Source organism: Natator depressus, chromosome 4 (genome assembly GCF_965152275.1).
Source record: "Natator depressus isolate rNatDep1 chromosome 4, rNatDep2.hap1, whole genome shotgun sequence".
Lineage (NCBI taxonomy): Eukaryota > Metazoa > Chordata > Testudines > Cheloniidae > Natator > Natator depressus.
Window position 1 is genome coordinate 85,267,865 of NC_134237.1, and position 53,434 is coordinate 85,321,298.

At 40.8% G+C, this 53,434-nt stretch overlaps 1 long non-coding RNA gene across 1 annotated transcript; it reads left to right on the forward strand.

Moving 5' to 3' along the window:
* The first annotated feature begins 13,014 nt into the window (after window positions 1-13,014).
* LOC141985908 (uncharacterized) lies at window positions 13,015-19,825 on the forward strand. The gene is made up of 3 exons (XR_012639060.1): window positions 13,015-13,070; window positions 17,028-17,061; window positions 19,677-19,825. It is a non-coding gene; the product is annotated as an uncharacterized LOC141985908 (long non-coding RNA).
* Window positions 19,826-53,434: the final 33,609 nt, after the last annotated feature.

A 53,434-nucleotide genomic window follows, 5' to 3' on the forward strand; every position in this document is an offset into this window, starting at 1 on the left:
TTTCAATTTCAATTTAAATTTTCAACCGATTAAATTGGCAACACTGAATGTAACTGGTTGACCACAGGGGTGGGGGGAGGGGAGCTGGAGAAATTTGGGGGTGTGGGTGTAGGGAAATCCCTGCACATTACCTGGCAGAGTAAAACTTTCTGTGGTTTTTCTGGTTGCTTTTGTAGAAGGATATTAATGATTATCTATTCTAGTGCATAGAATATAAAACAAGGAGTCTCTTTTCTAGCTATCCTTTAATCTTAGCCTTATCATGTGGCTAAGACAATATTGATCCAACCCCTTTTCTGTCTTTCATGCCTTTTTTTATAAGGGTAAAGGCCTTGATGCTGTACAGTGTTGAATATAGCTGCTTGAAAAACATGAAAAAAGAAACTGAGAGTTCATCAGATTCTCCTTTTGGGCCAAAATGTGGAAAATTTCACCCAATTACCGAACACTCTTGTGAGTTGCTGAGCCCCCACCCCCACTGCTTTCAATGGGAAAGGGATGCATGCAGCATCAAGTCGGTAATTAGTGCTGATACTTTTAAATATGCATCACTCTTCTACCTTGGATTTCAAATAGAATAATCAAAATATAACTGGATAAATCATCTTCTTTGAATTGACAGCAATTATTACATCCATTTCCTGTAAGTGAGACATCAGATTTCAATATTAATTTTGTATAGTATTAGATACTTTGTTGGCAGCATGATTGGACGATTTGGGCTTCAGAGCAAAGGGGAGTATGAATTCTAGAGTTATGGGACTTCCACTGAGAATGATTTGCATCAGGTGCTCAGAAGTAAAAACCTAACGTTTGACAGCTTTAGTGTTGAGCTGATCTCAGATGTCATGGCAAGACATAAAGGAAGAGATGTGTCAGGTACACAGGAGCCAAACCATAATAGATCTGTAGATCAAACCCACCACCTGCAGTTACACTTAGAAATTGAGTGGTATCCAGTGAATTATTTGAAGTACAGATGTAATATGTTCTCAGTAAGAAATAGGGCTGGATTAAGACCTGGGAGTCCTACTGAGGTCCATGGGTATGATGAAGTCAGAATCTTATTTTATTTTTATCTAGCGCTCATGGTTGTGAACAAAAGTTTAAAAATGTGAACCAGTGTACAGAATACAGAGATGGCAGTCTAAGTCTGGGCAGAGCCTGAAACAATGGCTCTGAGATGTGAGCTGGCCTTTCATATCAATGGATTAACTCTGAAACTGCTATTCTGGGACTAAAGCCAGCACAGCAAGGAGCTCTGCTGGATCGGGTAGTGGTAGCAAGTTACTTTCCCCCTGAATCCTCTGTATGCTGAATGGAGCTGAATGCTTTTTCCTCTGGAATGCACCCCAGCACACTTGAAACTAGAGAAGAGAGGGATTTCCCAGTCAATCCAAAGGAGTAACGGGGCCCCCCACAACTAAATCAGCAGATGACTTTTGTGATGTTGGTCCTTGCCATGCCAAGCAGAGGGGAGGCCACAGCACAGGCATAGGGCCATGGCAGAGACACATTGTCTGAATCCAGACTTGACAAATAAATGCCCCCCTCCCTCCCCACATTGTGCACAATCTAAAGCTTTGGAGTGTTCTTCAGGTTTTATCCCAAGTAGAGGGCGTTCAATGCATAGGCATGAAAAACTGTGTTGAGGTCCCTATCTGAAATAAAAGTTGTAACTGTTTCTTGAAGAGAAGATTAGACATTGGGCCACCACTGATATCTGGGCATCCAGAAGCTCTTGACTGGGATCCAACATGACCCCCAAACTGTGAACTTGAGTGAAAGGCTGGTACATCCCCTCAGTTAGATATAACTTCACTCATTTCCTCATGTTTATAGTCCCTGTCCTATCAGCATTACCATTATATTATCTGGGCTGAATTTCTACTAGTTAATTTTAATCCTAGTTCCACCACATACACAGACAGAAAACGTGATAGCCAAGCAACATCAGCATGCAGGTACAGTAGAACATGATTTAGAGCCGTGTTATAAGAACACAGCTACGACTGCAACTGAAACTAGGTCTCCCAAAGCCTTTCTGAAGCCAGCCTACAAACACAGCATGTTTTTTCATTGCTAAGAGAACCGCCATTTTGCTTTTGGAACAATTATTGCTATTGACTTATAGCGAGTGCAGAAAAAAACAAAATCAACCTTGATATTTATCAGTTGCTGCACCAAGTAAGCATATGTAAACATGCACTTACCCTTTGTGTTTGGTAGTTTGATTTTCTAAATAACTTCTATTCTTTAGTACTGTTTATCAGGGGAAGCTGAATGTTTTGGTGCGTGAATAAAGAACATTTGGGATTTTGATAACTGGAAAAGCATGGGAGGCAGTTTGGGACTGTAGGATAAACCTGTTTTCTGCTAAAATTATCAGCAGCAATATAGGTAACAAAAAGTTGGTATTAAATGTTATCTTTTGGCTTCAAAGTGAACATTGCAAAAGACAATATTGCAGTGACATACGACATGTTGACGTTAGGGAAATTTGCACTCTTGTAGTTACACTGGTGCAAACTCCTAAAGTAAATTGATGCAAAACAGCGAGAGTACTGTACAGGAGCAAGTCACATGGGGAAAGCCCTGTTTCGCACAGGTGAAGAGTGTCTACATTAGGAGTTTGTGCTACACATGTAGCTAGTGTAGACAGATCCTTACAGCTTGATCACACTTTCAGTTTTCACTTCACAATCATGAAAACTGGAACTACATTTTTGTAAATGAAAGCTCAGATTCTTCTTCAAGAGGTTGCATATGTGCATTCCACTTTTGGTGTCTGTGCACCAAGTGCGTGGCTGTTGGGAACTTTTCCCCTCTGTGCTACCCATCAGGCTGCTTGAGCGCCCTCTACTGCTGTGTGTGTCACTGTGTGAAGGTATAAAGGGCAAAGCTACCCCCAGCTCCCTTCATTCCTTCTTACCATCCACAATGCTCATTGGAACCCCAGTTTGTTGCTAGAACAGTTTTCTCTCAGCCTTTGTGTACAAATTTAGCTGTAGCTACTTAGTAAGTTTTAATAGGTCTAGTTGTGTGTTGGGAAAAGTATTGCTGTTTTCCCCATTTCAATGTTCCGTTGCCAGCAACAAAGCGTACCCTAGCCCATGGGCTTCAAACCGTGTATTTCCTGCTCAAAGCCTACGCCTGTAGGCGATCTGCATTGTAGTTGTCTCAAGTGGCAGGAGAGGGTCACATGAAGGACTGGTGCCAGATTTGCCAGGAATTCAAGCCTAGGATGAAAAAAAAATAGGGAGGCTAGACTGAAGTTCCCACTAATGGAGGCGGGCCTGAGACCACCCAAGGAGTTTTCCCGGTCTGACTTGGTGCTGAGTGCTGCCACTTCAGTCAGAAGCAAGCATGCCTCCTAGACTGTCAGAGTCCCAGCACTGATCTCCCTTACTTATTACTAGGAAAAAGTATAAGTCTCCCAGAGAGGCTCCGATCAGATGACGATCCTCAACCCCTAAGCATGTAAAGCAGGGGGAAGGGAGTCGAGTAGGGGGCAACCAGAATCTAAGCATCCCTCCTCCAAATCAGTGCCTAAACCAGCACTGGATCTGTGCACTGAAACAGACACTGTTGAGTCTGGTGCCACAGATGGCACTGTCAACCTCAGCAGCACCACATCAGTCTCATTCGATCTTGCTGCTGACTATGATGGAGGCAATTGCAGCAGCAAAGAATTTACTCTGCCTCTTGGTCTGGTATCACTGGTGGTACAGGAATCAGCTCTCTTGGTTCTATTGAACTCCTTAGCACCAACACTTGGGTGCAGTATGTGATACTGCACCAGCTGCCTACTTCCTGGATAGTCTGCCCATTGGTACTGTCTAAGGGGAAGGCAGAAAAGATGGCATCTCTCCAGCCATTGCCAGATTCTCTGGTCCCAGCACTGAGTGGGATAGTCCCTGCATGGTCGGCAGAAGAGGAATCTTCTTTGGACTCTGAGGTAGGTCCTGTTCTGAGGCTGAGAGACATAGAAGCCTGCCACTCCCCATCTAGATCCTTCCTCTCTGGGTCCCTTCGCAACCCCACAAGAGAAGCTGCAATGGGAATGTGGCCAGAAGGTTACTGGGATCCAGCCTTTTATCAGTGGCCTTTTTGGAACCTAGGGGGTTTTCCCCAAGCTTGTAGATTCTCCCCTCAGATTACCTATTCATTCCCCTCAGCCAGACAGGAAGAACTGTTGAAGAACTTCAGCCACTTCCAGTCTTGGCTTTCTGTGGAAGAACTTCAGCCACTTCCAGTCTTGGCTTCCTCCTCCACATCTCCTGACAAGGTGGTTTCCTTGGAGGCAACATCACTCTGTCCTGATAACTCCAAGATTTATCAGGAATTGTTAAAGAGGATGGCTTCAGAATTGGACATTCAGATCAAGGAGGTGGCATTTGGGCGGCACTTGGGCACTTCTCTGACCTTAGGCACTTCTCTGACCTTGGATGTGTAGATGCTGCCACCACCCAAGTGCAAAAAAACCCTTTTGGAACCCAGGAAGGTGCACTTGAGAATTCCTTCCTGTAGGATACCCTCAAGCCCTTTCACTCCCCCCCCCCCCCCGGAAAGAGCTGAGAAAGAAAACAAAGGAAATCATCTGTTGCCACCAGCTAATTAAACCACATATGCACAAACCTCTTAGGAACACAAAAATCCAATCCTGTTCTTAAAAAAAGGTAAATTTTGTTAAAAAGAAAAAGGAAGAAAATACATCTGGAACTTAGGCTTTTTGCTAGGTTTTAAAAAAAACAATTACAAGGATTAAGCATCAAGATAGCTCTCTTGAGGTCCAGCTTAAAGGTTACAAGCAAGGTTAGCACAAAGGAATCCACATGCCATAATGAGATAAACCTAATCGCATCTTCCTAGACATTTCCTGATCTACTTAAACATCTGGGGTTTCAAATGAGTAGTTTCTAGGTATGATTTGATTATTTTTCATACCTGGCGCAAGCTCTTCCAGCATAGTTCTAGCCCTGTCTCTTCTCTGGAGAACAACACAGACAGCTAAAGGGGAAGATTTTTCCCAATTTTAAAAGTTCTAGCCTTCCCATTGGCTCTTTTGGTCAGGTGCCCACTCCCTTCCATTTACCTATGGACTTTTTAACCCTTTACAGGTAAAGCAAGTAGAGAACAGCTACTAACGGGGATTTTACAGCTAACCGGCTGGCTGGGTGTTCATAAAAGGGATCTACCCCCCCACCCCACTTCATTTATCACAACTTGCAAACCATCTTTCCTACTTTCCCAGTGCTTGGTCCCATATTACTTCAGACCACTGGGGCTTGAGCACTGTGGAGGTGGAATATACCTTCCAATTAATTTCTACCCTTCCCACCCCTCCCTCTTCAGGGGCCACTCTTATGATGAGCTCCTCCTCCAGTACATGCAGTCTCTCCTGTGGGCGAGTCCCATAGAGGAGGTTCCACAGTGTCACAGTGGGAAGTGGTTATATTCCCGCCATTAATCCTGAAAGTGAAGGGCAGTCTCAGATCAATTTTAGACCCGCTTCAACTGAACAAATTCTTAAAAATGATAGTTTCACATGATTTTATTATCCCCTCCCTGGACTAGTATGCCACCCTCGACTTAAAAGATGCCTGCTTCCATGGCAATAATGACTAGATGTACCTTCATAGAACTAACAGCCAATCCTTGATGTTTCAGGTACAATAAGTAATTGTGTGTTGAATTGAAAAATGGGATGGCAATACTCCAGAACGGTGCAACCGGATGGAAAAACATCTCCACTTAAGGAGGTAAGTGGCACACATGTCAAAGAACAAGAGTTACAGAACGGGTTAGAAATAATTTTTTATGGATCACAGTTAGGTGGTCATGGGTGGGGAATGGATGGATTCTGTGGCAAATACTATGGAATTGTGGGATACACTGGGCCCTGCCTGTAGCGTGCTTGTCATTTATAAAACCAGAAAAATCTGTCTTTAGTTAAAGATGATATACAGAATGCTGCATCAGCGCTAATCCCTAATGTGGACATGTTGCATGAAAGTCCGAAGTGAATTGCACAAGTGTGGCTTACTTCAGTTTCAAACTGGGTAAGCTTCACCTGTAAATCACTTTTTGTTCTCTTGTGCACTGCATCTACCTGAGGGACTTGCACTGCTGTAGTTATATTAATGAAGTCACTACATCAATACCTTAAAAATATCAACATAGCCTAAACTGCTGATCTGGGGACGATATGAAGCATTGTTTTTCTCTATGATCCTATATCGGTTGGGGTCGATAAGACTGATGCCATTGGTGAGATGCTTTCCATGCAATCCTGTGTGACATTGTGGGGTTGCTTGTTATATGTACCCTGCACATATTGTAAACTTTTCAGGAATTCCAGTTAAAATAATAACAAAAACAAAATGGAATCACTGCTTTTCAAAAGTGGCTTTTCACATAATTTCTTGTTAATATTTCAGAAAAATATGATTTTAAATGTGTCTTTACAAAATGGGACTGGCAAAAAGTATTCTGAAATGGACTGGCAATTTTTTGTCTGAATTTGCAATCAGAAATTAGACCTGGTTTTGTCCAACAAGTGAGGAGCTCTCTTTACCAAACACACATTTGCTTTACTCACTACTTAGTTGTTTGGAAATGAGAAAAACATTGTTGAGATGTAACCTAAGCTCCTTGGGGGCGGGGCTGAACAATCTGCTCCATTCATTAGGGACAGTGTGGTAGCTGGTAAATAACCTAGCATCCTCCCTGTCTCCTTTAAAGGTGTTCTGCTCTCCTGGGGGGCAAGAATGAGCAGTCTTTGTTCTGCTTAGAGCATGCTGGGTGGAGAGACTCCTATTGTGTGTGGCCCGTCTATTGGGGAAACTTCATATTTGCCTGCACATGGCTGTACAGGGGCTGCAGGCCCATCCTTTTAGTCGGAATTGACTCTCAGAAAACAAGAAAGAACAAAGGTAAAGGCTCAACGAGAGAGCACAGTGTTTAAGCCTCTGTTAAGGGCTGAAGCAACTCTGGGAACAAAAAGGAGAGTGTTAGAGAGTTCTTACAGATGTAAAAATGCACTAGAACACAAGGCATCAAATTTCATAGGTACATACATCATAGATTCAAGAGAATAAATTTAAAAAAATTGACCTAGAAACAGCTCTGTTTCTTTCCCGCACATGAGTCTTCGGTGTGCTTCAGTGGCAGAATACAATTTCCTTTTTGCAAACACATGGAATTTTCAGGTACCTGTCATTTTAAAAAGAAATCTATCTGAAGAATACATTTAAAAATTTTAAGAATGAAAGAGCTTAAACACAGCCAGTTGCATTCTTTGCAAAGCAACTTCTCCGGTTGTGAGGAGGGATAAAGCTTATTACCAAAGAAAAGCATAATGAGAAAAATGTGTTCTTGAAAAATATAGCCTATAGATATAGTGCATGTAAATGAAATCACAAATTCAAAACCTATTTCTTCTTCTAATTCATAGTGCAGATGCTTAAATCCTAAACTGTTATAGCCCAAAGCTACTGGAAGATACTGAGTCAAATTAAGCAGAATGCTCTTTGTGCTCCCTCTGCTTTAACGTAAACCTGGTTGGAAAATAGAAGCTATGATATTTACTGATTTTTTTAATTATTATTATTTGTGACATAAGCCTGTAGACAAAATTGGACTGAATCCTGTGACCTTTAAGAATACAGGTTATATAACTTTTCCTTCTGTGATTGTAGGAACTATAATTGTTGACTTTCTTTGCCGAAACCATGTAGAGAATCCACACTGAGTATGAAATGGCCCATCATTCAGTCACAATCAATTTCATTTGAGTTAGTTATGTTGTTCTTCTCTTTCTATTCCCTCCCCCACATAATTTCCTGTAAATAAATGTCTATCAGTCACCTAGGTCCACTTGAATGTCTTAAGCAGTTGTATGATTTATTAACAGTTGGTGATTGTGAGCCAGATTTTTAAAGGTATTTAGGCCCCAACAGATGCAGATAGACTCCAATGGGAGTCTGGGGTCTAGATGCTTTTGAAAATCCCTCTGGGAGCCTATCAGTGTCTGTAGGGGCTTAAATTCCTTTATAAATCTGGCCCCATGTGCTCTAAATTGTTGGCTGTTGGTAATTTTAATGTTCATGTTACTGTAAGGGAATGTGAATTTGTATTTATATAATTTTTTTCACCTTATTATTAGGCCTGTGAAAATGGATTATCCAAATGGACAGTAATTCATTTTTTTATTATCCTCTAAATATCTGCTGAATAGTTGGATAAGAAAGAAGATATCCTACTCTTTTACTTGCCTGGACTGAAGTGGAAAGCAATAAAATGATAAGAAAATGGCACAGAGGGGCAGTAAAATTATAATAAAGATGTTTCTGATTCTGTTGTTCATCTTCTGTTGCTGGCAGGCAGCTAAAAATATGTAATTTATTACTCTATGTGCAGCATAATATTCAAACTTATATAGCAAAATTGCAACATAGCCAAAATTATCATCCCCCCTCTTTTTTCCTTTTAGTTCTCCTCTGTCTGTCCCAAGAGGGTGTGAATGTGAAAACAGATGGGAGGGGGTGTAGGGTTGACCTCGACTAGCTCCATTGAGGTAAAAACTACAGTGCCTTGTCTCAACTAGGATTTTACATTGTTAGCTACCTCCAACTGGCTATCTTGATGTAAAAATAAAACTTTTTTTATTTTTACATGAAGTGAAGACATAGCCTTCTTAAAAGTGGAGTCTTATTATGCCTGTTAGACTGATTAGAAAATAATAATAAAACTACAGATATGCTTAGAACCCTAGAGAAAAATGAGAATGAGTAAAGTCACTGGTAATTGGAGAGTGGAGCTAGCTAGCCTTAAATAGAATCACGTTATTAGATGCCTCACGTGCCTTCCAGAAGCTTCTAGATCCTAACTAATAAACACATTTCCCCCGTCCCACTCAACAGTTCACAACTCCAAGCATTCCCATTTCATTGAAATCCAATGATAGATTATTCCATCAATCACAGGACGGTGTTCAAGTATTAGCAAAAAGACAGGGTAAAGAGATGGTAAATATTAGCACTCATTTAGCACAAAATCAAGATTTTGAGAACAAAATTAGCCAAAGACCATGAAGAGAAGAAATTCTGTAATTGCCAATACACCAATGCTGGGAGCCTGAGTAACAAACAAGAGGAACCAAATTGCTCATTAATGAGCACACATTCAATCTAGTTGGTATTACTGAAACTTTGTGGCAGGTTATGTCAAAAATGGTATTTACTGTTTCTAAGTCACTGATTACTGAGAAGAAAATAATGTTGAATGCTTATGGATAAACGTAACAGACAAAGCACAAGATGAGGTATTTTAGTTGGTATCTGCTATAAACCGCCAAATCTCACCAGAGAACAGGATGACCGTCTAGTTATACACCTAGCTAAAATGTGTAGGGGAAAAAGAAGCTGTATGATCAAGGAGGACTTAAATTTGAGTGACCTATGCTGGAGGTCTCATGCTGCCAATCCTTGGAATTTCTAAATATTATAGATGACAATTTCCTAAAGCAAAAAGTGTTGCATCACTATGGAGGAATACTATATTAGATCTCTTCTTGACAAATAAAGAGACACTGATCATAGAACTACAAATTAATGGTAACTTAGATACAAACAATCATGACTTGATCCCATTTTTAATGTGCAAACAGAATATAGTCCAGACCAGAAAAAATATATAGTTCGTGCTTTAAAAGTGCCCACATTACAAACCAAAAGCACGTGAACCAAATCAGCTGTGAGGAAGAATTAAATCAGACAAAAAGGAATTGTTTAAGAACACTTAACTAGATGCCCAAAAGCCACAATCCCACATTCAAGGAAGAAAATCAGTTTGGTTACAAAACTGATCTGGGTAATTGAAGGCAGCTATAAATAATAAGACAGGAGAAATTGATAGTAATGAATATAAATCAGAAGCTATGAATTGCAGAAAATTGATAAGGAAATCCAAGGGATACAAAAAACCCTGTATGACCAGCAGAGTTGGGGACAATAATGACTAGTTGTTGTTTGTTTAAAGTGTATTAGGAACAAAAAGACTCCTAACAATGGTATTGGTCCAGTAGTAGATGGAAATACTAGTATTATCAATCATAATGCAGGAAAGGCAGAAGTGTTCAATAAATCTTTCTGTTCTCTATTTGGGAAAAGCATCATATCATATGATAACACTCTTTCCATTCCACTAGTATCATAGGAGGCTGTTAAACAGCAGCTACTAAATTTAGACAATTTTAAATCCTCAGTTCCGGATAACTTGCATTCAGTTCTTTTGAAAGAGCTGGCTGAGGAGCTTGCTGGGCCATTAATGTTGATTTCCAATAAGTCTTGGAGCACTGGAGAAGATCCAGAAGACTGGAGGGAGGCTAATGTTGTGCCAGTATTGAGAAAGGGTAAATGGGATGACCCGCCAAATCGACTGCAGATTGCTTTCCAGTCGGCCCCTCTACTCTACCCCCGATGAGAAGAGTAAGATAAGTCGACGGGAGATTTTCTCCCCTCGACGCCCCAGGGTGTAGCTCCCACGGTAACTTGACCGAAGGTACATCGACTCCAGCTATGTTGTTCATGTAGCCGGAGTTGCGTAGCGTAGGTCGACTTACCATGGCAGTGTAGACATAGCCACAGTCGATCCATACCTAAATGGGGAACAAATATTTGATAAAGGGGTCTTCAATCAACACACAATCTAATGCATAGAAGTTGAAGCTAGATGGGATGGGAAATAAGGCATACATTTTTTTAGCACAGAGAGTAATTAGCCATTAGAATTATTTACCAAGGGTTGTGGTGGATTCTCCATCACTGGCAATTTAAGATTGGATTTTTTCCCCTAAAGATATGATCTAGGAATTGTTCTGGGAAAGTTCTATGCCCTGTGTCATACAGGAGGTCAGACTTGATGATCACAATGTTCCCTCCTGGCCTTTGAATCTATTAATCTAGTTGCATTTCCATAAACTCGTAATGCACTGTCCCGCTGAACACCTAAGCAAAGTAAAATGGGAGCACGAGGCGAAAAGGAAATATATTTTTAAACATTTGAAAAGGATTCTAAACCAAACAATCTGCAGTATCAGTTTTATGGAGCTGGTTACTGGTATTTTACTGTCAAAAAGTAGGAGCACAGTATTGTTTGTCTGTCATAATGAAATTAAAGGCAGTATTACAGTTTAACTGTTGTTTTGCTCACTTCTGTTATTTGCTTTTCGGTCACAGCTAATAAATGCTTTGTTTTAATTTTAACAATTTTGATTCAACGCTTTGGGTTACTAAAACTCATTAAATTATAAAGATTGATTTATAAATAATTTAAAGAGGAGAGAGACAGGGGAGGGAAGACCAAAGGAAACTTTCCAACGGAATTAATCTAATGAACATAGCAACCTCTTCTCTGATACTCCTTTGGGGGGGGGGGCGGAGAGGGGGAGAGGAAGTGTCTTGATGTCTTTTGAAAATACTGATCACTATTCTTGTTGAGCACAATGAGCACAAAGCCATTATTTTCACAATGCTTCTTTCTTACTGCTCATGTTTCATTTTGATGGTGGCATTAATCATAATAATGATACCTACCTCTTATATAGTGATTTTGATCAGCAGATCTCAAAGTGCTTTACAAAGGAGGGTATGTATCATTATCCCCATTTTATAGATGTGGAAACTGAAGCACGCCCTTTGAATTGCCTAAAGGCTTAATATATTTTTTCCATCTGGGACATATCAGTGTTATCTTTAGCCCTAATCATCACTTCTTTGTAGAAGACACCCAAATCTGCACCTCCTTTCACTAAATAAGGGTGACAGTCCAGCAATGCATTGAAGCATGTGCTTAACTTGAAGCCTATGAGAAGTCTGTTAACCAAAATATTAAGTAAATACATCCGTTTTTTCATGTCTGAATATTAGTGACACTATAGCAGAATTTCAGGAAGTCTTCATGATCCATTACTAACTTTGAACACACATTAGCTGACCTTCCAGTGATTTGCCACACACCATTCATCTATCTTCTCACTGGTCATTCCCTACTAAGATAACTCTCCACCATTCCTTCCATAATAACTTTTTCAAGATTATTTCCATCTCTATGCCTAAAGTCACCAAAGTACATAAGTTTCCAACATCAGGGCCTGCTTTTCTCCAATAATATTTTGAACGTAGGGAATTCACCTTTTTTCCAGTCCAGAAGATACACAAGAGTCTTTGTCAGCACCACATATCAAAAGCTTCAATTCTTGTGTGCAACATTATCTTCCACCAATTCACATCTATGAATCACTATGGAAAAAATTAGGCTTTTCACTAGTTGCACCTTTATACATTTTGAGATGCCATGCTTTTTTCCACACTTTTTAAATGGAGGCTTTAGCTGAGTGAGCCATCCCTAATCTTCCTCCAATTTCTTTGGAACAGTCTCGTTGGTTGGCTATATCTGATCTCATATAATTAAATTAATCTGCAGCTTGTTTAATCTATAGCTTGTCCATTATTTGTGCTGGCCACTTGCATCCTGCGTTTGTTAGTCATGTCATGTGTTTTTTTGTTTTTGTCATATTCAGGATTAGTCCATATTCCTCACTAACTGTTTTAGGGATTCCAAAATATTAGCTACAAGGAAAAAGAAAATTGCTGTCTCAAAAAAATTATCTGCTGACTTTCGGATGACTCAAGAGGACTATGAACCCACATTGGTTGGTATATTGGGACACCCAAGGGTTGACTGTTGGTAAAAATATGTTTTTTGAATAACTTTAGAACTCACTGTTCTTTTAGTGCTCTTTGTTGTTATTTGTGCCTTTTCTCTTTGTTATCTCCATTAAAATGAAAATTATGTTATCTCCAATAAAATGAAATATATAAATGAAAAATGTTTCTCTTAAATTGTTTCTAGAGATATATTTTTGGATTTCTTCTTTCAGAATAATTGTAGACTCTAAAGGAAATGGGTTAAAATTAATATATGTTTATGTTTAGGATCATATCGTATTTTGATCCAGAAAGCACTACATTTCTGGAAGATATTTAACAAAGACTTGGAGGGCAATGGTAAGAAGGCAAATATATTTAATAATTTGTAATATATATATATATATATATATATTCAGATGAAGCAACTGCAAAAACTAATTTGTGGTACAGTATGTGACTGAATTGTATTTATATTTGGTTGGCTTTTGTTTGTTTTTAGCATTTGACTGCAGTGTGAATCACTTAATCAAGAATGCAATATAGAGAGAATGTTGTTAAAAACAACAAAAACAACCCCCTGCCCCCAAGCGTAATTTGAGGGCTGTTAACTTGGTGAGAAGTTAATCTATTGTTCCTGGTTTTGTTTCAGTATATTGCCCTTTATCTGTACCTACAGTTATCTTCACCTTTTTAGTGCAATTACTTTGTTATCTACTTGAATTATGAAAATTCATTCACAGGCAGAATCTTGCATTCCAACCTTTTATCAAGTAACATTAGTTATATTTAACGTAATGACATCAGTTTATTTTAAAGTAAATTATTTGTTGCTGAAGGGCTAAAGATGAACCGCTGCCAGGATCAAAAGCATTCAGGTATGAACAAGCGAGTTTTTTTTTCAGTTGTGAATGTAGAGTTCCGAAAGCAGTATTTGTGGGAACAACACAGCAGCAGTTGATTAACCGATTGGCTAATGCTGTGAGAACTATTTCTGGAAAACACCTCACAGCACGGCTAATAGGCCCACACAAGGGGTACACAATGGGCCTCATCCTTTGTGTAACTTAATTTAGGTGAATGGGATGAATTTGGTCTAGCATATATATCTGTACTTTATGTGACTCGTAACAGTTATGGCGTTGGCATAAGGATAGCAAGATAAAGAAAATAATGCTTCATCTAGCTAAAGTGTCAAACTGCAACCAAGGGCTTCTTCACTCTCTTGAAATGCTGGTATAGTATTTCTGAGAATGACATCATTTTATGAGGGACATATGACTGCTACAGGGCCATCGCTGGGGTTAAAATTACCTCATATAATAAATGTTTTCTCTTTTATTTGGAAAACCTTCCATCCACCAATATATTCTGGTTAGCTCATATCATTATTAGTAATCTTGTGCATCAAAGCATACACAGCTTTGTTATACAGACTACGTTCAAATAATTAAATGCTGTACCACAAATCTTTCTCCATTACACAGGAGAAAAATAAAGATTACTTTCAAGCAAGTAATATAAAGAAGAATAAACTCTAAGAAACCTTAATATTTTTCTTTTTTTACTGGAAACTACACCAGAGTCACAGACACTCTACGTACTGAGTCTGGCTCACTTTTCTGAAGCAACAGCCTAATTTTCAGATGTTTATATTTGACACAAAGCTTATAAATCAAAATTGGGACCCTGTGGTACATCACCATTTTCCATACACGTGAAATGCAATTACAATGCAATTTATTTTTATATACTGGAGCTTCCTTCAGTTGGGGCAGCAAAAAGAAAAAATACTTAGCAGGGAGAGTCAATCCTAAACTACAGAGAGAAGGTATATTTTGAAATGCTCACTTGAAAGAGTCACAGTGGCTCAGAGGGAGAGGAAAGGAGTTTTAGATCATTGGGGCTGCACAAATGAAAGAGAGACACTCCCATGAGTGCACATGGGAGGAGGAAATCAAGAATGGAGGAGCAGAAAGGAAGGGGCAAGTTGACTAGATTTTGCTTAGTGAGAGTTTTGAAACTTGGGAAGAGGATGGTTTTGAATTACATCAGGAGATGGATAGAAATGTAGTGACAATGATGGAGGGATGAGGTGAATATGTTCTTAATTCTTTGCACAAGAGATTGATTTGAGCATGATATTCTTACCCTCCTTCAGTTAACAGTGGGAGGCATTTAGGAAATACATAAGAAAAAAAGCAATAGTTGAGAAGATATTTGAAAAAAAGCCCCCACTTTCGTGTCTCCCAACATCCCTGGCAGTGGAAGTGGGATGTTCTATTTCAGGGGTTACCCAGTGATTATGCAGCACCTGTACAGAGGACAGCACATGTCGATGGGGCCTCTCTTTTGGCAGTGTACCGAATAGGCTGGGAGATGGGTGGGAGCAGAGGAGTTGCCGCTGCATGGACTGTCTGATCCTCTTTCTGAGCACTGAAGCAGGACCAGGTGAAATCACAGAAGCTACTATAGCCATTGTCTGAAATAGCCGCTATGGAGGTTTCAATGTACTCTTTAACAATAAGTAAGCTGTGTTCAGTTTCAATTCTTTTCATTGGTAAATGAGATTGAAAACAGACTGACTGTAAGGAACACTGTCTGAGGCCACAGAGGGGAAATGCTCCTTTGTGCAAAACAGTTATCACAAAGACAAACACAGTTGAGAGATACAATATGAACACATAGACAAGCTAAATCTCTTGTTGTCAGTCCAGTTTTTACATCCTCCACTCCTCTTTTTAACTTCTTGGGCATTCATCTGGGCAGCCGCTCTCACAGGAGTTGTTGACAGAACTGGAAAGTCATGTCAGCTCTTTAGTTTTGTTTACATCCATCCGTTCTTTCTACGGGACATTAAAGATTTTCAGAATGAAAGGGCATGCTACACACATGTCCTTTGTGTCCATGTCAGCTCCAGGAGCCTCAGCACCATTGCAGGCACTCTCACAGCACAGCTCAAATGGAGTAATAGTATGAGGACTTCCCCTAGCTGAGTATAACTTGGGGCCCCTCTTTTAGAAGGTTCCGTTGCCCAGAGAGAGGCCAAAGAAAATATAACACATCTCTAGGGACAATATTGTTCCATTATCCATTTTTGTATCAAGAAAGAACTTTGAAAATTAGGATCTTGGTTTCAGAAGAGTGAATAAACCTCAATCTAGCGCACACTTTGCTTTGGTGTAATTTCTCATGATAAAGGAAAATTGGGGGTGTTAGATTTAGATGTTTATGCTTCTTTATAGTACTTCCATAAAGTGATGTTTATATTTCTCTGTGTGTACTGGAGAAAGCTTTGTGGTCCAGCTTTTGAAAATAATCTCCATAAAATGCTGTGTATGTTTTGGTGTATAAGATTGCTGACATTGATTTTAATGACCCCCAAAATATTGATGGATGGAAGGTTTGAACGTAAATGGAAAAACTTTTATGAAATGAGGCAATTTTAAAGTAAAAATGACTAAATATTGTGTTAACTTTTTCTGAGGAATCTCTATAAGAGTAATGGAGGATGTTGTGCCTTCCCTAGCGCCATACTTTGAGCTCCCAACAAGCCTCACCCTTGCCCGGTCCATTCTCATACTCTCTCCGTCTTTGACCTGTCAGTGGCACAAGGCAAGGATGTGCAATGCTATGGAGATGGTTGCCTTCGTTTTGGAAAGGGAAGGGGGAAGGCTGTACACAGATCCCCCTGTGATACTCTGGGCTGCCCTCGCTGGAATACAAATTCTTGTGTCCATAATATTATCCAAGCCTCTATTAAAAATTCAATCACAGGATTTCACCCAATCTTTCCATTCATTGTAATTTCTACAAGCCAATTATGTTCACCTCAGTGTCATCAACGCCACCTCTTTCCCTTCAGTGTCTAAATGAGAGGAGACTTTTCACAATATCTCTGGCAACGTCATTAATGTTTCTCACAAATGTGCCCCACTCCAGATTCAGGCATAGATTATGTTCCAGCTACTCTGGTGCCACTGAGATCAGAATCTAGCCCTGAGTCTTTAGGCCTAGTCTTGTATATGTCGTTTTACTACGTAAAAAAAATGACGGTAAAAAGCACTTTGTTTGCATAGCTGTACAGCAGCAGTCTTTCACCCGTATCTGAACAGCATCTACTTGCTCTTTCCATTTTGCTAAATGGGAAGAGGGTGCTGGCTAATAGAAGCCAGGATCCAGGAGCTAGGCAGTGGCACTCCCGGTATGAAATAGGTTGAGAATCACTGACCTAATATATAGGAAGAGGTTCATGATTTGTTTGTTTTTACGCTGACCTATGCAGTGTTCTGATCTACTTTAAAATTTCCTCTGCAGTTATTCTGTGCTTCTGTGACTCCTTTGAAATAAGGTATGTTTTCTATGTATAGCTAGATTTATATGCCAGGAATCATGCAAATTCCACTGCTTCAGAGCTCTAACAGAGAGTTCCTCATTTTCATTCTCCCTGCCACTAAATCATTCACTCTCATTTATTTATTTGCTACTATAGACTTTCACAAAATGGTCCCTATGGTAACACTTTTTTTTACTGATCTCTCTCTTTGCCTTATTGCCCATTATCACATTAATCTTTGTAATATCTACATTTAAATTCAGTTTCCTAGTATCTCAAAATTCTCATCTCAGTACTGGATTCTGTCCCCAATCCATTAACTTTTTTCAATGAATTTACCCTCCATGAATTTCCATGGGGACTGACACCTACTTTTCCACAGAAAAAGTACATCACAGGCAGCAAAAACACAAGCTTGCTTCACTGGGCCTGCTAATACACCTTACATCTAAACTGGAGAGAATCCATCTAGCGGTTCTCACTAATCTGTCTGATCTAATTGATTTTTGTACCCCCAACAGTGCAGTAACTCATTGATCCCAAGTAATTAGCAATAGAGTGTTGCATTTAATGGCTAGCTCCAAAATCATTCTTATCTTTTGAAGGAGCGAATTCCATTGTTGAGGTCTCCTGAATTCACAAAGCTTATCAAGTTGGTTGACATTTGCATTGTTTCAGTGGAATGTAACTGCTCTGGGAAATCCTGCTTATGGAAGGAAAGACAATGCCTCAGATAGTTGGTGCTGGACCCATGAAAGGCTTTGAGTATCTGGACAGGGACCTTAATTTAACTCTGTGTTCAATATTGAGCCAGTACAGAGGGCAGAGCACCAGGATAATGTGTTCTTGGCAATCTGTGATGCTAAACAGAAACTGCTACATTTTGTAAAAGTTGGAGCTTTTTCAGGGCTTAATTGCTGTATGTGTTGCAGTAATCAAGCCTGAAGTTCATGAATGGGAGAGGATGGTGCACATCGTTTGGTCAGTCACAGATAGTTTGGTTTCTTTAATTTTTGTGTTATGTGTTTGTTGTTTTACTGCAGTGGCTATTAGTTGACCAACTGATCAATCTGTGGGGAGATGCTGTCATTAGTGATAGATGGTGCCATTTCTTCAGTGGACTTCCTTCTTTCTTCTAGCTACACCTGTGTTCGGCTTTAGCCAGCTGCTCTTTAGCCAACTGTAGATTTTTGCCTAGGTGATGAGAAAGCAGTGTGCTGTTTACATTTGATATAAAGGAGATATAGAATTGGGCATCATTTCTGCACTGCTGGCACTTGGGCTGTCTTGACAGATCTACAAGCATTTTTATATGGAAATATTATATTATGAGGAGGAGAGGATTCAGCCTTGTGGGACATTGTATGTGAGGGCTTTGGAGGTCTAGGCACAGTCGCGGTAACAAGTCTCTGGGTTTTCTCTGAGAGGAGGCATCTGAGGCATTGCAGGGCATTTTGTGCATTTCTACGACTTCTTGGAAGTGAGACAGGAGCACCTGATGCTCCATGGTCTCTAATGGGGTAAGAAAACTGTTTAGGTTCCATGGCTATTTAGTTCTAGCTGCCTCTGATAAAAATGCCAACCAAAGAACAAGTTAACTGTAGTGAGTTGTTTTGATGACTATATTGACCATTTGGAAATGGTACTAAAAACTCATTCCATGTAGGCCAGCAATTAGCTGTCAGATGTTAACAACTTTGAGTTATTAGAAAGGCAGTACTGTCTGGAAAAAATGAGCAAGGGGATTGAGAGTCAGGAGATCCTGAATGCTAATCTGGTTCTAACACTGACTCCCTGTATGGAGAATCATCACCTGTCTTCATCTGTAAAATATGGATGATAGTATTGACTTCCCCCCTTACCACAAATGAGTGTTGGGAGGGTTAACTTCTTGCCAATGTTTTGAACATATGAAGTGGTATAGAAATAGGAAGGATATTATGTCATCCCTAGTGACCTGATTTGGAGGTGAATCAATGACCTAGAGTGGAAATAATCTGCATCTGTATGTCAGGGTTCTATTCCTTTGTCTTTTTTGCATTATGTATCTTGTTTTGGTTTAGTTGAGCTCACTAAAATTATTTCATTTAATAGAACTTTGTAAATCATCACCAGACCATGTCCAATTGCTGCTATGCTTTTTTCCCTGCACTCTTCTGCATGTTTCTATGACATTATTGTTTTTGAATCTGTGTACAATTTAATGTAATCATTGTGTCTTGTCTCCTCCAAAATTAACCGCTCCAAAATTCTTTCATGAATAACAACATCTACAAGATGTTCCTTCTCACAGATTTTGGAGCATATTTGAAGGTCTGTTACAAACTGATAAAATGTTTCATCTGCTTTTTGTTGAACATATGGCGTGCAAGTGTGATATTTTTCTTAGGATGTCAATCTTCATATAGTCTGATCAAAACATTGATTTTGTTCACTTGCTCATTTTAAAATGTGAATATGTTGTAAATCTCTTGGGCCTGTTTGCCCTGCACAATGTAGTAATACTCAGCACTACAGTCCACACAAGAGATCCACTTCCTGGACACTACAGTGCTAATAAGCGATGGTCACATAAACACCACCCTATACCGGAAACCTACTGACAGCTGTACTTACCTACATGCCTCCAGCTTTCATCCAGACCACACCACACGATCCATTGTCTACAGCCAAGCTCTACGATACAACCGCATTTGCTCCAACCCCTCAGACAGAGACAAACACCTACAAGAGCTCTATCAAGCATTCTTACAACTACAATACCCACCTGCTGAAGTGAAGAAACAGATTGACAGAGCCAGAAGAGTACCCAGAAGTCACTTACTACAGGACAGGCCCAACAAAGAAAATAGCAAAATACCACTAGCTGTCACCTTCAGCCCCCAACTAAAACCTCTCCAGCGCATCATCAAGGATCTACAACCTTTCCTGAAGGACGACCCATCACTCTCACAGATCTTGGGAGACAGGCCAGTCCTTGCTTCCAGACAGCCCCCCAACCTGAAGCAAATACTCACCAGCAACCACACACAATACAACAAAAACATTAACCCAGGAACCTATACTTGCAACAAAGCCAGTTGCCAACTGTGTCCACATATCTATTCAGGGGACACCATCATAGGGCCTAATCACATCAGTCACACTATCAGAGGCTCGTTCACCTGCACATCTACCAATGTGATATATGCCATCATGTGCCAGCAATGCCCCTCTGCCATGTACATTGGCCAAACAGGACAGTCTCTACGTAAAAGAATAAATGGACACAAATCAGACGTCAAGAATTATAACATTCAAAAACCAGTCGGAGAACACTTCAATCTCTTTGGTCACTCGATTACAGACCTAAAAGTGGCAATTCTTCAAAAAAAACCCTTCAAAAACAGACTCCGAGAGACTGCTGAATTGGAATTAATTTGCAAACTGGATACAATTAACTTAGGTTGAATAAAGACTAGGAGTGGATGTGTCATTACACAAAGTAAAGCTATTTCCCCATGTTTACCCCCCACCCCACTGTTCCTCACACGTTTTTGTCAACTGCTGGAAATGGCCCACCTTGATTATCACTACAAAAGGTTTTTTTTCTCTCCTGCAGGTAATAGCTCACCTTACCTGATCACTCTCGTTACCATGTGTATGGTAATACCCATTGTTTCATGTTCTCTGTGCATATAAAATCCCCCTACTGTATTTTCCACTGCATGCATCCGATGAAGTGAGCTGTAGCTCATGAAAGCTTATGCTCAAATAAATTTGTTAGTCTCTAAGGTGCCACAAGTACTCCTTTTCTTTTTGCGGATACAGACTAACACGGCTGCTACTCTGAAACCTATCATTACAGGTTGGTTATTTTTCTGATTTGAAGCCTTTTACTGTCGTGTTTGTATGTAATTTTTATTGTTGTATTTGTCTTTTCCAATTGTCTGATCTATTCCCTTCAAGGCTTTACTGCTTACGTGTGTGAAATTCATCTGTTTTTTGGCAAAATCCTGAGTTTCGCCTCTGACACTTTATTCCGTATTTGTATTATCCTTTTGTGGAATGATTTTGCTCCAGTTACTTCTAAAAATATCTTTACTTTCCTATTTTTTTAGATTACATTGTAGTTTTTGAATCTCTTCCTTATGTTTAAATTAAAATAATTTTCAAAGATGCTTACATTAAAGTCCATGTGTTTTTTTTCCATTTACCTGAGCTGTACAAGCATTCCTTGCAGTGTCCAGCCCCTTATCCACTATACACTTAGATACCAGGCCTGCTGTTCCCAAGGGAACAGAACACACCAGCTTGAAAGACTCAATTCAGAAACATCACTTTGCTTAACACACAGCACTTACATATATTTATAGTGAAAACAATAATAAGTTTATTATCAAAGACCAGGCATTCAAATGATAGTGAGTAAGAATATTGGAAACAAGTGGTTCCATATAAAACAAAATCATAGTACACTTTCTAGAGACTAAAATTGATTACAGGTTAACCTCCTGTCTAAAAGAGCTTATCTCACCAGAAGTTCTCTCCAGTGTTTTCAACTAAGCCTGTTTGAGATCCCACTGTCCATTTTCTTCCTAAGTGAGGGATGCTAGGGTATATCCCCAGATACAGTCGAACTAACCTTGAAACAGCACCTCTTGGTAAGGTACTTTGCCCCTCCCCCCATTTTTCCTTTCTGTTTAGCTTGTTTTTGAAATTCTTACAATCCTTCATTTACATTCAGTTCAGACGGTATAGGACACCAATTATGAACAAAACAATACTCAATTTACATGTAAATAGATACATGGATAAATATTTCTTGTCTGACAGAAAACCTTTGCTGGTGACCAATACATCAATAGACTTTAAGAACATTTTAGTATATATACGTAACTCCTTACACAACGTCCATCCATACATTTTGCAATGATAACAGTGATCTTTCATTTGAGACCTTGTGACATTCTTCAGTGAACTCGAATGTAGATACTAGACTCAGGAGATTCCTGTAACCCCTCTGCACCCCCTTGCCAACTGGCATTAAGAGGGTTTTTTGGTCACAATCCCATATCCAGCATAGCATTTTAGCACATGCTTGTGAATGTGCTGCTTGTATTCAATGTACAGAGCAGGGCAATAATGGTCTTAGTGTTGTTTCCCAACAGAAAAACAATGGTTGTGGGTTCCGCTGAGCATTCTCACAGCTGACTCACTACAAGTTCCACAGCTGCAGTGGACCTCACCTAAGTGTTTTCTATACAGAAAAGTGCACATTATTTGGGCAGTACGCATCAGTTAGTCATAACTTGGGTCTCTTGATCACAAACTAAACTGCGGTTGGATTGTGGAACTGAACGTAAGCATATTTTGGTTCACTGCAGATTCCCAATTCATTCCCTGTAATTGCTGCAGCCCTGTAAGCATCATGGTTAAAGCGGGTCTTTCGGGTGTTGAATTGAGTGGTTTTACTCAATATGTCTAGCAATAGGCAAGCTGACTCTTATGAAGGAAAAGGGAAGATGAATGCTGCCTGCATGGAAAGTGATTGGAGTAGCCACACAACTCAGTCTTTCAAAAATGTTTACAATGAGATTTTTCCAGTTATGTAAAATAATTCATAGAGAGATTAAATTCATGTTGCATAACAGCAAGAGCAAGCCTATAGCAGTTGTAGACTATGTGTAGACAGATTAATGACCCCATTTCAGTACTTCCAGTGTTTGCAAGGGGTTTATTTTCTCTGAGCCCCGACATCCAGTTGTCATAAATATAAAGGGAAGGGTAAACACCTTTAAAATCCCTCCTGTAAAGGGTTAAGAAGCTAGGATAACCTCGCTGGCACCTGACCACAATGACCAATGAGGAGACAAGATACTTTCAAAGCTGGAGGGGGGGAAAAAAACAAAGGGTCTGGGTCTGTCTGTGTGATGCTTTTGCCAGGGACAGAGCAGGAATGGAGTCTTAGAACTTAGTAAGTAATCTAGCTAGATATGCGTTAGATTATGATTTCTTTAAATGGCTGAGAAATTAAGCTGTGCTGAAAGGAATGGATATTCCTGTCTTTGTGTCTTTTTGTAACTTAAGGTTTTGCCTAGAGGGATTCTCTATGTTTTGAATCTAATTACCCTGTAAGGTATTTACCATCCTGATTTTACAGAGGTGATTCTTTTTACTTCTATTAAAATTCTTCTTTCAAGAAACTGAATGCTTTTTCATTGTTCTTAAGATCCAAGGGTTTGGGTCTGTGGTCACCTATGCAAATTGGTGAGGATTTTTACCAAACCTTCCCCAGGAAGTGGGGTGCAAGGGTTGGGAGGATTTTGGGGTGAAAGACGTTTCCAAACAACTCTTTCCCAGAAACCCGGTTAGACGTTTGGTGGTGGCAGCGAAAGTCCAAGAGCAAAGGGTAAAATAGTTGTACCTTGGGGAAGTTTTAACCTAAGCTGGTAAAAGTAAGCTTGGGGGGGTTTCATGCAGGTCCCCACATCTGTACCCTAGAGTTCAGAGTGGGGAAGGAACCTAGACACCAGTGAAGAAACATGAATCAACTGGTGAACACGTTAAAGCTGCAGTAACCTGCTCATTAAATAACAGCAACAAAAAAAGTTAAGGGAAAGTTAAAATTTTCCATAGACATTGGAAAGCTGTGGTTTAACAGCAGATGACTCATGCTGAAGATATGGCCAATCCCAAAGAAATGTGTCTTATAGTATGATCAGGCCCAAAAATGTTAATTTATTGGGTGAAAATATAAAACATTATTGTATAACAGGTATACAAATTACACAATATTTATTTGTATTTGTAATTTTTGTCCCATAAAGCACAATTAATAGTATATGGCTATTTTAGGGTGGGACATAAGGCACATACAGAAGTGATGGACCAGCTTCCACTGAATTTCAAAGACTGGGTGACTAATTCCCTTAAGCATGTGTGAATCCCTGCATACTTTAATTTTTTAAATAATCTTTCGGAATATAACAACATTCTGAATATACTGCTAGATTTTTGTCCATAGCAGAGATTAAGGATAACTCTTTGATTTCTGATGAAAAATTATTTCTTTTCTGCTCATTATCACATTCATTTTCTGCCTTAATGGGGTGCATTTGGAAGACATACTTTCCCTAAAGAAAGCTGCAAGACTCCATAAGGTCTGTACAGAGACTCATTTCTTCATCCAGCTCAGTTCTAACTATTGGTTATATCAAAATGTGGCAGATTGAATTTATCTATAGGTCAATAGGGTAATCTAAAATGGCTCATTACTGAGTTTCACAAGAACTGTTGGGTTCTGCCATTATTTGAAAATGTAAAGAGAGAAACCATGTTCCATTTTTTCTAATAAATTATCTGTACAGTGTACTACATGAAAAATACCCACTATTCAAAGTGCTACTACTTTGGAAAAGCTGACATTGACCATCGATAGATCATGAAAGCATCAATGTCACTGGCCAGAAAGGTTAATAGCAATGTTTGAACACCACTTTAAACAGATATGAGAGCTTCAACTGGCCTCTATTAAATGAGAAGCCAACACATAAAGCAGATAATCTATGCAATGTATTCACTGTGGTGTTTGCTGTGTAGCAGATGGAATACTGTATTTTGTCCCTGTTGAAGTTTTTTTCAGGGAGGGCGGCCTTATTCCTAGATATCTTGGTGTGAGAGATGGTTTAAGGTATAGGCTAGCTTTAAGTATATGGATCAAGACTCTAGATATATGGAGATAGCTGCCTGGCTGTGCTGAGATACTGAATATCTTTCAGGAATGGTCTAGCAGCCAGAAGACAGAACTATGATTCCCATCTTCACCCTCCACCATTCCTCAGCATTAGTGAATTGCATAATGTTACTTAACTATCCAGAATGTAGACTTACGATGGCTGAACTCTGTCTTGGGCTACACCAGTTTCTGCTGGTGTAACCCAGAGAGCAATGCTTCTAGAGCAGAAAGTCCACTGTCGGGGGCAGAACCAGCAGCACAAAATGCTTACAATCACTAACCTGCAGCCAGTGAAATCTAAAAATGGTGACCAGGCCAATGGATGTGCAGATTCAACAACTCTGCCTTTACTTACCTGGCATTTAAAACGTACAGCTTACTAACAAAAATAAAATTTGCATTATGCACTGACAGAGGTGAATACAACCCATCTTCCTTTAATGTATTATTCTTGTCTGCTTGAAACCTTTTGCTGCAATCACCATGAAAGATATTGTGGAAACACATTCAATCACTCTTCAACAAAAGCCTATGGCTATACCTATGGGTAGATGCTAGGGGACCAGGACTAAACAAGTAATACTTAACCATTCTTGACTATTTTCCTTTCTGTGGGTGGTAACACAACATCTGCCTTTATCCATGTGGCAATGTTGTTTTTACAGAAAAATGACTGTTCAGCTTCTCATCTCTTGTTATTTATCACATGCAATTCGGCCAGAGTTATGACACTGATGAATACCCTGAATTATAAAGCAGATTTACGGAATGGGATTAGATTACGTGTAAAGAGCTCCTATGCTGTGTAGTGAAAAGGAGCAGAGAAGCCCAAACACAGTGCAAAGTGAACAGGTGGCTGTGCCCCCTTCTCTCTCAAAGTCCATGGAAGTCCCTCTGCGTGAATATCACATGGTGGGGTTCTGTACATTAGGGAGCTAGTTGGCTTGAAGTGGGGCTGGACTGAAGAGGAACCACTTATCTGGAAAGTGAGAAGAAATTCTACTAGAAAATCAATGAGAAGCAATAGTGGAGCAGCATTATCTTTGGTTCTGTGTCTTTTAGCTGCCACGGAAGGGGGAGGAAATAGATGTATCACAGGTAGCCACTGACAGTACAGATCCTCAAAGGTATTCCACTGATTTCAATGAAAGTTAGGAGCCTAAATACCTTTTGAGATCTGGACCTAACAGCCCAGCTCCTGAGTGAGGAATGCTGACAGGTAGAACATGAGCAGCAGTGAATAAAGGCAGTCTTGTCCATGAAGGTGGCCTGGGACCCATGAAATTGGAACTCAATACATCTATGTATCCTGGAGCTGTTCCCTCAGTGGTAGGGGCATTTTAACTCTTCCTATATTTTTTCAAAGGGTATGGAATAGTTTGGGCCTAGATCTAGAGAAAGTGACCCTGTTAATTATGTTATTGAGTCCATGTCAACATTATTCATAAACTCAATATAAATATTCTTCACTTACGCATGCAATCATTAAAGGGGTGTCAATTGTGTCCATATGTAACCTCTGGGGGTGCTAGAGTTTACTTCATCACCTCTCTTCTAGTGCTTCAACACAATTCATACAGAAAAGCACATGCAGACCCAGAATTCAATCACTGAGGATTTTTGACAAGAATTGCACAGGATCAAACTCCCCACACTTATGTCCAAAAAGAACAAAAAGTTTGAATTTAATTCTTAAGTACCAACTTGATAAAATCTTATCATGATAAAGAAACATAATAGCTTACTTTCTACTACAATAATAAGACTACGTCATAATCCACATACATTAGCTTCACAGATATACATAAATATAGATCAAAAAATTTAAATATAAATAGCTCAGTCCCCACAGAAATGTAGAGAAAATTAACTCCAAGTACCAAAAGCTTAGGTTGAGTTCATCTGAGTCTCAGTACTTCTTTGTTCCTCAACGCTGCACAGTCTGCTGAGTCAAAAACACTGCAGTAATATCTTTCCTCCTTTTGCTTACAGAAATCTCCAGTTGGAACCCACACAGATTTTTTCCTCTTCTGCTGGACTGTGGAACCACTCAGTTAGCTAGTCAGCTAATAAACCAACCAATCAGTATTAAGTACACAAATAAAAAATCCTGTCACAAGAAAAATAGAGAATTAAGAATAGCAAAATACAGATAACTTTTTCCCTGTCATCACTTTTAAATAAGAAGAGCGCTGGTGAACCAGACTGTTAAGACAATTTGACGAAAATCAAGTAACATTAAAGGTACACAATTAAAACAAAAGAAGGTAGCTTTTCCTCCCAATTCCTCCTTTTTGTAACTAACAGTGCCAATGATTCCCTGTTGGAAAGCTAACAGTAGTACTAACTGCTGCAAAATACTTCAGTGTTAGGGGAAATCTGTCTGCTTTCTGCTCCTGTGGCTAAGCTTCTCTCAATCCACCCACATCACATGACCTTTTGTAAAGCAGCTACCCTGTCTATTTGCCTTCAATAAAGTCTGAGTTCAGCTACAGGGGGCCTATTGAGCATACCCAAAACTACTGCACCGAATTCCAGAAACTTCTGGACATGTGTATCTGCCTATCAAAATGATCCAGACACAACTCATTACTCTGCCCCTTCTTCTCTCTAGATCTCTTAAAGAGATATCTCCCGTTAAGCATGTGGGTTACACATATATTGCTATATTTGATACTCCTAAAGATGAACTCAGATTTGGTTATACATTACAAGTGATTGTTTCACAGGTCACTGTGTGTGTAATTTCAGAATAAACAGTGCAATTGCATTTTTGTTCCCAGACAGAAAACTACCCTTTTCATGGTGCTTCCATAGCACGTATCTGCCAGTGATATAGGTTGTTTGTACAGTCATGCTACAACATGCAAGAGGGCAGGGAAAAGCCATCTGTCTCACCGCATTATGTATATAAAGTGAAGATTGGTTATGCATTAACATTAGCCAGATAAAAAAAATACCTTTGCATAATTTTTTCTGCTTCTAAACGTCTATCATTTTTATAGCTTTATGTTTGGAAGATAGATAAATGGATTCTATTGCCTGTGATTTTCATAGATATATGTTAGAGGAATAATTCAAACAAGCTAATAGAACCATGTACAACATGCCCTCTGAAGGACAGATTTGTCTAATTTGTAATCACACCGCAAAAATCTTTATAGATTTTCTTGTCATAGGTGGGTAGTCCCATATGTGACCTTGACCTGAGTATTTTTGTCTGTGCTTTCCAAAGTTTCTCCTTTTAATTGCTCTAAAAAATAATCAATGATTTTTTTGGGGGGTGTGCTACAGGATAATATGCAGCATTTAATTCTTATTTACAGGAATTTATTTCTTGTCATCTGAACACATTTATTATTTTATTTGTAGTACAGTAGAACCTAAGGGTCTCAGTTAGGATCAATGAGGCCCCATATGTGCTAGGTATTGTACAAACATATAGAAAGACCCGGTCCATGCCCTGAACAGCTTGCGAACCCAATTTGCAAATTACACAAGTGAGTTTAACAATTGGGAGAAAGAGATACAACAAAGACAATGCAGTAACATTTGTCATTCCCCCATGAGTCTTGTGATATTAATGTTGGATTTTTTTCCAACTCCTGGAATCAAGTGATCATATGGCCACTAAAAAGACCTACAATGTTATTATTTTTAATATCATGATTTGAAGCCTATTTCGAGCCTATTCATGACTTTGTGCATTTTACTTAGGATTTTGGAGTGTTTGTGATTGCCAATACTCATTTCAGTAAAAAATCATAGTTGAGATTTCCAAAGCCAGCCAAGGGAATTAGCTGTGCAACCACTATTGAAATGAATGGGATTTGTGTGTCTAAAAATAAACTTCAAAAATCTGAGTCTATGTGGTTAGTCAGGTCAATTATGTGCACGCACACGTCCAAGGAATGGTGACCACACTGCCTTTCTTTATGAGTAAATAAGAAGAGGTTCCCAAACTTTGTAACATGGGGTCACAGAATGGAAAAAGGCAGGAACAACTGGTATAGAGGGGTTTACATTGACATACCTTAGATTTTAGAGATGTTATTTCATATTCTTTACACAGCTTTTGCTTTCAAACTCTAATGTAAGTAAATACAGTTCATAGATTCATAGATTAGTCCAACCCCCTGCTCAAAGCAGGACCAATCCCCAACTAAATCATCCCAGCCAGGGCTTTGTCAAGCCTGACCTTAAAAATCTCTAAGGAAGGAGATTCCACCACCTCCCTAGGTAACCCATTCCAGTGCTTCACCACCCTACCAGTGAAAAAGTTTTTCCTAATATCCAACCTAAACCTCCCCCACTGCAACTTGAGACCATTACTCCTTATTCTGACATCTGGTACCACTGAGAACAGTCTAACCACTGAGAACAGTCTAGATCCATCCTCTTTGGAACCCCCTTTCAGGTAGTTGAAAACAGCTATCATTCTTCTCTTCTGCAGACTAAATAATCCCAGTTCCCTCAGCCTCTCCTCATAAGTCATGTGTTCCAGTCCCCTAATCATTTTTGTTGCCCTCCACTGGACATTTTCCAAATCCTTCTTGTAGTGTGGGGCCCAAAACTGGACACAGTACTCCAAATGAGGCCTCACCAATGTCAAATAGAGGGGAACGATCACATCCCTCGATCTGCTGGCAATGCCTCTACTTATACATCCCAAAATGCCATTGGACTTCTTGGCAACAAGGGCACACTGTTGGCTCATATCCAGCTTCTCGTCCACTGTAACCCCTCGGTCCTTTTCTGCAGAACTGCTGCCTAGCCATTTGGTCCCTAGTCTGTAGCGGTGCATGGGATTCTTCCGTCCTAAGTGCAGGACTCTGCACTTGTCCTTGTTGAACCTCATCAGATTTCTTTTGGCCCAATCCTCCAATTTGTCTAGGTCTCTCTGTATCCTATACCTACCCTCCAGCATATCTAACACTCCTCCCAGTTTACTGTCATCTGCAAACTTGCTGAAGGTGCAATCCATGCCATCCTCCAGATCATTAATGAAGATATTGAACAAAAACAGGCCCAGGACCGACCGTTTGATACCAGCTGCCAACTAGCCATGGAGCCATTGATCACTACCCGTTGAGCCTGACGATCTAGCCTGCTTTCTATCCACCTTTTAGTCCATTCATCCATCCCATACTTCTTTAACTTGCTGGCAAGAATACTGGGAGACCGTATCAAAAACTTTGCTAAAGTCAAGGAATAACACTTCCACTGCTTTCTCCTTATCCACAGAGCCAGTTATCTCGTCATAGAAGGCAATTACGTTATTTTGATCTCCTAGTACCCCAGGTTTTAATTTTCCTGCCCAAATGACTATTTATCTTCCTTTCCCCCTCCCCTAGTAATGTTCTAACTCTCCTTTATCAAGTGACTCAAATACATTCCATATTGGAATAGGTTTTCTAGACAATCGAAAAGTTGTGTAAGAAAAAAATTAACACCAATTTTCCTTCCTTTTCCTGTTTAGCAGTCTAGCATTTTCTTACCACTGGATGGACGCCTGTTTTCAGTTTCTGTATCCTATTCCTCTGTATTTAAAATATTATAGAACTAGGGAGCTGAGGGCAAAGAGCCTGGGGTTAGGCTTGTCAAAACACCTTACAGTACCAATACAAATCTCTTGGGCCAAGAAAGCCGCACTTGGGAGGCAACAGATTTTGTGACAGACACATTTTGGAACATACCATTCACAGTTATGGTATCTATCAGTTACAGGATATAATGCTTCCCAGAGAAAATGAGCAGAAAATCCACAGTCAGCTATACAGTAAGCATTCTACTTAAACCAGCATATTATTATACTGTTGGTAATTAGCTGATGAGTCTCATGTTATATTTTTGATGAAAGCCATGCAGTTTTCATGTGCTATCATGATTTTTTCTTTTATTTTCTGCTAATAATTTTTTATTTTTTGCACCATGATCTATCTTACAACATTTTGTGAGCTCATCTATTATTTTTAGAACGCAACACACTCTCTAACCATTTCCCATAAAGTCATCTTAGAGAAGACTGGCACCAACCTAGTTAACATAAAATTCTGCTATTGATGTAAAGTGTCATTTATTGCACAATCTATTTTGACCTCACATAGACCCTTATTCCATTAAAAAACATACAGTACGTTAGGGAACTACATCAGCATTTAACATTTTTAAGTAACCCTTTTTTCTTCCTTCTTAGTATATTAATGAAAGGTCACTAAGAATGTGTGTGTGTGAGAGAGAGAGAGTGCTGAAATGCTAAATATTTTATTTAATGTGAAGAAGATAATTTTGCATTGAACTGACAGTGAAATCTGGCATGGGTGGGCATATCTGGCGCCAGGAGAATAACTCCAGTGCAAGGAATATCCTCCATTGACAAAGAACCAGAGTAAAGATTCCTGTGCAACCCACTACCTCTGTTGCAGGGGGAAGGAGTATGTCCTCTGTACTGCTGCAGTTTCACAATTTAAACTATTTATGGCCATTATCTGAGTATTAGAGCATTTATTTAGGCTACTGTAATTTATGTGTAGGGACTGGCCCCATGCAAAGCACTGCAAACTTTGGGGAAGTGCAGAGAAACTTTATGCCAGTTTTTCACATGCCTAGGGTGACCATCTATTCAAAATGCAAAAATGGGACACATAAGGAGCCCCACTTTTTCTCTGTGGCCCCACCCCTGCTCCTCCTCCTCCCCCCTGAGGCCCCACCCCCTGACCAGGGTGATAGCTGGAACCGGGCAGTGGTAAGAGCCACCCAGGGAGCCCAAGCCACTGTGGGCAGCCGCGGACCCTCACCTGCCCTGGACAGGAGGCTGGAGTGCCCAAAAGCAGCCCTTTGCCCATGTTCCTGCCCCCACATGGCACATCGCCCAAAGGAGGTGGAGAGTCTGGGACTCCGGGGCTCCCCACAGTGTCCTGGGCTACCTGGGTGGCTCTTACTACTGCCTGGCTCTAGCTTCTGGCCTGGCCAAGAGTGGGGCCTTTGGGGAATAGGAAGGGCAGGGGGCGGGGTCTTATGGTGAGGGGGGCTAAGGCCCCCTTCCACCCTCCCTCCCAACAGGAAGAGGCTGGTGCCACCCGTAAGCTTCAGGCTGGCATGGAACGGTGCCGCAGGGACTCTGTGACAAATGTTGTCCTACAGTCATTCAGCCTGGGACCAGCACTTGAAATGTACATTTTGGGACTGTCCCAACCAAGTAGGGATGGGTAGTCACCCTACGCTGAAGCTCTGGCCCTATGAATATTTCAGAGAGATTAACCAAATTGACTCATCGATATCCCCTAAATATCTTACTTAATATTATACATTTCATATATATGGCAATATATATAGAGAGAGATAGTTCTCTACACTTTTTCTTATAGAATTATGTTGAACAGTCAAAAACTCAGCTTGGTTCTGTCACTGTAATTTCAACGAGAAGCAGAATCTTTCCGCATTAAAAAAACCCTGATCTTTTTCCTCTCCCAATTTGTGACCTGCTTTTTGGTAAAGTCATTTCAAAAGTATGAGATTTTAAATAAAAATTATCTCAGGGGAGGAGATAACAACTTGGTGCCATCCAAAATGCACATTAGATGCAAGATTTTGAAATGCTATATTGTACAGAAATACCAAAACTACCTCCTATATTGTTTCCTTTATTGGATGTTCCTGATTACACAATTAACAGCATGAAAAGTCAAAAGGAAGTAGACAATGGAAAGTATCTTACTAGATTGGTATTTTAAATATAGGAAAGTATAATGGTATCTTGAATGCCATTATTTGGTTACTATTGGTTATGGTGACTTTTAACTGTGACCATTACTGCTAGCTGTTTCCCACTGCAGTTATACAAACTTTGTCTCCTTCTCTGTGTATGGTCTCAATTCTGGCAAGAAAAGTATCACATTCTGAGTAGTGTAGTCTAGGGTAAATTTGGCTGAACTGAGTTTACCCACTTTTTTCTTGGGGAATATGGTATTTAATTTAGGTTAGATTACCCACATTTGTTTTTTACTACTACACAACTGTGCATTTCCTAAATTTGTGGGCTCACAAACAGTTTTGTCCATTTGCATGGAGGAAAATAATACAATAAAATAAATAACAAAACCTCCTGAAACACAAATAATGGCTGCTTTAATGTATGGAAAAAGGCAACACTCAGATTTTCAAATGTATTGATGATAGAATACTTGCTAAATCAGGGGTGGGAAAACTTTTTGGCCTGAGGGCCACATCTGGGAATAGAAATTGTATGGTGGGCCATGAATGCTCACAAAATTGGGGTTGGGGTGCGAGAGTGGGTGAGGGCTCTGGCTGGGGCTGCGGACTCTGGGGTGGGGCTGGGGATAAGGGGTTTGGGGTGCAGGAGGGTGCTCCGGGCTGGGATCGAGGGGTTTGGAGAGCAGGAGGGGGATCAGGGCTGGGGCAGGGGGTTGGGGCGTGGGGAGAGTCTCTGGGTGCAGGCTCCGAGTGGTGCTTACCTCAAGCGGCTCCCGGAAGCAGTGGCATGTCCCTTCTCCAGCTCCTGTGGTGCAGAGGTGCAGCCAGGAGTCTCAGCACACTGCCTCATTGACAGGCAAAACCCCTGCAGCTCCCAGTGAAGTGTGTAGAAGCTGGAGCGGGGCCATGCGACTGCTTCCAGAAGCTGCCTGGTACAGTCCTGACCCTGCACCCTGGCTGGAGTGCCGGAGTGGGGCAAGCCCCAGACCCTCGCTCCCCAGCAGGAGCTCATGGGCAGGCTTAAAATGGTCCATGGGGCATAGTTTGCCCACCCCTGTGCTAAATGATCATAGTGATCACTTCTGAACTTAAAGTCTGAGCCTATAAAGTCATAATTAACACACTAATTATGGCCTGATTGTGTGGGTGTTTTTCTTTTTGTTTTTTATTAATTGGGTGACTTATTTTCAGTGGATTTCATTCAGAGTGATGCCAATTAAATACTGAAGAAGAACCATGCAGGATTCCACAATCTGTCTTGCTGCTAGTCAATTACTGTGACACTGTCTAGAACAGTGGTCTCCAAACTTTTTACATGCACAATCACTTTTTCAATTTAAGGGCAACCCAGGATCTACCCTGCCCCTTCCCCAAAGCCCCGCCGCACTCACTCCATTCCCCGCCCCGTCTCTCCGTCACTCGCTCTCCCCCACCCTCACTCACTTTCACCAGGCTGGGGGTTTGGTAGGGGTTTGGCGGGGGGTGTGGGCTCTGGGCTGGAGCCAAGGGGCTCACAGTGTGGGAGGGGGCTCTGGGCTAAGCCTGGGGCAGGGGGTTGGGGTGAAGGAGGGAGTTTGGGTGCAGGAGGGGGCTCTGAGGCAGTGTTAGGGTGTAGGAGGGGGTGCAGGGTATGGGTTCTGGGAGGGAGTTCTGGGCTAGGGCAGAGTTTTGGAGTGCAGGAGGGGATACAGGATGCTGGCTCTGGGGGTGCTGGCTCTGGGAGGGGGGTCAGGGCTGAGGCTTGGGGTGCAGGAGGGGGGCTCGGGGTGCTGGCTCCAGGAGGGGGCTCATGGCTGGAACTTGGGGTGCAGGAGGTTGGTGACCACTGATCTAGCACATGGCCATGACACCATGACTAATAATAACCATACACTAAACTTATGAGCACAGACTTGGGCACTATTGCTCTGATACTGCAAAGATTTAGGCACATGCATATTTCTGAAATGTAAATACTACCACTGAAAACAAATTCTATTCAAGTTAAGCACATGCCTAAGTCTGTGCAGGATCAAAGCCACTATCTCCACAATAATTGGAGGTAAATAATATATGAGAGAACTATAATTAAATAGTTGTACAAATAACTTATTGCAAATTACTTAATAAAAATTGTATTCTCAGAGTTGAAGATCCCAAGGCATATTCTCATGTTGATACACAGGGAGATATCCACATAAGGATAAACTTATTAATATTATCTTCAAGCATCTACATAAGTATTGATGCTGCATCAGCTTTTAAAACTAGTCATAAGAGAGAATTTCATTTCCTTTTCTTAATAAGAGGAAACAAAGGTATTATGTAACTACAGTTTTTGGGTTTTGCTGAAAAGAAAGAGGCTGCATAAGTCAATTCTCCTTCCATTGGCACTAAAGGTAAAAAACATATTTTAATTATAACTCACAATTTCATCCTTTTTTAATAAGAAAGGGGAAAGTCCTAAAAATAAATTTCTCCCCTCAATGTTAAAAGGCATCTCTATTACAGCTCAGCTTCTTCTTCAGCTAATAGAAAAATGTTATATATGATGTAGGATTCAAGGGAAGTTAAGTTTCAGAGTAGCAGCCATGTTAGTCTGTATTCGCAAAAAGAACAGGAGTACTTGTGGCACCTTAGAGACTAACCAATTTATTTGAGCATAAGCTTTCGTGAGCTACAGCTCACTTCATCGGATGCATTCAGTGGAAAATACTGTTAAATATCCAGTGAGATCAGCAAAGAAAGGCACAGTATTCTATCTTGTAATAAATTTTGGAAGTCTCCATTATTTACGTGAAAGCATATTCATCCTGAACAGAGTATCTTACTTTGTACTTTTAGTAATATTTTAAAATGAATAAATTGTGTCATGCTGGGTAGATTGTCAAACATTGTTATTGTAATGTATCAAATTGCTGGACTGCAAATCAAACATTTCTAACAGTATATTATAGTCCCCGTTTAAAAATCAGCATTACCAGCTGTTGTTATTTATTCTTATTTGTTAAGCACCATCCAGTTACCACAGAGTGGCATCTCAAATACCACAATTTTCTCTGAAACTTAGAATAGGAAGTAATTTTGTGGTAATGTTGGCCAATGTTGGCTTTTAATAGTAACGTCTGTGCATGGTGTTACATTGTTAGTGCGGGGAAAGAAATGCGAAAGGGAGAGTGAATGTAGGAAATGCACATACAGCTTTTTAGGATATGAAATGAAATGTCTACTTTCAATATAGGATAGTAAAACAAAAATGGCATTTTCTTCCATCCATGCAGATGGGATATATAATTTTTATCTGGTTCACAAAGCACACTAACAAGTAACTCAGACTTGTATACATGTAACTACAATAGTAAATCATAAATGAAATTTCTTATGGTTTCCTGCACTAAAACATAATCAAATTGCTTTAAAAAAATCAAAATTGTTGTGGATAATCAACATGCAAACTATTAAATAATGTAATCTGGCTTTTTAGCAACCCAAGACCAAAGTTTACAGTATTCTTAGTTCCTCAAAACTTTCCCTTCCATCTGTTCCCTCATTAGTGTTCTCGCTGATAGCCTCGCTCACCTCCCAAATATAAATAAATAAAAGATTGAGTCTACTCTTTCACCTCCAATAAATATAGGTATCATCAATGTTTCAAATGAACTGATGTTAGATGTCAGTGATTTTTTTTCTTTTTTTTTTCTTTTTGAAGAAACTGAAAAGCCTTTCAAAAGGATTAGCTTAATCTAAAACAAGTTAAGCTCTAAAAAGAACAGGAGTACTTGTGGCACCTTAGAGACTAACAAATTTATTTGAGCATAAGCTTTCGTGAGCTACAGCTCACTTCATCGGGTGCATTCAGTGGAAAATACAGTGGGGAACGATGAAGTGAGCTGTAGCTCACGAAAGCTTATGCTCAAATAAATTTGTTAGTCTCTAAGGTGCCAAAAGTACTCCTTTTCTTTTTACAAATATAGACTAACACGGCTGCTACTCTGAAACCTGTCATTAAGTTAAGCTCTGATGTCTGCAATATTTTTCTGAGTTGTTTAATACTTTTCATCTCATTTTTCATATACTTATTGTATTGTTGAGATGCTTCACTTTTGCTGGGAGTGGGCTTCTTTATAGATTATACGTGCTCAGCAGACATTTAAGTTCTTTACCTGTAATTGGAAATTCCAAACCCAGTCAGTTGTGGCAGCAAAGAAGATAAGTAATCTCAGTTGAAACCTTTTTTATTAGATCTATCTTGTATCCACTTGTAGTATTTAATTATATCAATTCAGGATTAAATTTATAAAGGGAAAATGTAATGCAGTTGAATTACTGCAAGAGCTAAGAAAGTAAACTCATGTGTGGTTTCATCTGAATATTTCTGAGCAGTTTGTCATTTGAGCATTGACTTCTGAATAATGCACTACAGTTTTAAGATATCAGGAATATTTCTCTTAGAAATAAAGAAGTTCAGTACATATTAAAATACAATTACCTGGGTCCATCACATGCAAGTTCTTTAACCCTACATTTATTTCCCCAAGACTCATCAATACAATGAAATTTCACTGTCACGAAAGCAGAAATGACATTTTCTGGTCCCCATAATAGCTCTCTGGGCACTGGCATGTCTGGGTGCTAGAAGATATTGTGTTAATGTACTTGTGTCCTTTGAAAACCTTGATTAATAGTCTATTTACTGTAGATCAAAATTGAAAATGATTTGTGGTCTCATCAGAGTTCCTAACTGATGCTTGTCCAAATTACAGAACCACCACTATACAACTGAGCATAATTACTAATCTTTTTTTTTAAAGAGACATACTTTGGCTAGATTTTAAGGGGTTTCTATAACTTAACAACCACTAATGATATTAGCTGTATAAGGAGAAGGTAGCTATGTGTGTGATGAAATATCCTGTTTCAGGGTGTATGATGTTTGCTTGCAACTGTCAGGGGACTTTCCCTCATTATACAAAATTTCGCAGCTGCCTAGGGCCACTAGGGTGGGATTGAGAGAGCAGGTTGACTTTGCTCGGATGCCTCAAGTGCCAACCATTATCAAAAACAGGAGGCTGAATTAGATGGAACCATAGTTCCAATCAGATATGACAAATCCTTTGCCATCTTATTCACACATTTTTAATTTTTGAGGGTAATATTTTTTTACTGCATGCTAGTGTGTGGTTGGTTTTTTTCTTTATTTTTTTGCTCTTCATTCTGACTTCTATTGGTACACACTGGTCATCATTCTAATCTCACTTACACTGGTGTAAATGTAGTTCCCATGATTTCAGTGAAGTTACTCCTGAAGAGTGTGTGTTGTTGATAGAGCACTGGTCTGGAACTCTGGGACCTGGTTGCTATTCCTGGCTCTGCCACTGGTCTTCTGGGTGACCTTGTGCAAGTCACATCTCTGCTCTGTGCCTCAGTCTCCTCTTCTGTAAAATAGGGATAATGATGGTGTCCTACTTTGTAAAATACTTTGAGATCTAAAGCTTTGATCTAGCTGAGGAGAATAACCCATAAAATTCTGTTAGAAGAAGAAGAAAACTACCATTTGGGGGGTATGTTCTCATTCAGTTAGAGAGTGAACTCAAGTACATGCATAAGTACTTTCCAGAGTTGGGGCCTTAATGTTTCATTAAGCTGTTATTTGTGAAGAAATAAATACAAGATATTTAAAATATATGTGCACTATTTTAGCCTTTGACATTCAAAATATGGCAAGTTGTGAGGAAGATCATTCAGATGGAATTTTCTGCACAGACCAGCATTCTGATTGCGTCAAGTTTGATACCCTGTCCGAGAAAGCACTGTTTTCACCATGTAAGTACTTCACATGAATAGGATGACTCCCTGCTAATTCCTCCATCATCAGAGAATGACACTTATTATTTAAAAGTTTGCAATAGAAAATGATACACTTCTTCCTAGATTATTTTCCCTTTAGAAAAGACACATTACTTATTTTATATTGACTGTGTTACACACTTAGGATGAAATTCATTTGCACATTTTAAGCCCCATATGAATACTGTTTAGACATCTGCCTATTGTGGCTGTGCAGAGATGCCTTTACAAATTCAGTGGCCTAAGATTACACACAGATGGTATAGAGGGATTGAAATCTTTATTCCAGCCCCAAAGCTTCCAGGAGTCAATCTGGCTCATGGCACAACTTAGATCAGCCCTTTCCTGGAGGGTATTCTATATAATGCCCCTTCTCAATGGCCCCACAGGTTCTGTTCCATAGCCTGGGAATGTATTGGCCACGCCTCCTCCCCCATCGTTCTTCTTCCATTGGAGCCAGGAATAGATGACTCAGCTCAAAGACAGCCATGTAATTTTCCATGCTGAGGGAATTTTGAGTTGCTCACGTAACAAGACTTTATGACCTGTTTGGATGGTCAGCAAAGCCAGAATCTGAAATCTGGTCCTGTGTATCAAAATATTTGCCCTTTAGGAAAGGCCATTATATTTAGATACTAAAACATTGGAGGTACCTGAACTCCTGCAAACTAGTTTGGTATGTGTCTCCTACCCCAATTCCTAAAATTAGAGAAACACATCATTTTCTTTCAAAAAGCAACAGTTATTCCAAAAGGCTTTTTCAATGCAATATCCAACTGTAAAATAACAAAAACTGAAACCGAAACCCTGTTAACTTGCCTCTTGTAATTCAGTCACTGTAATATAAATTGTAAATATAAATATCCTTGAGAGATTTCATGAAGAGAACTATAGCACCAGAGATTTGATATAGCAGAGTTGAAAAAAAATGAAAGCAAAGTTTAAACTTGATAACCGATAACCAGCCATAAATTTACTTTTAGGCTCTCTCTTACCTGGTGACTTTGGACTGAAAATATATCCCTACTATAACTTTAATTAATCATTCTACCTTACGCCTTGAATCTATTGCAATAGCATTCAATTCTTAGTGTAGTTTAAAACTGAGAAATAAGTGAGGGCTATTCACTTATCTTTTCTTTATATACTTCTGTTTAAAAATAAATACTGTTTTAGCTAACAATGTCACAGAATGTTACCAGCTTTCTTAGGGTAATTTCAGCATCCCAGATTTTGCCCGTGCCCCCAAGAAAAAACTCACAGGGAGGAGCTTTTTCTGAGGAAATTATCATGATGATCCCCTCACTAACTTCCTCTCAATTCTTCCATTAGGGACTGGAGTTTTATCTCCATGGGGAATACATCAGCCCCTCAAACCAGGCAGATCTGGAAGGTGGATATCTGCACGAGTCCCGGCTTATCCACCTGGGGGCCATTTCCCTCTGTACTGGCACAGGCCTCTAATGCCATCCCTTGTTCCTCCTACCAGAGTGTCCTGGATGTAGCTTCTTTCTGGGCCCTTTTTCCCCCAGAGGGGAAAGCTAATACAGCACCAGAATGTATTATATGTTCTTCCTAAGGTCAATTAAAGGGGGAACAATGATGGCACTTTAACATCAAGAACTGGAGGGAAAGGAAGGTGAGTACAGGAAGAAGAAATCTCAGAAGAAAACTGGAGTCAGAAGAGTGCTTGATTTAGCAGGGAGAACCAGATGGCAAATCTACCTTTCTTAGTGATCTTGGTGACCACTGGTCCCACTGTGAGAATTGGCATTATTTTTTATTATTCAAATCACTGGTGCTTATCAAATGTAAAATATGTTTCCTGAAGTATTTTTATTATTTAATTAATAGTCCATGATTATTTTAAAGTTTCTTTAGGGGGTTCAAAATTTCTTAATATCAAGAAAAATTACAGTGTAATATATATTCTGGGCTCCTTCTGTAGTCTTTAGTCAGGCAAAATTCCCATTATTTTCAATGGGAATGTCATAAATAGAAAGGGAAGGGTAAACCCCTTTAAAATCCCTCCTGGCCAGAGGAAATCTCCTCTCACCTGTAAAGGGTTAAGAAGCTAAAGGTAACCTCGCTGGCACCTGACCAAAATGACCAATGAGGAGACAAGATACTTTCAAAAGCTGGGAGGAGGGAGAGAAACAAAGGGTTTGTGTGTCTGTCTACATTTTGTCTTTGCCGGAGATAGACCAGGAATGAAGCCTTAGAACTTTTAGTAAGTAATCTAGCTAGGTATGTGTTAGATTATGATTTCTTTAAATGGCTGAGAAAAGAATTGTGCTGAATAGAATAACTATTTCTGTCTGTGTATCTTTTTTGTAACTTAAGGTTTTTGCCTAGAGGGGTTCTCTATGTTTTGAATCTAATTACCCTGTAAGGTATTTACCATCCTGATTTTACAGGGGGGATTTCTTATTTCTAATTACTTCTATTTTTATTAAAAGTCTTCTTGTAAGAAAACTGAATGCTTTTTCATTGTTCTCAGATCCAGGGGTTTGGGTCTGTGGTCACCCATGCAAATTGGTGAGGCTTTTTATCCAACATTTCCCAGGAAAGGGAGGGTGCAAGTGTTGGGAGGATTGTTCATTGTTCTTAAGATCCAAGGGTCTGGGTCTGTAGTCACCTAGGCAAATTGGTGAGGCTTTTTACCAAACCTTGTCCAGGAAGTGGGGTGCAAGGTTTTGGGAAGTATTTTGGGGGGAAAGACGTGTCCAAACAGCTCTTCCCCAGTAACCAGTATTTGTTTGGTGGTGGTAGCGGCCAATCCAAGGACAAAAGGGTGGAATATTTTGTACCTTGGGGAAGTTTTGACCTAAGCTGGTAAAGATAAGCTTAGGAGGTTTTTCATGCAGGTCCCCACATCTGTACCCTAGAGTTCAGAGTGGGGGAGGAACCTTGACATGGTGGCAGAGTGGTGGGATTAACCTGAAATCATTTTGAGATCCAGTTGAGATTTTTTTGAACTAGAAATACAGATTTTAAAAAAAAGGAAGTCCAGAAGCAGCTGAAACTGAAAGCAGCTTGTTTTTCTCTGCTTTGTGGCCAAGCAGAGACAAAAGAGGATTATCTTTGTGAATTGCAGGTTTTCTTTGCCTGGAGGCAGGGTACTTAACTCCTGCAGGGAAATTCACAGTCTTCCAACCCAGAGTTTTTTGTTTCCCTAAAAGTAAATAGAAGGAGGGGTGTTCTACCCATTTGCCTGGAGACAAAAGTGGCAGGGGTTTTTTTTTGGATTTTGATTTTTTACAAGGAGCACAAGTTTAAAAAGGAAACTTGTTTTTTCTTTGGGCTGGGTAACCAGGTTTCAAAGTAGTTGGAAGTTTTTGCTTTGATTTGGGCCCAGAGCAGAGACAAGGGAATTGTCTTTTTCTGTAGGCTGACAATCACTATCAGAGAATAGGTATTCTATTCCAGCACAGCAAAATTTTACAGCCAAGTTTTGTTTGTTTATTTCTAAGCCTCGGGTGTAAAGTTAGTTAAAAACAGAGAGGTTAGGATGACAGAATCCACAGCACAACAAAAGATGGAATTAGCCAGATTTCAGGCTGAGGAAAAACAAAAGGAACATGAAAGACAGATAGAACTCATGCAGCTGGAAAAGGAGGTACAGGAGGCTGCCCACAGGAGGGAAATGGAGGCAAGGAAGCATGTGGAGGAGGAGAAGGAAAAAGAGAGGAAGCATGTGGAGGAGGAGAAGGAAAAAGAGAGGAAGCATGTGGAGGAGGAGAAGGAAAAAGAGAGGAAGCATGCACTGGAGATGGAGAAGGTAAAGGCTCAGCAGAATATACCAACAAACCCTAGCAATCCTTCTCCAGGTACCACTCCCCATCCCAGAAAGTTCCCCACCTACAAGGCAGGTGATGATACTGAGGCCTTCTTAGAAAACTTCGAAAGGGCCTGCCTTGGGTACAACATCTCTACTGACCAATACATGGTAGAGCTGAGGCCGCAGCTCAGTGGACCCTTAGCTGAGGTGGCAGCTGAAATGCCTAAAGAACACATGAACAAGTATGAACTGTTTAAATCCAAGGCGAGAGTCAGAATGGGGATAACACCCGAGCAGTCTCGTCGGAGGTTCAGAGCCCTAAGGTGGAAACCAGACGTGTCATTTACCCGACATGCCTACCACATTGTGAAACATTGGGATGCCTGGATATCCGGAGCAAGTGTTGAATCTCCAGTAAATTTGCCCTTCCTAATGCAAATGGAACAATTCTTAGAGGGTGTTCCTGAAGAAATAGAAAGGTACATCCTAGATGGGAAGCCCAAAACTGTAATCGAGGCAGGAGAGATTGGAGCCAGATGGGTGGAGGTGGCAGAGAAGAAAAAAACTGGTCGCAGTTGGAGCGGAGACCAGAAGGGACAACCCCAGGCCACACCCTATTACCGGGGGCCGCCCAAAGCCCCACCTACCTCCCAAAGAACCCTCCAGACCCCTTATCGTCCCACCACCCCGTTCTCCAGCAACCCTCCTCGCCCCAGTGACCCGTCAGCTGGACGATGTTTTAAATGTAACGAGCTGGGGCATGTAAAGGCCAACTGCCCCAAGAACCCCAACAGATTACAGTTCATTGCACCGGAATCGCACCAGAGGTCCACAGGCCCAGATACCTCCCAGATACCCTTGGAGCGGAGGGAAACTGTGAGTGTGGGCGGGAAGAAGGTCACCGCGTGGAGGGACACCGGAGCACAAGTGTCAGCTATCCATGCTTCCTTAGTGGACCCCAATTTAATCAACCCAGAGATCCAAGTGACGATTCAACCCTTCAAGTCCAACTCTTTCGATTTGCCTACAGCCAAGTTGCCTGTCCAGTACAAGGGCTGGTCAGGAACGTGGACTTTTGCAGTCTATGATGATTATCCCATCCCCATGCTGTTGGGGGAAGACTTGGCCAATCATGTGAAGCAGGCCAAGAGGGTGGGAACGGTCACCCGCAGCCAGGCTAAACAAGCCGTGAGGCCTGGCTCTGTTCCGGAAACTTCTATCGGGACCCGGTCAGAGGTGATGGACCCGGACCCCAGACCAATGTCTGCAACAGCAGTAGTGGATCCAGTCCCAGAGACCCAGACGGAACCAGTCCCAGAACCGGAACCAGCCGAACAACCAACACCAGACCCATTGCCAGCACTGAATCCAGTACTTGCAACCTCAACACCAGAGGGCCCCACCGACCCTGAACTGGCAGCAGCCGATAACCCGACACAAGAGGCTCAGCCGGAGCCTGAATCCCAACATAGTGCACCAGCGGAGAGCGGTTCACAGTCAACAGAAACAGCTCCATCCCCTATATCGCTTCCAGAGGGACCAAGCCTAGGTCCACAATCCAATGAGGAACTGATGTCTCCAGCATCGAGGGAACAGTTCCAGACCGAACAGGAAGCAGATGAAAGCCTCCAGAGAGCTTGGACGGCGGCACGGAGCAACCCACCGCCTCTCAGCTCTTCTAATCGATCCAGGTTTGTTGTAGAAAGAGGACTTTTATACAAGGAAACTCTTTCTGGTGGACACCAGGAAGACTGGCATCCTCAGAGACAGTTGGTAGTTCCAACTAAATACCGGGCCAAGCTCTTGAGCTTAGCCCATGACCACCCTAGTGGTCATGCTGGGGTGAACCGGACCAAAGACCGTTTGGGGGGGTCATTCCACTGGGAGGGAATGGGCAAGGATGTTTCTACCTATGTCCAGTCTTGTGAGGTGTGCCAAAGAGTGGGAAAGCCCCAAGACCAGGTCAAAGCCCCTCTCCAGCCACTCCCCATCATTGAAGTTCCATTTCAGCGAGTAGCTGTGGATATTCTGGGTCCTTTTCCGAAAAAGACACCCAGAGGAAAGCGGTACATACTGACTTTCATGGATTTTGCCACCCGATGGCCGGAAGCAGTAGCTCTAAGCAACACCAGGGCTAACAGTGTGTGCCAGGCACTAGCAGACATTTTTGCCAGGGTAGGTTGGCCCTCCGACATCCTCACAGATGCAGGGACTAATTTCCTGGCAGGAACTATGAAAAACCTTTGGGAAGCTCATGGGGTAAATCACTTGGTTGCCACTCCTTACCACCATCAAACAAATGGCATGGTGGAGAAGTTTAATGGAACTTTGGGGGCCATGATACGTAAATTCGTAAATGAGCACTCCAATGATTGGGACCTAGTGTTGCAGCAGTTGCTCTTTGCCTACAGAGCTGTACCACACCCCAGTTTAGGGTTTTCCCCATTTGAACTTGTATATGGCCGTGAGGTTAAGGGGCCATTGCAGTTGGTGAAGCAGCAATGGGAGGGATTTACACCTTCTCCAGGAACTAACATTCTGGACTTTGTAACCAACCTACAAAACACCCTCCGAACCTCTTTAGCCCTTGCTAAAGAAAACTTACAGGATGCTCAAAAAGAGCAAAAAGCCTGGTATGATAAACATGCCAGAGAGCGTTCCTTCAAAGTAGGGGACCAGGTCATGGTCTTAAAGGCGCTCCAGGCCCATAAAATGGAAGCATCGTGGGAAGGGCCATTCACGGTCCAGGAGCGCCTGGGAGCTGTTAATTATCTCATAGCATTCCCCACCTTCAACCGAAAGCCTAAGGTGTACCATATTAATTCTCTAAAGCCCTTTTATTCCAGAGAATTAAAGGTTTGTCAGTTTACAGCCCAGGGAGGAGACGACGCTGAGTGGCCTGAAGGTGTCTACTACGAAGGGAAATGTGCTGGTGGTGTGGAAGAGGTGAACCTCTCCATGACCCTTGGGCGTATGCAGCGACAGCAGATCCAGGAGCTGTGCACTAGCTACGCGCCAACGTTCTCAGCCACCCCAGGACTGACTGAACGGGCATACCACTCCATTGACACAGGTAATGCTCGCCCAATTAGAGTCCAACCTTACCGAGTGTCTCCTCAAGCTAAAACTGCTATAGAACGGGAGATCCAGGATATGTTACAGATGGGTGTAATCCGCCCCTCTGAAAGTGCATGGGCATCTCCAGTGGTTCTAGTTCCCAAACCAGATGGGGAAATACGTTTTTGCGTGGACTACCGTAAGCTAAATGCTGTAACTCGCCCAGACAACTATCCAATGCCACGCACAGATGAACTATTAGAGAAACTGGGACGGGCCCAGTTCATCTCTACCTTGGACTTAACCAAGGGGTACTGGCAGGTACCGCTAGATGAATCTGCCAAGGAAAGGTCAGCCTTCACCACACATCTCGGGCTGTATGAATTTAATGTACTCCCTTTCGGGCTGCGAAATGCACCCGCCACCTTCCAAAGACTTGTAGATGGTCTCCTAGCGGGATTAGGAGAATATGCAGTCGCCTACCTTGATGATGTGGCCATATTTTCGGATTCCTGGGCAGACCACCTGGAACATCTACAAAAAGTCCTTGAGCGCATAAGGGAGGCAGGACTAACTGTTAAGGCTAAGAAGTGTCAAATAGGCCTAAACAAAGTGACTTACCTTGGACACCAGGTGGGTCAAGGAACTATCAGCCCCCTACAGGCCAAAGTGGATGCTATCCAAAAGTGGCCTGTCCCAAAGTCAAAGAAACAGGTTCAATCCTTTTTAGGCTTGGCCGGTTATTACAGACGATTTGTACCGCACTACAGCCAAATCGCCGCCCCACTGACAGACCTAACCAAAAAGAAACAGCCAAATGCTGTGCAGTGGACCGAAAAGTGTCAGAAGGCCTTTAACAAGCTTAAAGCGACACTCATGTCTGACCCTGTACTAAGGGCCCCAGACTTTGACAAACCGTTCCTAGTAACCACAGATGCGTCCGAGCGTGGTGTGGGAGCAGTTTTAATGAAGAAAGGACCTGATCAAGAATTCCACCCTGTAGTGTTTCTCAGCAAAAAACTGTCTGAGAGGGAAAGCAACTGGTCAATCACTGAAAAAGAATGTTACGCCATTGTCTACGCTCTGGAAAAGCTACGCCCATATGTTTGGGGACGGCGTTTCCACCTGCAAACCGACCATGCTGCACTGAAGTGGCTTCACACCGTCAAAGAAACTAACAAAAAACTTCTTCGGTGGAGTTTAGCTCTCCAAGATTTTGATTTCGACATCCAACACATCTCAGGAGCTTCTAACAAAGTGGCTGATGCACTCTCACGTGAAAGTTTCCCAGAATCAACTGGTTAAAATCGTCCTTGAGATGTGGAAAATATTGTTAGTCTTTATGTACTTGGTGGTATATTTAGAGATGCATGTGTCTTATTAACTCTGTTTTCCTAGAGCTCCAGGAAGAAATCCCAGCCAGTGTTTCACCCTAGCTGAGATTTGGGGGGCGTGTCATAAATAGAAAGGGAAGGGTAAACCCCTTTAAAATCCCTCCTGGCCAGAGGAAATCTCCTCTCACCTGTAAAGGGTTAAGAAGCTAAAGGTAACCTCGCTGGCACCTGACCAAAATGACCAATGAGGAGACAAGATACTTTCAAAAGCTGGGAGGAGGGAGAGAAACAAAGGGTTTGTGTGTCTGTCTACATTTTGTCTTTGCCGGAGATAGACCAGGAATGAAGCCTTAGAACTTTTAGTAAGTAATCTAGCTAGGTATGTGTTAGATTATGATTTCTTTAAATGGCTGAGAAAAGAATTGTGCTGAATAGAATAACTATTTCTGTCTGTGTATCTTTTTTGTAACTTAAGGTTTTTGCCTAGAGGGGTTCTCTATGTTTTGAATCTAATTACCCTGTAAGGTATTTACCATCCTGATTTTACAGGGGGGATTTCTTATTTCTAATTACTTCTATTTTTATTAAAAGTCTTCTTGTAAGAAAACTGAATGCTTTTTCATTGTTCTCAGATCCAGGGGTTTGGGTCTGTGGTCACCCATGCAAATTGGTGAGGCTTTTTATCCAACATTTCCCAGGAAAGGGAGGGTGCAAGTGTTGGGAGGATTGTTCATTGTTCTTAAGATCCAAGGGTCTGGGTCTGTAGTCACCTAGGCAAATTGGTGAGGCTTTTTACCAAACCTTGTCCAGGAAGTGGGGTGCAAGGTTTTGGGAAGTATTTTGGGGGGAAAGACGTGTCCAAACAGCTCTTCCCCAGTAACCAGTATTTGTTTGGTGGTGGTAGCGGCCAATCCAAGGACAAAAGGGTGGAATATTTTGTACCTTGGGGAAGTTTTGACCTAAGCTGGTAAAGATAAGCTTAGGAGGTTTTTCATGCAGGTCCCCACATCTGTACCCTAGAGTTCAGAGTGGGGGAGGAACCTTGACAGGGAATCTTGCCTGAGTTGGGGCTATGGGATTGAACCCTCTATGTCTAATTCTTTGCAGGTACAAAAAAGGTCATGGATCATCAGAGAAAAAAACATAAATGTTTTATGCTTACCCTCAGTGTTCTCTATCTGCTTGTATTTTCCATTGTCGTTGTAATCATCAGACTAGCAGGTAAAAATTTCAATTTATTATACCAAAGGAAACAAACAGGTATGGGTAATCTTAAGCAAGAGATTTAGTAAAGAACGATTATACCTGGAATTATTTTTACATCAGTGAAGAGCTAAAGTATGACTTAGGATTTGAATGCATAGCGTTCACTAGGGTCAAATTTAATGTACTGATGGTTAGTGCTCCTGGATCAACTAAGCCCCAGCGCTTGTGTCCATCCACCTGTATTTGTCACTGCTCCAGAAAAACAATGCTGCCTTTTTTGTGCACTAGGCTAGATACACTGGCTGTCATGTTTGCCTTTCTCTGCCTCCCTTGAGAACCAACCTTCATTTCCTTTGGAAGCACCACTGAGTAATTCCTTCAGGTGAAAATCCAAAACTAGTTCAAACTGTAAATAAGACACAAGATTTTAGCAGCAAAGTTGACCATTGACACAGCCTACTGAAGGAAGCTGTAAATTCATCATAACTTGGAGACTTGAAATGGAGTCTGGATGTCTTTCTAAAAGACATGCTCTAGTTCCATCACAGATTATTGGTCTTGCTAGTTTTCACATATGTAGCTAAATAAATAAATAAATTCCCTCCACTGCAGAAACTGTTGGACAGTAAATTCTATGATCTGTCCTATGTAGCAAGTCTGACTAGATAATCAATGTGGCTCTTCAGGCATTAAATGTACTAATCTCTATCTAACAGAAAACTGTCAGTTATGAGCCATCTGATGTTTCATGAACATTGTTTCAAAGTACAATATCAATGCCCTGCTGTTGCATGGAGTTCCATGCTGCTTACAGATGGTCACTTGTGCTGGCACAGAGCCATTGACTTCCATGGAAACGCCACATGAGTGAAGAATCCACCAACGCAGAGCTCCTTACAGGACTGGGGCATTATTTCTGTGCATAAAAACCATTCCCCATGTAAGGTTAAAGACAATTAAAATTCTTTCCTTGCTGGAGCTGTCTTATGTTAAAATAATGTCTGTTTCTTAGTACATACTTCCTAAATTTTACAGTGATATTTCACTGTCTCCTTCAGAAAGGTTCTTTACTGATGAATAAACATATCCCTTGTATATGTTTCAAGTAACTGGCTTTTTGTATCACTAATAAGACTAAGCGACACCTTCCTGAAAACATTCCATTAATATATAAATATCTGAACTCCTTTGTGTAATGATTGGGGGCCAGATCCGAAGACCATTGAAGTTAATGGCAATAAACCATTGACTTTGGATCAGGCCCTGAAAAGAAACACTCACAGTAAATATATCCTTTAGGAATCACAAATAAAGACACTGAAAGATTAAAAGTGTATGGGTTGGATAGAGCTGTGAAAAGCACAATAAAATATAAATGGAACATCAAAATTGTAATTATGGAAAAGATGTCATTTATTGACTTTTGTGGCAAAAAATCTGGGCATATTCTTTAATCAATACTGACAGATTAAATAAAGTGGACTACTGTACTTCTTAATTAAATCCTGAGTACGGAGAGGCATTCAAATATTCTTTGCGACAAAAAAGTCCTCTTTATACTCATTTCTTTTTATGATACACTTTGTACATTTTTATCATTATGACTATTGTAATTTTCTTTTTACTAATCAAAATGAGACTTTCTAAGAACTGACGAGAAAAGAAAAATTATCTAGAGTCCAGAACTTCATTGCATTTTGTTCCCCATATACATCATGATCCAACCCAGAGACAGTGGGAAAGCTCATATGAAAGTACTTGCTCTCCCTGTCCCATGAGGAATCCAAAGAGGCATATTGGAAGATCAGCCACAGATAGATTGATCTGTATCAAGGAGTGATGTAGTCCCATTGGAAAGTGTGCCCCACAGGGGAGCATGCGAGATGGAGGGACCAATGAGGAACAACAGCTACCAGGAGACACCACAGTGGCTCAGATGGATACAGAGGTAAATGTCAACCTGACTCTCAAAGAAATGGTTTTCCCAGTGGAATATTTTGCCAAAATCAATCTTTTCCCACAGAAAATTTAAATTTGGACGAAATCTATTTTTTTCCAATGGGAAAATAGTTAGTTCTAAATTTTTCAACTAGCCCTAATTGTCATGATGAAACATTATGATTCAGTGTCACCAAGAGATGACTGAAAAATCATTTAAAAATCCAAACATTAGGGGGGCAGAAGGGAGGAATAGGGTGTTGAATTTTCTCCAAAAAAACTTGTTAAAAAATCAAAATTTGAAAAATGTCAAACAGCTGTAGTTATGTAGTGATGCAATCCAACAATGAAACTATTGCCAAGTCGGGTCAGGATGCTGCACTATGTTTACTTTGAGGCTCTCTGGAACTCCATTTTATGCAAACCTCCTTTCTCTTTGTTCCTCCCTCCCCCACTTCTCCCATCACCCCTGGATATTGAGAGAGATTCAGCAATATCCCACTAGCTTCAGTCCAGTTACTCAGTAGCCCTCTGAAACCTCACATGTATCATGGAAAGAGCTTTCGTCTTTCTGCCTGGGATCTTGAAGAGTGAGAGGAGCCCTGATCAGGCTCTTGCTCTCTACACGTATCATATTTGGTATTATAAGTGCTGTGCTATGACTACAAGCTGAATATCTTCACTCTGCAACAGTCAATTCCACCCCTCAATAGCCTGAAGCGTGAGAGAGGAAGAATCAAACCCAGTTTGCTGGATGGCAGCACAGGCACTAGCCACTTACCCAGGGCACTTTTCTCATATTGTTTGGAAATTTACAATACACGTTTCCATACAGAGTTGGGAGAAATCACTGTAGGCAACTGCTACAACCTGCAATAACAGTTTTCATACATATGTTTACAGTCAAGTTTCTTTCTCAGCTTGGCAAATGTGCCTGGGGAGAGAGTCACAAGAGTGGAACTGAGAACATATAGTTCACAAAATACAGTGAAAAACCCCCACAGCCATTTATCAGGGGGTAGCCGTGTTAGTCTGTATCCACAAAAACAACAGGGAATCTGGCACCTTAAAGACTAAGCCCTGGTCTACACTAGGACTTTAGGTTGAATTTAGCAGCGTTAAATCGATGTAAACCTGCACCCGTCCACAAGATGAAGCCCTTTTTTCGACTTAAAGGGCTCTTAAAATCGATTTCCTTACTCCACCCCTGACAAGTGGATTAGTGCTTAAATCGGCCTTGCCGGGTCGAATTTGGGGTACTGTGGACACAATTCAACGGTATTGGCCTCCGGGAGCTATCCCAGAGTGCTCCATTGTGACCGCTCTGGACAGCACTCTCAACTCAGATGCACTGGCCAGGTAGACAGGAAAAGAACCGCGAACGTTTGAATCTCATTTCCGGAGACTGTGGGAACTGTGGGATAGCTACCCACAGCGCAACACTCCGGAAGTCGACACTTGCCTCGGTACTGTGGAAGTACTCCGCCGAGTTAATGCACTTAATGCACTTAGAGCATTTTCTGTGGGGACACAAACACTCGAATATATAAAAACGATTTCTAAAAAAAGACTTCTATAAATTCGACCTAATTTCGTAGTGTAGACATACCCTAACAGATTTATTTGGGCATAAGCTTTCGTGGGTAAAAACCCTACTTCTTCAGATGCAACTGAAGGTATCTGAAGAGGTGGGGTTTTTACCCACGAAAGCTTATGCTCAAATAAATCTGTTAGTCTTTAAGGTGCCACCGGACTCCTTGTTGTTTTCACAGACATTTAGTCAGTTAGCGTAAGCGCTATTTACTTTCTATCTAATGAAGCTGTTATTTCCTGATTCACGTATGGTCACACAGACTCATTTGGGTAGATTAACCACTGGTGTAACTCCACTGAGGTCAATGAAGTTACACCGGGGATACATTTGGCTGAACATGTTTACAATGCTTGGATGCAGTGCCTTGAACCAACCACTGAGAATCCAGAATCGCTCTGCAGTCCTATTCAATGACATCAAAGCAACATTTCCAGTAAAAAGCTTTTAAAGGAAACAAAGGAAATAGTTACAACAAGCTACTTTTAATGTTGACATTGATGGAACAGAAAATGTTTCATTTCATGTAAACTACAATCACTGACTATTAATGCTGACAAATTTCTAAAAATGGGTGTATTTTTTTCAGTTTGCATTAGCACCCATTTCACCAACAATACAGAACCCACTGTGTCTGCCTGGCATGAATAATAAGAACTTGTCTGTTTATCTGCAACTAGAATTAAGTTGTGGAACTTGTCTCCAATGAAATAGATGCAGAAAATCAGCCTGCCCCTCTATATCTCTTCAGAATTATTCTGAGAATTAGAGAGATGATACACAATGCATGGAGGATTTAACTGCCTCATCATGCATCAAATAAGGCACTTAATATGTATCGCCATTAATTTACTCACCCACAAGTTTACCAGTGGGGGTAAAAAAAAAAAGCAGATCCTAGAAGTGTGCAGTAGTAAGCAGCTGTGCATGTCTCAGAAACATCTCATCACAACAGACATTAATTGGCTCCCCTGTTGGCCGTCCTAGCGAGAAACTGAGTGGACTTAAAGATTAAAGTAGTCTTTCCTTGATAGAAGTGTGGTCTTTCTAGACCATCACAGAGCAAGCTGGTGTGCAGTACTGGCAAATTTGTATGCTACTGCCGAGGCTGTATATGTCCTTTGAATAAATAAGACTTCAAATCCCTAGCTGTTAATCCAGCACCTTTCAAAAACACTAAATTCACCAAAAGAGTCATTATCAATGGCTGCTTCAAAATATATGTCAGATTTGAAAAGCAAAATCTATATTCAGTAGAGAAGAGCTCCGTTGAAGGACTAAGACAAGCTCTATGTGTTAATTACTTCTATGCTTGTTTTTTTCAAGCATCCAAATTGTGCAAGCCACTTCACAGAAACAAGTAGAAATGTGGAGGAAATCCCGGCCCCATTGAAATCAATGGGAGTTTTGTCATATTTTTATCCATGGTCTCTACCCCCAAGGCTAAAGGACAAAATTTTAAAACTTGGGTGCTTAACGTTAGCCACTTAAATAAATTTCACTGATTTTTTTTTAAGTGAGCAGTTCTCATAATCCATAGATTTTAAGGCCAGAAGGGATCATTAGATCATCAAGTCTGATCCCCTGTGTGCGTAAGTCATTGAATTTCATACAGTTACTCTTGTATTGAATCCAACAATTTGTGTTTGACTGAAGCATATCTTCCAGAAAAGCATCCAGTCTTGGTTTCTCCATCTTTTGATGTCTTCAAATCACCACTTCCCTTGGTAGTTTCTTCCAATGGTTAATCACCCTCACTGTGAAAAAAATTGTGCCTTATGAATTTGAACATCGCAAGTGAATGTCATGTCAGACTGTAAAATCTTTCTCTCTCTCTCAGTCCCTCCTGTTGAAGCTGTTCCACTTTGTATAATGATTAAATATTAATTGGACCAGAGAGAGAGAGAGAGAGAGAGAGAGAGAGAGAGAGAGAGTAACTGTCTGACAGCGGTGTCAGAACCAGGGAGACCATGGGGTCCATGCCTGCCCACTTTTTAACATGGGCATAGTTGGGATGGGCAGGTGGCCATGTTGCTCCCCAAAACTGCAAGCCTTGGGCAGGCTCAGTGCAGTGTAGGCAGGGGCTGTGCTTCGCAGCGGGGGAGCTGATGATCATGGTGCCAGCCTCTTCCCAGTGGGGGAACTGAGGTGGGTCGTAGTCCTCCCTCATCATGAGGCATGGTCCCTCTTAGTGGCCCCGCTCCTGCTCCTCCTCTTTGCCCCAA